The following is a 61,508-nucleotide window of genomic DNA, read 5'->3' on the forward strand; positions in this document are numbered from 1 at the left end:
AAATCTCTATCAAAAGCACTGTCCTAAGACTTACAGGGCTCTGATTCAAGGTGCGGACGGGGAAGTGTCCAGAAAGCCAGGTACAGGTAACACATAGAGGGCTACTGCTGCTGTGGGAAACTGGACACTTCCAGGCTGCCCCACTCTCCACTGTCTCTAGAGGCTAGGACTTATCCACATCTTCAGGATTAACTTTCTCTGGTAATAATACATGCTTCAAAAGAAAAGTGGCTGTAACGTAGAACATATTTATCCTTCATGGAACAGCAAGTCTGAAGACAGATAATTTAAGGACAGGTATATTAATAGTGGCCATTAGAAGCCCAGGCTTGAATCTTTTGGATTGTTGTCCTAGCATCTGTAGACCATGTTCCAAGTGGCTGCTGGACCTACAGCCCATCATCGGGTTATTCTAGACACTAGGATGACAGAAGGAGGAAAGAAAATGCATTTTATAAAGACTTTATGCAAGTACTTTATAAGTTCAAATACCGTGTATCCTTGCATCTCCCTGGCTAGATTGTAGCTGCAAGAGAGGCTGGTAGTTAGCTAATAGGTATATTTATGTTCTGTTCTATTTAATATTGTAAGATTAATTTTAACACCTGTCAGAATGAAAGGGACATGGCTGTTATTGTTGTTGTTTTGATTTTTGAGACAGGGTCTCACTATGCAGTTCTGGCTGTCCCAGAACTCTCTATGTAGACCAGGATAGCGTCCAACTCACAGAGATCTACCTGCCTCCCACTCCTGAGTGCAGGGGCTCAAGGCATGTGGCATCATACCCAGCCCTTGACTTTGACATTTGTATTAATCCATTTTTTGCCACTATAACAAAATACTGGAACTGGGAAATTTATTAAGAAAAGAGGTTTATTTATCTCAGACATTTGGAGCCTGAGATCTTGACTCAGATGACTCTTTCTATTTGGTCTCTAGTGAAGCCCTCATGGAGGATGGCATCACAGTGACAGGACACATATACAAGAGGTCACATGGTAAGTCAGGAAGCCAGAAAAGTGTAGGAGCCAAGTCCCTTGCAACTCACCCAATGGGAGGGGTCAGAGTGAAGGCCTTGTGTATCCCAGGCTGCCCTAAACTCTCAGTCCTTTTTCCTAAGCCTCAGAGGGCTGGGATTACAAGTGTGTGCCACCATGGCCAGCTCAGACTTCCTCTTTTTGTAAGAACTAACTGGAATCCCATCAAAAGTATATTAATTCCTTCTGATGATGGAACCCTCCCATGACCTCATTGCATTGCACTTCTTCTCAAATGTTCTGTTTCCTTTCAACGTTGTCACACTGGAGACTGAACTTAAAACACATGAGCCCATGTGTAAACTACAGCAGTGTTCACCAATCCATTAAGTCAGTAGATATTAATTGATCTTCCTGTGTACCAAGAACTAATTTAGGGGCCAAAGATGCAGGTGAACCAATCAGTCTTGGTCCCAGCACATGTGTCCTAATTAGTAGTCTCCTCCCATCCCCAGCCTGCCTTCCCCACACTGTCCCTTTTCAATGTACACATTTATCCTACCCCAGCCTTTGCATAAGAGCAAATGATAAACTCAAGCTTTTTTTTTTTTTTTGAGACAGGGTTTCTCTGTGCAGCTTTGCGCCTTTCCTGGAACTCACTTGGTAGCCCAGGCTGGCCTTGAACTCACTGAGATCCGCCTGGCTCTGCCTCCCGAGTGCTGGGATTAAAGGTGTGCGCCACCATCGGCCGGCCAAAACTCAAGCTTTTTAAAGCTGCTTTCTCCACAGATTCAGATGAAAACTGACTTCCTCAAAGCATCACATTGTACACCATAATAAGCACATGTAATTTTTTTTATTTTTCAATTAAAATACAAATAAATTAACTTCTGCTTCTCAGGAGGCATGAAAATTGATATCATTATTTTTTTCTGTAAGCAGTTATCAGCCAAGTATTTCTAGAAATTTCATCTTGGTTGTTTGCTTTATGGAAAAATTTACACTTTTTTTCCAAACACAAAATTATGATGTCTTATGGAACTCTACATCCATCTGTTGCCTTTCATTGTTAAATTTCCCTTTTCAAGAATCATGGCCCTGATAGTCTTATTTAAAAAAAAGGTGAGATGGCTCACTGGGCAAAAGTGTTTGCTGTCAAACCTGATGACCTGAATATGAGCCTTGGAACCCACATGATAGAAGGAGAGAACCAATTCCTGCCAGCTGACCTCTGACCTCCACATCTGTGCTGTGGTGTACATGTACACACACACACACACACACACACACACACACACACACACACACAATGTAAAGAAACCAAACAACCCAAAACATTCACAAGTCCTGTGTCCTGCCTCAGGTTTATTTATTCCATTACTTGCTGGGTTTTCTGATATCTGACTCCCCATACTCCATGATGATGCCCTCTCTTTGTGTCCCTGAGACAGTGAACTCAGATGTTCAATGTTTCACAGATAAGAATTCCCGATAGCCCTGCTGGGGAGGAGCAGGTTGGTTCTTATTGCTGTATCTGAAGAATGCTCTCCAGACATCCCTGAACACAAAAATTTGAGGGACTTGAGTAAAAACACTTTAAACTTCTCAAAAATATATAGTGTTTCCAGTGAGACCAAATAGGTCAACGACAGTGTCATACATATTTCTTTGTGCTGGATTGTACTTGTATGGATTTTTTTGAGTCAATAATGATAATTTGATGTTTAGAAAGTCCTTTGTTTTGCAGTAAAATGAGTTTTTGATTAGTAAGTGTGGAAAATGAATTAATAACTTACGTAGGGAGTACCATTTGTATGGTAAAAGAGAATGAATTTAAAACACGTGTAGTGGTTCTGAGGAAAATGGGGCAATGTAATTTTCTGGTTCATTTTGGAAAGGTCAATTGTTACCCTTCATTTTTTATGTTGAGGTATTTTTTATTTTTATTGGTTTGTAACCACTCTGTATGTTAAGAACCCTAATATATTTTATTATGTTGCAATTTTTTCAGTCTGTTCCTTTTTTGATTTCGCTATTTAAATTAAAAATTATTCTTTGGTAATTTCACATAGGAATATAATGCATTTATATGATATCTACCCTCTGGTGTCCCCCTCTAACTCCTCATGTCTTCCTCCTCCTCTTCTTCTTCCTTTTCTACCCACTGAGTCCACTTAGTGCTGCCGATATGTACATGACTGTAGGGCATCAGCCACTGACACATGGGCAACCTGCCACAGGCCATACTGCTGAAGGAAGCTGACTCTCCCCATCTCGGCATCCACCAACTGACAGTAGATCCTCAGATAAAGGCAGGACTGCATGGATCCCTTCCTTCTCCCACTGGAGTGTTGATCAGGTTGATCTTATGCAGTCTTGGATCAGGACCTCCAGCTCCTGTGGACTCCTGAGAGCTTTGGTCCCGTTATGTCCAGAAGACATTAGTTCACAGCAATCCTCACAGACCTCTGGCTCTTCAAATCTTTCCATTTCCTCTTCTGTGATATTTCCTGAGCCTTGGCAGTAGGGAGCCATGATATGTATGTCACATTTAGGAATGAATATCCAATGGTCACTTATTTTCTGTATTTTGACTAGCTTGGAGTCTTTGTATTAACTGCTATCTGCATAATAAATTTATCTGATGAAGAGTCTATGGATATAAGGATAAGTATTTAAGTTGGGTGAAGGTAGTGCATACCTTTAATCCTAACACTGAGGTGGCAGAGGTGGGTGGATCTCTGTGAGGTTGTAGGGCAGCCTGCCTGGTCTACATATTGAGTTTCAGGTCATATAGGGCTAAATAGTAAGACCCTATCTTCAAAAAATAAAAAAGGATTAAGTATTTTATTTAAAAGACAATTTGATACTGTGACCCTTTAGCAAAATAACAGTAGTAGGGTGTTACTTCTTAGCCAAATTTGCAGTGCCAGGCATGGGTTCCCTCCTCTGGGGTGTACCTCTTCTTTCCTCTTCCTCCTCCAAATTTCTCCTTCTATTTATTCACTCTGCCTGCCAGATCTACCTATCCTTCCTCCTGCCTTGCTATTGACCATTCAGCTCTTTATTAGACCATCAGGTATTTCAGACAGGCACAGTAACACAGCTTCACAGACTTAAACAAATGCAACATAAAAGAATTCGACACATCTTTGCATCATAAACAGATGTTCCACAGCATAAACAAATGTAACACATCTTAAAATAATATTCTACAACAATTTCTGAATTATTGGTGTGGTCTCCTTAATGATGCTGGCACAGGGGTTTTGATGTGGGGGTCTAAGACAGTACATCTTTATTTTTAGTAACTTTAAAAATATTTATTTATTTTATTGGCATTTTGTTTACATGTATGTCTGTGTGAGGGTGTCAGATTCTCTGGAACTGGAGTTACAGACAATTGTGAGATGCCATGTGGTTGCTTGGAATTGAAACCGGAATCTCTGGAAGAGCAGCCAGTGCTCTTAACCATTGAGCCATCTCTCTAGACCTTTTATTAATTATTTATTTTTTTTTTTCAAGACAGGGTTTCTTTGTGTAGCCCTGGCTGTCCCATAACTCACTCTGTAGACCAGGCTCGCCTCAAACTCATAGAGATCTACCTGCCTCTGCCTCTGAAGTCCTAGGATCAAAGTGTATGCCAACTTGTAACATTGTTATTCTTTACAATTATGAATATAGCCTATGAGGCATAGCAGTATTTACAGCATTGAGCCAGCCCAGGTTGTTTTTAAAATCATAGCTACTTTCATATTGTGTTAAAATCATACATATATTGAGAGATTGTTTACACTGTTAGAAATCTAGATCAGTGGTTCTCAACCTTCCTAATGTTGTGACCCTTTAGTACAGTTTCTCATGTTGTGGTGACCTCAACCATAAAATTATTTTTGTTGCTACTTCATAACTGTAATTTTGCTATTGTTATGAATTGTAATTTCAATATTGGATATGCAGAATATCTGATATGTGACCCCTGTGAGAGGGTTGTTAACCCCAAAAGGGTTGCAACTCACAGGTTGAGAACCACTATTCTAGACAAAATACATTTCATGAATTAAATGCTATGTATACAAAGCTGCTTTCCAACTGGGAAAAATGAATTTCCTTCTAAAAGACAGGAGTTCCAGGCAGGAAGTCACTGAGATAGGTCTGTCCTGATCCCATCATCTTCTCTGCCAGCTGAGTGGCAGATCAGTCAGCCAACTAGCTGATTCTGGCTAGGCTTCTTTCAATCTGTATTTCCATTGTTCTTTCAGAAGACACTTGTTTTCCTGAGAAAAGAGGTCTCCTCTGGAAGGGTAAGACTTCCTTCAAAGTGACATTTTCAGGGAGAGAGCTAGAGTGTAGGCTCCCTAAGGTCCAGCCAACTCCAGACATGTGAGTGTGTAGACCTATTGCTGCCAGAGTCTCAGATTTTTCAAGAGAAATGACCAAACTAGGTTTTGGGGTAAATTCTTCCTCTGACCATCTGCCTCCGTATCTCTGCATCAGCACTATGTAAACTCAACAAAGCACTTTTGCCCTAAAGAAACCCATGGACCATCTGTGGCCACCATGCTAGAGGGTAGGATGGATGCTGGCTTCTCTGCTCTAATGCCAGCAATTTTATGGGCTGCGCAGGCATTTCCTTCTGTTTCCTGAGGTTCTTGTGTGAGGTGTAGGACAGGGAACATCTATGACAAGGTCTAAGCTGGATCAAGTGCGGAAGTATGACTTTGGGTTGAGGAGGTAATGGACTGCAGGGCAAGGTGGAAACCACAGATATTGAAAACCATTCTTCTCCTTTTCAGTCAACAGTCATATCAAGTTTGCCTTAGCAAAGGAGGCACCAATTTATACATGGGGAAACTGAGGCTGGTGGAAATCACACACAGAAATGCACACATGGGTAGCTTTGGCTCCTTTATGTAAACTTTGAGGATTACAATGAAAAGACAGCTAAGAACCAATAGCCAAGAATGCTCAGTGTGAGCCTGGAAAGACATACCATGGATTGCCCTGGCCTGAGCTGAGCCTAGAGATATCTTAGCTAACTGGGTGCTCATTTACAACCCTGCTAATTAGAGTTTATTTTTTTTTTCTACTTTACAGCTAAGAAAAGCGAAGGTCAGAGAGGTTACTGTGACTTTCTTGAGGTTACACAGTTTGGGGATGAGGATATGGATTTGTCTTTGATTTCAAAGCCTGGACACTTGGCTCCCGGCTGTGGGGGGGTTCCCAGTCAGAAGGGAGGAAAAGCAAGATTTCCTATAAGAGGATGTAACTTATATTCTTATTTGTTCCTTGTCTTTGATCATCATTTCCCCTTACATTAAAAAAATTTGTGGCAAGATCTCTCTCTCTCTCTCTCTCTATATATATATATATATATATACACACACACACACACACACACACACACACACACACACACACACACACACACATATATATCTCATAAGGTTAGCTGTTTTAGCCTTTTTTAGTGTAAATTTCAGGACATTATACTTTCATATTGTCAGGTACCCATCACTGCTGGCATGCCTGGAAGTTGCTCACCATTCCCCAAGTGAAACTCTGCACTCATCAAGAGCAACTCTATGTCTCATCTCTACAGAACCCGGCAATCACTCTCCTACTTTCTGTCTCTCTGAATTTGACTCCTTTTGGTTATGTCCTGTATGGTGGTTCAAGTGAAAATGACCCCCATAGGCCCATAGGGAATGGCATTATTAGGAGGTGTGGGTAGCTGTTGAAGTAGGTATGGCCTCTCTGCAGGAAGTGTGCCACTGGGGGTGGGCTTTGAGGTGTCAGAAGCTCAAGCCAGGTCCAGTGTCACCTTCTATCCAACTGCCTGTCGATCTGGATGTAGAACTCCTAGGTGCCTCTCCAGCACTGTGTTTGCCTACCTGCTGTCATGATCCCTACCATGATGACAATGGACTAAACCTCTGAACTGTAAGCCAGCACCAATTCAATGTTTTCCTTTATAAGAGTTGCTGTGGTCATGGTGTGTCAAGATGATCTTCATAGCAACAGAAACCCTAAGACACTCTGTACGTGGAATCATACGACTCTTTACTTTTATGACTAGCTTGTTTACTTTGCATATCTGTTAGCTTTTGGTCAATATAAAACCAGTATATAAAAAAGCAGGTTTATTTTGGCTCACAGTTCTAGAGATTTCAATAGGGGGCAGGGTTGTTTGCCCCATTGCTTAGGCTTGTGGTAGGTAATATATCATAGCAGAGTGAAATCTCTTACTCCATGCCAGTAAAGCAGGAACTGGGGGCTCACTATCACGTTCAAGGTCTAATACCTTGAAGTCCATCTGCTAGGTTCTATCTCTTAAATGTCCCACCAGCTCTCAGTAGTACCATGCTAGGGACCAAGGCTTTACCACATGGACCTTTGGTGCAGGGTACTTAACCAAACAATAGCAGTGATGTTATTATGAATGGGGACTCTAGGAAGTGTAATATTAGGTCATGAATCCTAACCATGACCTCACAGCTGGATTCAGTGCCTTTACAGAAGAGTCTCCAGAGGACGACTAGATTCTTCCATGAGTCTATCAGGAAATAGGTGCTCAGCAAAGATGGAGTCTGCTCATGCCTTGATCTTAGACTTCCTAGCTTCCAGGAGCCAGAGGAATGAGTTCTTGTTCAGTCTGTAGTATTTTATTGTAGTAGTCTGAATGGAGTAAAATAAAGCTGATTCATGTTATAACATGTTATAACACATGCCAGTACTTCCTTCCACTTTAAGGGTAAATGATATTCCATTATATGTATAAACCATGTGTTGCTTATCCAATTAGCTGTCAATGGGCACTTGGATTTTTTCCACATTTTGACTGTTGTGAATAACGCTTTTATTTTATTTTACATTGTGTGTGTGTGTGTGTGTGTGTGTGTGTGTGTGTGCCTCTGTATGCCCAAATGTCAGAAAACAACTTTAAGGAGTTGTTTCTTCTCTTCCACTGTGTGGGTTACAGGAATTCAACTCAGAACATCAGGCTTGGGGACAAAGCCCTTTCCCTGCTGGGCCATCTTGCCAGCCGGATAGTGCTATTTTAAACACCAGTGTCCCATGGCCAAGGCAACTATTTACAAAGAATCGTATTTAATCGCGAGCCTAACAGTTTTCCGAGGCTTAGTCCATTATCATCACGGAGGGGATGGTGCCAGGCAGGCACAATGCTGGAGAAGTAGCTGAGAGATACATCCCGATCTGTACGCCGAGAGAAAGAGAGACTGGACCTGGCATGGGTTTTTTGAAACTTCAGAGCCCACCCCCGAGTGACACACTTCCTCCAACAAGGCCACACCTACTCCGGCAAGGCCACACCCCCAATCCTTCTAATCCTTTCAAACAGTGCCACGCCCTAGTGACCAAGCATTAAAATATATAAGCCTATGGGAGCCATTCTAATTCAAGACACCACAACATGTTAATTGCTGGATCATACAGCAACCCAAAGTAACTTCTCCTCGGAGTCACCATTTTGTTTTCCACAGCAGTAATACCATTTTGTATTCCCATCAACAACGCACAGAAATTTGAGTTTCTCCCCACCGTCGCCAACACTTATTTCCAGTACTTTCATCTTTGCTGTCCCAAAATGTAGAGCTTGGCATATTGAAGCCTTGGTGAGAGAAGGCCCTAAAACACAACAAAACCTCCCAGAACTTAAAAGTAATGAGAATCAACGAAAAGGCAGCAGGACCCATAATCAGGAGAGAGAAAATAATTCCCTCCAACTTCTGCCCCGGCTTTCTGGGATCTGCATAAGGGATCTGGAAAATGATTGCCATCTGATCAAACGGAGTACTCTCGAAGTGTCTCCTTATGTGGGCCTTGGCAATAAACGCTTTAGTTTGGCGGGCTTACAGAGATGCCTGCAGAGCAGCAGCCGCTGGCCTAGTTTACCGGACAGTGGCTGCATCCTGCCATGGGTGAGATGTGGAAGAGAAGGGAGGGAGACGAAGGTGTCTGTCCTGCCGCTCATCAAGGCCTGGGAACTTAGATGCTGGATTTTCTTAGCGAGAGTAAAAGAGGCATTCCCTCCTTCTTCCATCCCCTACAGCTCTAAAAATAGCTGTTCCGGGGCGCTGCGGAGAGGCTCCGCCTCTGCTGGGGGTGGGGGTGGGAGGCAGTGCAGACCCCGAGCCCTGAGCTACTAGCGTGGAGAGGCGTGCAGGATCCTTGCATTCGGCTAATAGTGTCCGCCTGGCTGGCAGCATCCTCGGGCTGCACTGCGGAGATGGGGTGAGTCTGGACCTGTGGGTGGGGTGAGTGAGGACGTGGCACCTTCCCCAGACCTCCAGTCTTCAGCCCCTGCTCCGAGTGACCCCCAGGGTGACCGAGGCCTCCCCGGAAAACTATGCCTGGAATCTAGCCGGGAGCCGCGGGAGGGAGCGCGGTTCCAGGCGGAGCTACTCCGCCGCTGCGCGCGCAGGTTAAACATTAGTGGCTGCGGTCACCCAGCCAAGGAACCGAGCTGCGTGGCCCAGGGTGCTTCACGACGTCTCCTTCCCTACGCCTCCATCCCAGCGGCCTCGGATTGTTCTGGACTGAGGTACCCTGCTGGCGAAGGGCTGGCATGCTTGGAGATGCGGAATGAGATGACTGACACCCAGGCCCCTTCCACATCCCCCCCCCCCCCCCTTCTTCGGGAGGGTGGTCTTGGGAATGGAGTTTGAAAACAGTCAAGTGATCTAAGGGGACAATGATCTGAGTTCTGTAGAGAAGGGGGCAGGGGCGGGGGTGGGGTGGGTTTCTAACAAGATGATTTTTAAACAAATATTGGCATCTCTAGTTCCTTCACTTCCGGTCCCAGGCTGAAGTTTAGCAGGAGCACAGCGTTAGGATCAGAGGTGGATGTGATTAGAAGTCCATGGGAGACTGGGTAGGTACAGGGCAATAGTTTAAGAGGCAGGAGCAGAGGACAGGGCTTGGGTAGGATTGCCTTTAGAGAGGATCCTGAAGGGCCCAGGGCCTGTGCTGTCCTGGCCAGCTCTCCAGGAATTGGTTTCTGTCAGGATTAGGTGAGGCCTAGTGAGTGTGAGATGTTCCAAACCTGCCTCCTCCATCCTCCTGTGAGGAAGTGTGTCTACTGAGCAAGATGGTTACTACCTCCTCCTTCCTTCCCCAAGGTGTGGTGTGGCATGTGAAAACAACAATTTTGCTCAGAGGTTGTCTGGCTGCCAACACCCAGCACCTGGAGACATCTCCCACTGTGGGCTCAGATGCATGTCTCAGGTTGGAGGCAGAACCTCTTTGTGCGGCTGGGCTTGTGGGTTCTGCCTGGGAGCTGAGCTTTTGTTAGAAAGTTAAGTGTGCTACTCAGAACACCAAGTGGAGAAGGGGAGCACTTGGTGGGCAGTTCTGAATGTCCTGTGGCCACTTTGCAGAAAGGGGCAGTTGTGGCCAACAAGGCTGACCAGTGAGTGACCACTTTCCTCTCACCAGGCCTGGCAATTCCAGTGAGGAGTCTGGCCCAGATGAAAGATGGAGAATTCTGTTAGGAAGCAACAACGCTTTAATAGACAAGGAACACTGGTACAGTCTGTCTGTCAGTTTTCTTTCTGGGGATGTGAAACAGGTTTTGTTTGTTTTTGACACTTCTGTACCTGGGATAGGTCAATGTCAGGCCTATTCCTCTTCTCTGAGATACTCTCAAGAGGCATCAGTTACGGCTCCACCTACATTTTTATTATTTATTTATTTATTTTGAGCTGAGGATTGAACCCAGGGACTTGCTCTACCACTGAGGTAAATGTGTGTGATAAACATTCACAATAGCTTTTATAAGTGTTTTTTTTCTTAATTCTTTGAGAATCTCTTACATGCATTCTGATCATACTCCCTCACCCTCTCCACCCTCATTTCCCTACCTGCCCAGCTTGTGAGTAGGGCCTGCCCTGGAGCATGGTTGACCTGCCAGGGGTCATGTGTACAAGGCCCTGCATTGGGTCCCCACCAGCACACCACACCAAACAAACTGTTAAGAGGAACTCATTTTAAAGTTGCTGGGCAGAGATGGGCAGCCACAAGGGAGATCTTTGTGCCTCCAGGAGTGAATCTCTCTTTTGCTGCTTGGAAGTTCTGAGCGTGGATGCAGCCCCGAGACCTGTTTTTAATGTTTAAGAAAACATTTATTTAAATAAACCGAGAAACTCGGAGATCTAGACTGAGGTCTGTACAAATGCTCTGCAGTCCTTCCCATCAGGGGCTCCAGCGCTCCCTTGCCTCTGGTGTGTGGAGAGCCTGTTTGCAAACTGTGGGAAGGTTTCCTTGGCAGCCATGACAATTAGCACTAATGACAAGCCTGGAGTTCCCCAGGGCAGGCACTGTGAAGTTAGCTTGGAAGCCAGGGCAAGTTGGTAAATGATTGCCCACAGCCCCTTAGAAGCCTGGCACTTCCTGAACTTTCTTCTTGGTTTCATTTTTGAGGAAGGAAAAGAGACAGTAAGATGTGTAGATGCAATGTCAATGAAAAAGAGAATTAGATGTTTGGGCAATTTTGTGAATACTCTCTTTGGTAGAAGAGTCGCCAGCTTCCAGGATTTGTTTTCTTACAGAGCCGCTGGCTTGGGAGGCAGTAAACACCGCTGCAGGTTTTTTTTTTTTTTTTTTTTTTTTTTAAACATTGAGTGTGGAATTGCTACGGGGGAAATGAACGCTCTCACAGTGGAGCAAGCTTGAAATACTAGCATAAACCTCCGTTTGGATCATGGGGGTAAAGTAGGATTGGGGAGTTTCCCCGAACCCCGTCAAAAAACGTGTAGATACAGGTAACACAGCCTCAGATTTCCTAATGACGGTGAATCATCTCTCCCTCGAGTTTCTGTTCCCAGATGTGGGAAAACAGTCTGCTGTAGCTCAGTCTGGAGAAGGCCCGAGTCCCTGTCCCTGGGGTGTGCTGTTTCTTGGTAACCAGCTACATGCTCAAGTGCTTTGTCTTCTGCTTATCCTTACCAGGAAGCAGGCTTTGGAGCTGAGGTACGGTGAGGATTTAAGGTCTCCAGCACTGACCCTGTGATGATTTGCTGTGAACCCTGGCAGCCCTTCCATTCTGCTCAAGAAATCTCAGGTACTGTGTTTCCACAGTGAAAAATAATCTGTTGTATCATTTGTATGACACCACTGCCATCATTATTGGGAGGTTGTTTGGTGTAATTCAGATTTGTGGGGTCAGACAGAAATAGCACCTGGCATGAAGGTGCTTGATAAATAATAGCTATAACCATGAGACCACCATCTGTATGAATTCTCATTATTTCTAGTCTACCTTTTGAAGCCAGAACCCTCAGACTGCTAAGAACCAGACTTCTAGAGTCATAGAACGTGATAAGAGTGATACTTTTGGGGGTGCAGTAAAACCTCATGAACCGAGAACTCTACTTCAGAATTGTATGTAAGCAGAGTGGGGTCTCCCCTCACAGTGTTTATGAAGTTTGCTTAGAATGTAAAAAGAAAGATTTGGAGACACTGGAGAGCATGCTGTGAAGCCGGATCTTGACGGCCATGCTGGGCACTAGGAGGGCTCACTGATGTGCCTGAGCCCACCCACGAGAGCCGAGCCTTTAGTAGCCAGTGGGATCCATCTGTGACTGCAGGTGGTCAGCTGTCTAGCACTACTACACTGTGACTGCATTTCCCCATAGTGAGTCCGAAGGAAAGACGGATAACTCATTTGTCCCGTTGATTCTAACTCTTGGTGGCCCTAGCCTCATTTCCCCAGAACCCCATGAACAGGGAATTTTGAGGCAAATAATATAAGGCTTTGGTAGTTTTGTTCAGTTTAATAGCCACCAGGAAGTGGGTCAGAGACTGAGGTGCAGTAGACAAAAATAAGGCAGTGTGCAGCCCCTGAAACTCTCAGACATGGGGGAGCAGGCAGGGAAGAACACAGCCGTGTCTTGGTGTGGACCCCTTCTTGGATCCTACCCTGATACTTAACCACTCTCTAGGGTAAGTTCTGCATATTTCTCTGTCTTTTCGGAGAATAAACTCTGGAGCCAGACACTGTAATTAGGTGATTGTGGGAAAATCATTCCTTTCCTTATTCACTTCCCCAGTTTCTCCATCTGTGTAATGGGTTGCTGTGAGAATAAGTGGGGAAACATATGTAAAACCTTAGAACTGTGCATGGAATTGAGAGATGTTCGCTTTCATTTCTTCCTCCCCCCTCCCCTCTTCCCCTTCCTTCATCATGGAGGGAACCATTGTCTGGGATCCCATGTATTCTGAATTGTAGTGCCTGGCTCTTTGCAAGGGCTTGGGAGTCATTTGCTGGCATGGACCAGACTGAATACTTAGTGCTCTGGATTCCCAGAAAAGAGCCAGGAAATTTGGACTCTGGCCTAGAAGGGATTTCTGGTGACAGTCAAGATGAGCAGAGTCTTGAAGCATGTGTCCATCTTGAGCAGGCACAGAAGGAAGTGACAGAGGGTAATCTATCCTGAGAGGCTGCAGAGACAGTGGCTGAGAGCCCAGGCTGGAGTTGAGCTGCTCGGATTTGAGTCCGGCTTCTGGACCTTGGACAAATATCTTTATTCTCCATGACTCAACATATGATGGCAGCTCTTGAGGAATTTTTTTAAATACATTTTTATTTTATGTGTATGAGTGTTTGCCTGCATGTATGTATGCATACCACATTCTTTTTTAAGACATAATAATATATTTTATTATTATTATTATTATTATTATTATTACTATTATTTTGATTTTTCAAGACAGGGTTTCTCTGTATAGTTTTGCGCCTTCCTGGATCTCGCTTTGTAGGCCAGGCTGGCCTCGAACTCACAGAGATCCACCTGCCTCTGCCTCCCGTGTGCTGTTATTAAAGGCGTGCGCCACCACCGCCCGTCTATTTTTTATTTACTTTTGAGACCATCTCAAAAATAGTGATCTCACATTCACTATGCAACTGAGGATGATCTTGAACTCCTATCTTACCTCTCTCAAGTGTAGATATTACCACATTTGACTTACTTAAGTTCTTTTTGGGTATACCACATTCTTGCCTGGTGCCTACAGAGGCCAGAAGAGGGCTTCAGGTTCCCTGGAACTGGAGTTATAGACAGTTGTGAGTTGTGTTGTGGGTGCTGAAAATAGAACCTGGGTCCTCTGTAAGAGCAGCCAGACCTCTTAACTGCTGAGCCATCACTCTAGTCTCTAGAAATCGTTTTGAGAAACATTCTCCCCATTGCCATAATCCTCAGTACTCCACTGTAGAGGTTCTCTACTGCTCTCTGCCTTATTTGTTGGTGTGTGTGTGTGTGTGTGTGTGTGTGTGTGTGTGTGTGTGTGTGTGTGATGTAGAGGAGGGGGCAGGACATGCACATGGAGATCAGAGGAAAACTTGGTGGAGTCAGTTCTCTCCTCCCACATCTATGTGGGCCCCAGGGATGTAACTTGGGTCATTAGAATTATGAGGCATGCCTTTACCTGATGAACCAACCATCTTGTGGGCTCTCCACCTGGGTTATTGAGGGTCTCTTGCTGAACCCAGAGCTCACTGATTGGCTAAATTGGCTGGCCACTGAATTCCAGGGATCTGCCTGTGTTTGTCTCCTACCTGGTGCTAGGGTTACTTGTACGTGCCATCATGCTTGGCTTTTATGTGGGTTCTGGGGAATGCAAATGTAGGTCTTTATGCTTCTGGGGGCAGATACCTTACAAGTAGGCTGGCTCCCAGCCCTGGTCCTGGGTTCTAACATGTTCTCAGGTGATGAACTAGGAGCTGACCCAGGGAGCGGAGGACTCTGAGAACCACAGCTTTATTGAGTTTCAGACACTGAGGCAGAGAATCAGTTTGTCATGAAGCATGTGCTGAGGTTTCTGTCTTACCTGGCATTTCCTGTATTTAATGCTACTTTTCTGACACTGTTGGAACTTGAGTTTGAAATCTAAGCAGTTTGGAAAAGTTGGATCCAAAATTCACAAGAGGCAGAAAGGACCTGAGCAAAGAAATTTGGGGGTAGCCCAAGGCTCAGTCAAGAGCAGAGTAGCTGAAACAGTGAGTATATGGACTCATCCGCAGGAACATGCAATGAGACATAGGCCGGAGGGTGAACAGTGGATAAATGTAGGGGGCACCCACACCTCTGCCTTAAAGGCAAAAGAATATCATTGCTGGATGGGTAGGCTGGCAGGAGAGAGAGAGAGAGAGAGAGAGAGAGAGAGAGAGAGAGAGAGAGAGAGAGAGAGAGAGAGCTGGTGATGGAGAGCTGTGGCCTTGTCACTAAAGAGATGACTGTTGGCTAAGACGGGAGGCCAAAGCTTAAATAGTTAAAGAGTGAGCTTCTCAGGCCTGGGAGGACAGGAAGCAGGTGTCCTGTTACCCTTGTGCACAGGACGCCTGGTAACCTGCTGTTGCTCAGAGGCAGGGCTTGTTGTGAGCAGTCGTCTCGGAGGCTCTGGTAGTGAGGCTGCAGCTTGGAGCTAAGCATGGTGAGTACCATGTCACACAACTCCTCTTTTGCTTGCAACCTGGCGTATCGAATAGTGTAGAAAATATACCGATCATGGCGGGATGCTTATGCTGGATGGTGTTGTTTTTGGAAGAGTATCTGAGAAATGAAGGAGAGGAGTTGAAACTGAAGAGCTAAGCTCAGGACATCCTATGACCAGTCTGAGGATCAACCAAAGAGGTCTGCAGCCAGCACAGTGGCAGCAAGGAGCCACACACTGAACCCCAAGGTGGGGAGCAGGGGTGTGGTTAATACAGCACACACTATTCACAATGCTGGCAGCTGGGCTAAGCCCAAAGAGGTATACAGTAAACAAGGGAACACTTTGTGAACAAATGAATTAGAGGCTTAAGGGAAAAGGGGTGAGCCTTGAGTTAAAGTAAAACTTCAAGAAGAGAGCCTTACCACAGTTGACAAGTTCAGGTCCACAAACGTTGGAGGGTCATGAATGTGTCGCTGCATTTCAGCCTGTTTCCCTTGTTGAGACAGACCAGACATTCTGTCCAGACTTCCAGTTTGTGGAACTGGCATAATGGTACTGTATCTGAAGGGAGCAGGCAAATGCGTCTTGGCCTGTGTGCTGCCATTTTGACTTCACACTTCATTTTACCTGTAGGGTGAAATTAATTTCAGGTTCCCAAGCCCTAGGGGAGCTGAGAACTTTCCAATGGCTGATCAACTTCCTCCCTAAACCATAGAAATAGTGGTTATGCATCTTTAGTTCTCTAGAAACATGGCTGGTCCTAACAACACAAAGAACCGATGAATCTGATTGGCTGGACTAAAAGGCTTGCACATTTGCTGGTTGACAATGATGGAACACTCAGGGAAGCCCCTAATCTTTGATTTCTGATTGGTGCAAATTGTAACTGTAACTTGGCAACAGGTGTTTGTGAATTTTATACTTACAAACCCCATTTCTGCCCCTGCTTGGGGCCGTTAAGAGAAACAAGACTCCCACGTCCTTGTCCTGCAGCCATGATTGATCAGTGACCCTCTTATGTAGTGAATTATTAAAATCTTTGGAACCCATAAGTGTTGTCTTTCTCCTTCCTCATGGTGCATAACAGGCTCGGTGTAACATATCTATTTGTAGATTCATACTTAGCTTAGAGATTGCATGAAGCATGTTGGTGTTACCTCTGAGCCTCTCCCCTGTCTCCCCTCCCCCTCACTGCTTCTCATAGTCCCTGGGAAGCAGGTGGAGCTGGCCTGGCCATTGCCACTGCCTTTTCTAGAGGAAGGCAGTTCAGAAGGGACAGGGACTTTCCTAGAGCCCCTTCTCTGCCCACCCAGCCCCACTGTTTCTTCAAGGCTTTTTTTCTTTCATGAGTTTTGTGACCTTTTGTGTTGTTACTTTTCTCGTTGTTTTAACAAATACCCAACAAAAGCAATTTAAGGAAACATGGGTCTTTTGGGGCTTACTATTTAAAGGAATACGGTTCATTACAGTGGGGTGGGGGTGGGCATGGCAGTAGGGGTGTGAGGTGGCGGACCACTGCTTCCACAGACAGGAAGCAGAGAATGCTGCCTTACTGAGTTTGGGACTCCAGGCCAGGGGACGGACCATATCCAGGGTGGGGCTTCCCTCCTGGCTTAATACTCTCTGGAAACGCCTGATAGACAAGCTGAGAGGTGTGTCTCCTAGGTGACTCCAAACCCAGTCAAGTTGACAAGGAAGATAAACTTTTCTTCTCTGCCTTTGGATTGCATTTCAATGACTGGATCACACAGGCTGGGAAGAACTTGATAAATGGGGAACTGTGTACCTTTTCTCATCTTAGACTGTCAATCCGCAAGGGTGGAAACTGTATTTTTTTTTTTTTAGTTCAAAAAAAAATAATAAAAGTAATAGGTAATGGTGGGAAGAACTTTGAATAACATAGAGAAGTGAAAACTAAAAAAAAAGAAAAACAAAAATCTAACAGCGCTTCCATTTCCTGTAAGTAGTCAGTGCTAATAGCTTTTAAAGGCTGTTTTAGAAAGTCTGTGATTATGAAATCAGGCATGTAAATGAATCTTGTGACTAACAAGCGTGCACATTTTACATAATCAGAACAGGTATAAATCACTCCGGTGGACATCGTGTAAGGCTCCTCTATCTATCTAACCACCTGCTGTTTGTCATCCATCTATCCATTTATTTATCCCATGGTCTCATTTTTGTCTTTCAGACAGCCATCCCAATGAGATCTATAGCTATGCAATTTTTTGAGTTATTATTAAATGTGATTGTATTAATAGTAAACCAGAAAGAAAGGCATATACATGTATGTGTGTAGATGTGCACATATGAAGCCATTATTCCCTATTAGGAATAATAATAATACTGTCTTGCCCTTGTAACAACAGAGTAGAAATACCATTTGTATCCCATATTGTACTTTTCATTCTTTTTTTTTTTTTTTTTTTTTTTTTTTTGGTTTTTCCAGACAGGGTTTCTCTGTGTAGCCTTGGCTGTCCTGGCACTTGTTCTGTAGACCAGGCAGGTCTTGAACTCAGAGATCTGCCTGCCTCTGACTTCTGAGCTGGGATTAAAGGCGTGCACCATCACTACCTGCTGTACTTTGCTTTCTTATGTATTTTCTTGTACATTACTTTTATAAATAATATTGCAATGGCAATTTTTCACAGGTACCTTTGTGCAAATGAGTTTGTCTGTAGAGTAAATTATAATTCACCTTTTTATTAAGAATTTCTCTCTCTCTCTCTCTTTCTCTCTCTCTCTCTCTGTGTGTGTGTGTGTGTGTGTGTTGTGTGTGTGTGTATGCTTTGTGCATGCAAGGTAGGTACTTTACCACTGAGCTACAGCCCCAGGCTTCTGCCCCTTTAGAGTATTTTTTGACAATTACTCAGGCTGGCCTTGAACTTACTCTGTAGTATAGGCAGGTCTTGAACTCATGATCATCCTGACTCAACCTCCCAAGTATCTGGGATTGTAGGTCCTCATGCATCAGGCCTGTCTTTAAGAAATGATTTTTTTTTCCAAAAATTTAATTTTTCTCTAAGTACTGGAGATCAAATCCAGGGTTTTATGAATGCTAGGCAGTCACTTTACTACTGAACTGCATTCCAGCCATAGTTATAATAATAATGATGGTGATGATGATGATGATGATATTTCTCCTCCTTCTTGTTTTTTTGAGACAGATTTCTCAAAATCTGTGTAACAACCCTGGCTATTCTGGAACTCAATCTGTAGACCAGGTTGGTCTTGAACTCACAGAGATCTGCCTACCTCTATCTCCCAAGTGCTGAGATTAAAGGCATGTACCACCACCTCTTGGCTTATAATTCTTAGTAGTAATGTATTAATTTTAAATTCCCATTGATATTGTCAAATTACTGTTCAAAGAGAAATTATATGCCTACCATCTTAGTTTGGGTTTCTATTGCTGTAATAAAACACTATAATAAAAAACAACTTGCGGGTAGCCGGGCGTGGTGGCGCACGCCTTTAATCCCAGCACTCGGGAGGCAGAGGCAGGCGGATCTCTGTGAGTTCGAGGCCAGCCTGGTCTACCAAGTGAGTTCCAGGAAAGGCGCAAAGCTACACAAAGAAACCCTGTCTCGAAAAAACCAAAAAAAAAAAAAAAAACAACTTTCGGAGAAAAGGGTTTATTTTGGCTTACAACTCTCAGGTCACATGCCATCATTAAAAGGAAGTCACTCAATGAAGTCAGTTCCTCAAGGCAGGAACCTCGAGGCAGGAACTGGAGCAGAAGCCATGGAGGAACGCTGCTTACTGGCTTGCTCCTATAGCTTGCTCAGTTTGTTTTCTTATTCACTCCTGGATCACATGCCCAGAAGTAGCACCGCCCACAGTGGGTTGGCCCCTCCCACAGCAATCATCAATTAAGAAAATGCCCCACACGCCTGCACGCCGCCTGATCTTATGGAGGCATGTCCTAACTGCAGGTGATTCTAGCTTGTGGCAATTTGATAAAAAGCTGGCAAATATACCTACCGAGAGTACAGGAAATAGAATCCTAGTCTTTTGGAAAAAACGAAAACAAAGCTCTTTTCTCTAATCTGTTAATGGGCGTGGAGTGAAGCTCCCCATTAGAGCATTTGCCTGGCACACCTAAGGCCCTGTGTGTAATCCTCAGTGCAGGAAAAAAAAAAAAAAGGCAACAAATAAACAATCAGGCCACCATAGACTGGGCACACTTTGTGCAGAGACATAGCGGCTTTCCCCCTGGCTGGGCTGGACCTTATTTCACTTACAGTCCACCAGAAAGAACTTGGTCACATGATCACACTTTACTGCAGGAGAAACTGGGAAATGTAGTCCAGACATGTGCTACTAGAATGTGGTGTAACACAAGGCACTATTGTGGCCATTAGGTGTCTCTGCCATTCCGGGAGAGTTGTTGGACTTTATCCAAAGTAACTGTAGTGTTGCCCTTGTACACTTGACCGAATTCTTTGCCAGGCACTACTGCAGTGGTCTGTAGGGGGTTCCTGAGGACCCCACCAGGTGCCAGGCAGTAGGCTGGGTGTGTCACTGGCCTCCTTCGTCACCACAGTCCTTCCAAGTGGGTTTCCTGCTCCCCACAGACACAGGAGGTTTACGAGGAAGAGACTTGCTCAAGGCAGAGGATTCACATACATATCTGTGCAATGGAAATCCCACCTTTCTTTCCCACACTGTAGCCATATGAACACAGTGCATCATACTGAGTAGCTTTTATATAGACGAATCACTGTGCTCCACTTTAAGGTTTGGCTGAACAGGTGTATGGAAGATACAGCCATTCGAACTTGTCTGACTTGGACCCTTCCATTTTCCAGGTCTTCTTTCAGCTCCTTGGCCAGTGGCCTTGGTGGCACTCTACCCCTGTGGTCAGTCCAGAGCCTCTCCTGCCCATGCAGTATTCAGCAGCCACTGTTGAGGGCCTTAGTGGCCCGCTGTCTGGGGCCTACACACTCCCCACCTTCAAGTTCCAGCCTCGCCGTGAGAGCATAGACTGGAGGCGCATCAGCGCTGTGGACGTGGACCGTGTGGCCCGGGAGCTGGACGTGGCCACCCTGCAGGAGAACATTGCTGGCGTCACCTTCTGCAACTTGGATCGAGAGGTGTGCAACCACTGTAGGCAGCCGGTGGACCCAGCGCTGCTCAAGGTGCTGCGCCTGGCACAGCTCATCATCGAGTACCTCCTGCACTGCCAGGACTGCCTGAGTGCCAGCGTGGCGCAGCTGGAAGCTCGGCTGCAGGCCAGCCTGGGCCAGCAGCAGCGTGGCCAGCAGGAGCTGGGGCGCCAGGCTGATGAGCTCAAGGGTGTTCGGGAGGAGAGCCGGCGTCGGCGAAAGATGATCAGCACCCTGCAGCAGCTGCTCCTGCAGACCGGTGCCCACAGCTACCACACGGTGAGGATTCTTTGCTGAGGGGAACCTGGGCTGTGCACCTTAGGCACCAGGCCAGATGAATGGTACTGCCTTGGGCCACGGGACTACTGGAGGCCACTCTCACCAGTGAGGGGCAGGTTTTAGAGGTGGCATTCTGAGAGTCTGAGGATTGCTGTTGGGTGCTATGCTATGTAAGTGTAGAATGGATGTGTGAGAGATGAGTGTACAGGGTTATGTATACGGAGTACTCCTGTGCATGGAGAGGATGCAGGTGTAGTGTGTGAAGGTGTGACTGTATGAGGTTTGTATCTGTGTGGGGGTGTGTTAAATGCATATATGCAAATGATTGAAGTACCTCTATGATATCTGTAGAATATGTATTGTGTAATGTGTGCTTGTACTGACTTACCACAATGATCTCAGCTGCGAGGTCTAATATAAAAATGTATTTATGATGTGTGTCTGTGTGTTTGAGGGGGTGAGGGATGTAAATGTCTGTCTGTACATATAGAGACTATAGGTAAGGGTGTCTATGTGAATGAATGAAGGAGATGTAGTATACATACCTGAGTATGTATGGAAGGTATGTGTGTTTGTGCATGTACAAGGATGAAGAGTTTGTATGTATGCAGAGTGTGCCCTGTAAAGGCATGTGTGCATAGAAGCATGTGGAGGTTGACTGGGTGTGTGGCAAGGCATAGTGGAGGCAGGTTTAGACAGATTATTTCATAGTTCAGACAGATTATTTCATAGTTCAGACAGATGGCCAGTGCAGCGCGTAAGCATTTGAATCCACTGCACCAGAAATGTAGGTTGAGATATTAACCCTGGCCATGGGCCAGACTCTAGAATGTAGTTACAGATCATGCTGGATTTTAGGTTTTTCAGGAGATTCATAGTTTGGGGCAATGTGGGGTGCTAGTATGGGGTGGGGCAATAAAATGCCCCATCCAACTTATATTCCTCTTACAACTAGAGGTTTATTTCTGTTAAGTATGCAGTGGGCAGAACCTGTCAGTGCAGTCTGTCCAATGTGATTGTACTGCAAGTGACAGAGATCTGCCTGGCTCTGCCTCCTGAGTACTCCAGGTAAAGGTCTGTTCCACCAGGACTTAAATAAAAAGTCACTTCCTAGAAATTGCTTTCTGCTTATATATAATGACTAGAATTTAGTGACATGGTCACATTCGGTTGTAAGGGGCTGGGGCATGTGGTGGTTCTTTCCACCGGCCTTGTATTCTACTGAAAACCAGGGTTCCTATTTTCCTTCCCTACCCACTCCCACTAATCTTTCCTTATCTATATGGTGATGGGAACCCAGGGTCTCACACACTCCCAACCCTTCAAATTATTTCTATTTCTGAAGCAGCCCACGGGCGCCGTGGAGGCAGATTTTCAATGCAGGGAAGTCCCGTGCTCTCTGGGGGATCTAACCCCGCTCTTTCAACTGCTTCCCCTCTGTGTAGTGCCATTTGTGTGACAAGACATTCATGAATGCCACCTTTCTCCGGGGCCACATCCAGCGCAGGCATGCAGGCACAACAGAAGTCGGTGAGTCGGGGCAGCATCTGGGAGCTGCTGGGCTGGGATTTGGTGAGTGGGGCACATACACATGAACCTGCTAGGGAACAAGAGGGATCAGACAGGTTTCATTGTATCTTTTTCCTTTCTATGAGTGACAGCGGTTAGCACTTTGCCTCTGAATTTTTGTACCTTTCGCTGTGCCTGAAGCAGACAGTGACTCTCAATGGCCTTCGGTCTCCTCGGCCTCATCTGAAGCCCTCTGAGGCTGGCTTTGGGCATAAATGGGGCAAATGAGCCGTCAGACCAGTTCTTTGGCCGTTCTGTGTACTGGAGCTTATCATGACTTAATCACTTTATTTAATTTTACCATTTCAGATTCCAAAGGCGCAGCAAGGCCTTGTGCTGTACTCATAAAGTTACATGTACTTTTTGAGTTCAACAGAAATATCAGTACAATAAAATAAATGCATAAATAATGTAAAAATTTCATTGAGGAAAACATCGTTATTTCCCATCATAGTAATTCCCTTTGAAGAAAAGAATTTTTAGAATTGAGAATGTAACTCAGTAATGTAGGACTTGCTTGTATGAGTGAAGTTCTAGGTTCAGTCCTTAGAGACACACACACACACACACACACACACACACAGAGAGAGAGAGAGCATGCTTAACGCAGTACCATTTAACTATGCACTTACATCTCTCTTCATAGTTCTATACTGGGGATTATTAAGGAAAAATAGTCTATGTCTTAAATACTAGTTTCTTGTAAAAATATGTCTTAGATATGGAAACTTAACTACATGGTGATACATAGGAAAAGAAAAATAAAAACAATGGGCATTATCACTGGCAGTTATTATTTTGATGTATTTTTCTCCATATATTTGCAAGCATATAAAAAATCACTTTTGCCAGGCGGTGGTGGCACATGCCTTTAATCCTAGCACTCGGGAGGCAGAGCCAGGCAGATCTCTGTGAGTTCGAGGTCAGCCTGGTCTACAGAGTGAGTTTCAGGAAAGGCGCTAAGCTACACAGGGAAACCCTGTCTTGAAACCCCCCCCCAAAAAAACAAAACAAAACAAAACAAAACAAAACAAAAAAAACCCAAAAAATCACTTTTGATGATTGCTTGAGAATATACTACAGTTTTTTTGTTTGTTTGTTTTGAGACAGGGTTTCTCTGTGTACCCTTGACTGTCCCGGAACTTGCTCTGTAGACCAGTCTGGCCTCAAACTTGCAGAGATCCACCTGCTTCTGCCTTCCAAGTACTGGGATTAAAGGGATGCGCCACCACTGCCTGGCTTTTTTTTTTTTTTTTTGTTGTTGTTGTTTAAAGAGTTGGTCTTGAACTAATGCTAGCCTTGAACTCCTGATTTTCCTGCCTAAGATTCCAGGGCACTGGGATTTCAGATGTATGTTACCATGCCTGGCTTATGCAAAGTAATGGGGATCAAAAAGAAGGCGCTGTGCACACTAGGCAGGACTCTGTGAGCCCTAAAACATCTTTGAAAACACAATTTTTAATAACTGAACAGAATGTCATGATGTGACCATCAGTTTCTTTTGCATTGTTCTGCAGAATATCTGAGTAACCAAAAAATCTCCTTACTGTGTAGCAGAGGATTAACATTCTCATATGTAAATCCTTGTATCTTCTAGAAGGAGAAGGGACTGTTCTTTTTCTATTTTAAGATTTATTTTTATTTATGTGTATGTTTCTCTGTGTGTATGCCACAAGTGTGTGTGTGTGTGTGTGTGTGTGTGTGTGTGTGTGTGTGTATTTACCTACAGGGGCCAGAAGAGGGCGTTGGGTCACTTAGGGATGGGAGTTACAGGCAGTTAGTTGTGAGCCACTCAACACAGATGTTGGGCACAGAACTCAGGTTCTCTGGAAGAGCAGCAAGTGCTCTTCATCACTGAGCCATCTCTCCAGCCCTGGGAAATGTGTTCTTAAGTCAATTTTGCTGCCGGCTCTTCTAGTCTACACTTACCTTTGATTACTTTACTAAAACTGAAATAGTGCTGCATTCCAGAATTGCTTGTTCTGCCTATCTGGCAGCATAGGCTTTTAATTCCAGCCACTTAGGAAGCTGAAGCAGGAGAATTGAAAGGTCCTGCCAGGGCAACTTAGTGAGAGCCTGTCTTTTATTTATTTATTTATTTATTTATTTATTTATTTATTTATTTATTTATTATGTATGCAGTGTTCTAATTGCATGTGTCCTTGCCAGAAGAGGGCACCAGGTCTTATTACAGGTGGTTGTGAACCACCATGTGGTTGCTGGGAATTGAACTCAGGACCTCTGGAAGAATAGCCAGTGCTCTTAACCTCTGAACCATCTCTCCAGCCCGAGAGCCTGTCTTAAAACAGAATGTTAAAATGGGGGTGGTGGTGAAGATGTAGCTCTCTAGGGGGCTTGCCTACAGTGTAGTACTTATTTCAAAGTAAATATTGATTTTTACTTTTATTTATTTATTTGAAAACATTTTTTAAAAAAAGATTGATTTTATGTGTATGAGTATTTTGTCTGCATATATGTGCATCACATGTGTGCCTGGTTCCCACAGAGACCAGAAGAGGGCATCAGATCCCTGGAACTGGAGCTACAGACAGTTATGAGCCACCATGTGGGTGCTGGGAGTCGAACCTGGGTCCTCTGGAAGAGAAGCCAATGCTCTTAACCCCTGAGCCATCTCTCCAGCCCCAAGGCTGATTTTTAATAAGAGTACTTGGTAATTTCCATTTAGAAGTCACTAAATGTAGTTTTATATTTCATTCTCTATCTGTTATTCAAATACAGTGGTTCTCAACCTGTAGATAGCAACCCCTTTGGAGTTTGAACAACCCTTTCACAGGGATTGCCTAAGACCATCAGAAAACACAGATATATACATTATGTTTCATAGGGTAGCAAGGTTACAGTTATATAGTAGTAAGGAAATAATTTTATGGCTGGGGTCAGCACAGCATGAGGAACTGTGTTAAAGGGTCTCAGCATTAGGAGGGTTGAGAACCACTGCTCTGATAGTTGCATGTCCGTCTGTCATTACTGTCAAAATACTCTGAAGTACAGTTGCTAAGGGCTCACATTTAGGGACCTGTCATGCCAGACACTGTGCTAAGTAAGTAAGCACTTTGTGTTGTCACATTTCATTCTCACTTCGTACCCCACTCCCCACTCGAGTGCTCTTCTGTTTCTGTTTTGCAGTTTGGGGGACCAGAGGGACAGGGAGGTGGGGGATATGCTCTTCGTCCCAGGTCAATGAACTGCTCCGGGACAAAGCTGCTCTCAGACCGAGATGTGATTGCAGAGGGAGGAATGTCCCATCGTTGCCTTTTCACCTCTCCTTGTGTTGACCCCAGGAAAGCAGAAGCAGGAGCAGCCACTGGGGGAGGTGCTGGAGGAGCTGCGGGCCAAGCTCCAGTGGACCCAAGGGGAGCTGGAAGCCCAGAGAGAAGCTGAGCGGCAGCGGCAGGCCCAGGTAGGCGTGCAGGGCAAAGGTTGGGGAGACTCAGGGCGTTGTGCTCAGCCATGCAGAAGACTCCTGCAGGGTCCAAATTCCCATTGGTGTCCCTGAGCCAGAAGTCAGATAGAGGGCCACCTTCTCTTATGTGGGGCATAGTTATCATTTGTCCAGAAAGGACCTGTGTGGCCGAAAGTGGAGCGGAGAGTCATGGTCTTCTGCATAGTGATGCTGAAGGCATCTGAACTTGAATATAATGTTTTGTGTTAGTTGGCTCAGCGTTTTTTGGCTAATTGGTTTTGAATCTAGCTCTGGAATCTAGGCTGGGGGTGGTGGGAGGGGGAGTGTGGTGTAAATATTTACGGAGTGAAAACACTAGCCTTCATTCCTCCACGTATTCCTCATTGTTTATTGTGTTAGCAGGCGTTGAGTACCAACCGGCCTTGTAAGGAGTGTAAAGAAAGAGAAAGTGAGTCTTATCATCAAGGGAGTTTACAGTTTAGAGAAGACATGTCTGCAGGGGACCACTCTGGGTCTAAACCACAGGGGCTGAGGGTGGAGAGTTCTCTGGATCCCCGTAGGTTATACATGTGTAAGAGGCCTTCTGGGGTCCTCAGCAAGTGTTTGCTACAACGTGGAAGAAGTGACTGACTGTATTGCTTTTTCTCTCTCTCTTTTGTAGGAAGTAGAGATGACTCGTCAGAGGGAAATAGAAGCTAGAAAAAAGTTTGATGAATGGAAAGAAAAAGAACGAAGCAAGCTTTATGGGGAAATAGACAAGTTGAAACAATTATTTTGGGATGAATTTAAAACTGTTGCCAACCAGAACTCTACGCTAGAAGAGGTAGGTTCCCAACACAAAAAGCTTTCCAAAATTATTTTGTTGAAAACCTATTTGTTCTTAAAAATTAATTGTGTGTGTGTGTGTGTGTGTGTGTGTGTGTGTGTGTGTGTGCAGATTGGCTTGTCCCATGCACATGCATGTAGAGATCAGAGATGGACATGAGTTGTCTTCTGCCATCTTTCTGTATCTTACTTCTTTTTCAGATTTATTTTTATTTGTGTGTGTGTGTGTGTGTGTGTGTGTGTGTATTCACACATATGTGTGGGTACCTGTGGAAATCAGAAGAGGACATCAGGTCACCCAGAACTGGAGTTACAGGCCGTTGTGAGCTGCTTCATGTGGGTGATGGGAACTGAACTCGGGTCCTGTGTAACATCAGCAAGTGCTCTTCCCAGCTGAGCCATCTTTTTAGACCTTCCACCTTAGGTTTTTTAATTCACTGATTTACTTTTTGGTTGTTTGAGACAGGATCTTTCTCCATAGCCCTGGCTGTCCTGGAACTTGGTATGTACACCAGGCTGGCCTCAGTCTCATAGAGATCCGTCTGCCTCTGCCTCTGAGTACTGGGATTAAAGGCATGCGCCCCCACACTCACATTCCGAACCTTAGTTTTTGAGACATGGTCTCTTACTAAACAGGGAGACCAAATTTTGACTTGAGTGACTGGCCAGTGAGCCCTTAGGATTGGCTTTTCTCCAGCTCTAATCCCTGGTTTTACAGATGTGTACTGCTGCACCTGGCTCTTACGTGGGTGCTGGGATTTGAGCTCAGGTTCCTTTTTTTTCCCCTTTTTTTCACAATATGTAGCTCTGGCTATCCTGGAACTCACTATGTAGATAGACCAGGCTCGCCTCTGCCTCCCAAGTGTTGTGTTTAAAAGCATGTGCCACTATGTCAGGGTGAACTCAGGGTCTTAGGTTTGTACAAGCACGTTGCCCACGGAGGCCTCTTCCCACCCACCCTCGGAAGTCATTACTTAGTCTGCGCTGGTCTTACCGTGCGGTTGTCGGAGCTGACACAGCGTAAGCTTGGACAACAGACGCCAGCACTCAGGGAATCCCACAGTGCTCAGGGAAACACGCACTGCTCTGTCACACGCTTGCTGTGTGATCTTGGGTGAGTTATTTTACCTCCCTGTGCGTTAGTTTCTTTTGCGTATGATAGATTTTTAACAACTTTAATTTAGCATATAGTACATACCACTATCTGGAATTTAATTAGAACTCTCTAGAAAATTAACCTTATTTTGCAAAGAGTTCTCATTACTGGGCAAAAAAAGTGATAGAAGATAAATGAATACATTTTTCTCCTGACTTATATCTGCTGAATTCTGGCTATATGGGGCGGCGGCGGCGGCGGCAGCGGCGGCGGCGGGGCGGGGTGGGGTGGGGGTGGGTGGGGGGGTGTCCTATGGTAGTTGCATACAATAGGTAGCATTTACTGAATGTTTCCTGCCTCTGTGCAGAACACTGTTTTTGTTTGTTTGTTTGTTTTGTTTATATTTTATTTTACTTTATTTTGTTTTGTTTTGAGACAAAGTCTCTGTCACCTGGCTGGCCTGGAACTTGTTATGTAAAACAGGCTGGTCTCACACTCACAGCAATCTTCTTGCCTTTGTTTTGTGAGTGCTTAGGTTACAGTCTGAGTCATTATGCTCAGCCACAAAAAAAGTGTGCACATCAAACTTTTTATGCAGCCCTGACAGGCCTTGAACTTTCTGTCCTCCTGGCTCAGCTTCACAGGGCACTGAGATTACAGGCATGTGCCATTTTGCCTGGCTAAGTTTCATTTGGGGAGGCGGGGAGGGTGCGTGCGTGCGTGCGTGCGTGCGTGCGTGCGTGCGTGGAAGGCAAGCTGCTATTCCCTGGCATGGCCCTCTGCTCTCATCACCGTCTACCCATTGTTCCCCATTTTCAATGTCCCCGATCCTATATACTTCCCAACATGTTGCCTGCTCAGTAGGCATTTATAAATAACTTGATTTGAATCAGAAACCATGGTTCAGAAATCACCTCATCAAGGGCCAAAGGCTTACGTTTGGTTAGGAAATCAGAGTTTCAGAAAATGAGGACACGATCTATTACCAGCCATGGCTCCCTTTCTCACTCAGAACACATTCCTCTAATACTGGAACATCCTATGATTGTATTTATTTTTTTGTGTGCCTGTAAGATTATTCATGTTGTGTTTTTATGTCTCCCACCTCCTTTCTACATTTTATTATATTAAAGAATAGGGACCAAATTGGACACAGCATTCTCAGTATCACTTGATAATTATTTTGCCAATTCATTCTTTTTTTTTTTTTTTTTTTTTAATTCTGGGGGAAACAAGGTAAGATTCTATTTAGAATGATTGAAAAAGTACTTTGAGATAGTCTTCAAAACTACAAGCAGCAGCATCCTGATGTAAGGAGGGCCACTGAGAGCTAAGTCCATTTTGGAAGTGTTGCTCCTTGGAGCTTGCCTGGGACAGAGGTGTGAGCACTTTGGCTGTGTTTCCTGACTGCCGAGAGAACATTAGGATACATGGGGTTGATGCAGCTGCTGGAGGATATGCTACCAGGAAAGACAGGCCATGGAGGTCTGTGGTGCAAAGAGCCAGCTGTGTGCTGTCCTGTGGCAGTGACATAGAAAGCAGAAAGCAGAGGTGGACCCCCCCTCCCCCGAGTTGTTCAGGCCTAAAGCATTTGCCAGTGAAAATACTCAAGCTGGGAAATGATTAACATTTGGTCCTGGTATTGCCTAAGCAGTGCCTGAGAAAAGTTATCAACAACACCGAGTAAACTCGGGCTCAAAGATTCTTAAAGCTGTATAAGGCTTATCATAAGGTTGTGCGTGGGGATAGACACGGGCTTTGTTAGTATAACATGGGTAGGTAGAAAGGGTCTGTCTTTGATCCAGTTGTGCCTGCCTGCTCCTCTGGTCACAGTGCTGGCTCAAGGATCACTGTGCCAGTAGAGCTGGCCCTGGTGGTGGGGGAGTGGGTGAGCCCGCCCAAGGGCACGAGAGCAGGAGAATTGGCCCTGCTCCTTGCTGTCTGCTGCAGTGGGTGAGCTAGCCGGGGCAGTGCTGGAGAGCTTGCCCTGGTGGTGTCGATGAGTGAAAGCTGGCAAGCTGACCAACCCGGGTACCACCTAGGTCCAGAACCACCGCTATGAGTTGCCCACCCCGACAACATCCACCTTATCTATGAACTGCTGGAGCATGTGAAAGGGTAGGAGCTGCAGACCCAAAGCTACAGGATCTCCATGACACAAGGCAGCAACAGGTGATCCAAGAGGAGTCCCAGTGAGGGCCCAGCACTGAGAGTGTAGCAGAAGCCTGGGGCCTTGACCCAGATCAATGACTCGTTATAATAAACACAAGTAAAGATGTATGGACTAAAGGGTACACTGTGTGACTCACTGTGTCACACTACAGCTTCTACACCAAGAATTTTTTTGTTTGTATGTCAGTTTTTGTTTTTATTTTAAATTTTATTTTATTTTGGGGCTGGGACGTTGCAAGAGAAGATAGAGGATGTGAAGGGATGGGGAGATGAATGTGATCGGGATGCATGATGTGAAATCCACAAAGAATCAATAAAAAAAAAAACAACTAGGTATAAGTGACATGGCTCTGAACACTGTAAAAATACCTGTTTCTGGTGACAGCTTGCGTGTGTGTGTGTGTGTGTGTGTGTGTGAGTGAGTGTGTGTGTGTGTGTGTGTGTGTGTGTGTGTGTCTAAGAAGTAGGGATCCTCAGGGCATGAAGACTCTCACACATGGGCTCTCAGTGTGGCTCTTTTCAGCTTAATCTAGACCTGAAGAAACTGACCAGCAGATGGGCAAGCTTGGAGTTGGGGACAGCAGAATTTCTCTGGAACTGAAATAACACTCAAGTTTGTTATTCCCATGGGTGCTTATTTCTACTGTGCAGGGGCTGAGCCTTGGGAGACCCCTAGTGAGGGGACTGCTGATTTGTGTGGATGTTTGTGGACAGGCTCTTGATTGGGAGAGTTCACCCTTCTGGTCCTGTATTGGGGTGTGGTAAATAGCCAGTGCCACATCTAGGGCTTCCTGTAATGAAACGATTCTTGGCTTTTTCAGAAGCTGAAGGCGCTGAAGTCCTACAGTATGACCGAGTCCCACCTTGGGTCTCTGCGGGATGAGGAGTCAGAGGAGCGACTCAAGCAGGCCCAGGAGCTCCAGGCCCTTCGAGAGAAGATGGAAGTTCAGGTGAGCTGATGGTTGCTTGATGCCTTTCTCTCCAGAGCAAGTCAAGAATCTAGCTGTCCTCACTGAGGCCTCGGTTTTGCCTTGTGGATTCAGTGAAGTTGAGAGACATCACAGCTTTATATTTTCAGGTTTTGTTCAGTATGAAAGCACTGAATATGCTTCCCAGGCAAGGCTGGTGACGTGGTAGTCATCGTATTTATCTGATATGTACAAATATATGCAAATACAGGTGGGTTTTTTTTTTTTTTGACATCTTTGTCCCAACCTTTATTCTGCACAGTTGAAAACAATTCAGAAAGTATGACAGTGTCCTGGGATGTGAAGATATTTGTAACAAGTCTGTGGTGTAGTAGTCAATGCTTAGGTATCAACTCAGAGCCAGAGATACCACTTGCCAGTTTCTGTGGCGTTCAGACTCCTAACCGGCCATCACCGTGAGGCCGGCTACTGAACGGAGCTGGGAAGATTTGTACCCAGTTTACTCTGGTCACCACTCGGAGAACCTTTCTCAAGTCCAGGCAGTATAGGTCAGTAACAGCTCTAAGGCCACAGCAGGGACAGTCAGCTACAGCCCAACATGAGCTCCTGGGTCTGCTCTCCAAGGTGGTTGAGAAAGCTGAAGTCTGTTTGCAGAATGACAGCCTTCAGAGTTTCTATTGCTGTGAAGAGACATCGTGACCAGCAACTCTTATAAAGGAAAACATCTAATGGGGCAGCATATAGTTTCAGAGGTTTAATCCATTATTGTCAAGGTGGGAAGCATGGTGGCATGCAGGCAGACGTGGTACTGCAGAAGGAGCTGAGAGTTCTACATCTGGATCTGCAGGCAGAAGGAAGAGACAATGAGACACTAGGCCTGGCTTGAGCTTCTGAGACCTCAAAGCCCACATGCAGTGACACACTTCCTCCAACAAGCCACACCTCCTAACAGTGCCACTCCCTATGTATGGGGGGGCATTTTTATTCAAACCACCACAGATGTTTTCCTAGTTAGTTTTCTATTGCTGTGTTAAACACCATGACCAAAAGCATCTTGGGGAGGAAAGAGGACTGTTTGGCTTACACTTCCATGTCACAGTACATCATCAAGGGAAACCAAGGCAGGGACCTAGAGGAAGAACACTGCTTACTGGCATGCTATTCTCAAGGCTTGCTCCAGGACCACCTCAGGGATGACACTTCCCACAGTGGGCTGGGCCCTTCCACATCAATCATCAATTAATAAAATACCTCACAGGCTTGCCTACAAGCCAATCTGGTGGGGACATTTTCTCCATTGAGGTTCCCTCTTCCCAGATGACTCTAGCTTGTGTTAAGTAGACAAAATCAAAACAAAACAAAACCCAAAAAACTCTAACCAACAAAGATGGTTCATAGATTTTTATATCATAAAATCATTTCCTGGAGAAATGGCTTGGTCAGTAAAATGCTCACAATGCCAGCATGAGGATATTAATTTAAATCCCCAGTGCCCACATAAACGACAGGAACAGCATGCATCTAGAACCTCAGAGCTAGGGGACAGAGACAGGCAGATTCTGGGACTCACGGCTCACTGCTCAGTCAGTCTAGCTAACTGGTTTAGCAAGAGACCCTGTCTCAAAAATAAGATGGAGGGTGAACCTGGCCTCCACACACATGCAAGCATACCTGTACACACACACACACACACACACACACACACACACACACACACACACACACAGCCTTTCTTTTCCTATGATCTTGAACTCTCTTCATGTTGTTCCCTTTCTTCTTTTGCCCCCTCTCTTTTCTTCCACCTTTTGAGACAGGGTCTTATGTAGCTTGGACTGACCTCTACTTGCTGTGTGGTGTGTCTGAGAAGGATCCTAACCTTGAACTCCTGACCTTCCTGCTTCCAGCTTTCAACTGCTGGAGTTATAGCCTTTAGCCACTGCCTTGGCCTTGCTTCTGCTTGTGGAAATCAATCCAGCCTTTGGTTATTTCGTTATTTCCCCCCCCCCAGTCTTCTACTGGTCTTTCAACTTTACTTTATTGTTGTCTGGCCATGCAAACGTAAAGTTTCTCTGGTAAAAGTTATCAAATGATCAGCTCTTTAAACAGAGTCATTTTTATTTTTATTAATGTGTATGTGTGTGTCTCTGTGTGTATGCATATATGTGTGAAGACATATTCAGGAGCTAGAAGAGGGTATTGGATCCCCTGGAGCTGGAGTTACAGGTAGTTGCAAGCCATCTGATCTAGGTGCTGGGACCTGAACTCAGGTCCTCTGCAAGAGCATTGAGCTTTCTTGACTGTTGGACATCTCTTCAACCTCTCTGTCTGTCCTTTATTATTGTGTCTATTCTGAGAGTTAAAAAGAAAATATTCCTTTGTTTTCTTGAGTCATTCTATGTCCTTAATTATTACTATTATTATTTTGCTGTCTTGATTTTTATGTGTAATTATCTGATCTGTCTACAGTTGATTTTGGCGTACAACAGGCATCCAAGCTTTTTTTTTTTTTTTTTTTTTTTTTTTTTTTTTTTTTTTTTCTGGTCAATTAGCCATTTGTTCAAACACCAGTAGTCAATAATCCATGCCCCCATTCTCTCTCCCACTAAGTGTCCATTTCCCCCCAAATTGGTTTGGTTTCTTTATTCTATCCCACTTGTCTTTCTGTCTAACCAGGAGCCAGTACTTTTTTTTTACTCTTCATAGTTTTATAGTTTGTATTTATTTATTACCTAGAGGGCTCCAATAAACAAAGCTTTTACTCTTTTTCAGAAAACAGAATGGAAGAGAAAGATGAAGGCACTCCACGAAGAGCGGGCAGCTGAGAGGAGAGAGGTAGCTGTTGTTTGGTAGCCAGAGGGTTTGGTTTCCCATGACCTCTCTCTATGCAGCATCCCCTCCCGCTCACATTCTCTAGAACTGGTTGTCAGGTGTATTGTTGCAGATCAGTGTGCATGGCTGCCAGTCCCCTTTAATGTACAGATGGAGTCATCTGCCTATCGGGCAGATTCTCTAGCCAGGAGCGGGCACCCCCAGCCATGTTCCGAACCCCATGCATCCTATACTGAGTTTCAGGCCCTCTTGTGTTCTGAGACTCTGATGAGTTATCAGTCACATCACTCATGTGTGGACTCTTCGAAAAACCTCCACCTCCAGGGACAACCAGGTAGAGCAGAGCCTGGTGATATTTCAGAGGGAGTCTAGTGAAGGGCTCACATACTGAGCCCCGAGCACAGATAGCAACGTACTTCTTTGTAGATTGAGGAGGAAGTGAGTTAACTTTCTCAGGTTCTGCTGGCCGCGGCCCTGGAGATGCCATGAGTCGTGGCAGAGCTTGGCCCATGGGGGACACTTGCTCCCACTGCCTTGCAGGGTGACCCAGTTCCCATGTGATGGTTTTATTTCATTCTCTAGAGTTCCTTTACACAAATACTAATAAATAACCTCCTTTACCTCGGCTCTCTCTGTCAGAGGTGGCATGGCAACACATTTTCCTCACTTCTTGTTTTTATCTGAAAAGAAATTTGATGATTTTTGAGTGGTCTTTTTTCTTACCTGCATGTCCTCAGTAGGTGACTACATCTGACAGAGAACCTTCTTCCATGATCCTTTTTTTTTGTTGTTGTTTGTTGTTTTTCGAGACAGGGTTTCTCTGTGTAGTTTTGGTGCCTGTTCTGGATCTCGCTCTGTTGACCAGGCTGGCCTCGAACTCACAGAGATCCACCTGCCTCTGCCTTCCAAGTGCTGGGATTAAAGGCATGGGCCACCACCGCCTGGCATTCCATGATCCTTGAGGTCTACATTCCATTTCTCTTCTCATTTCTTCTCTGGCACAGCTCAAAAATGTACCCAAACTGGAAGGCAGCTACAGTTGTTTGAAAGCCATCTGCACAGTCTAGAAATCCAGTTTGGCCTTAGGCGAGACCCGCCACCAACATTTGGCCATAGGGACTCGCCCTTCTCACTTGGGGTACTTGGGTTCATACAGACATCTGACTGCCCAACCTTCCTGTGCCCACCAGATGCGGGAAGAGAATGAGAGGCTCCATGCCACCCTGTCTCAGGATCAGAAGAAGGCAGCCGCTCAGTCTCAACGCCATATCAATGCCCTCCGTGCCCAGCTTCAAGAACAAGCCAGGCTTATCGCGTCCCAAGAGGAGACGGTAGGTTGGTCCTTTCCGTAGTCACTGCCCACAGCTGCCCGGCCTCTTCTCTGTGAGGATGACTTTGGATCCTTCTGAGTTCATACTGTTGGCGTCATTAAGCTCCTGAAGGGGAGTGAAGAGGGGCACAAGGTTATGAGGCTACAGCCACCTCCCTCCCAGTAGCAAATGTCTCACTCTGTCACCAGAGACCACATAAGATACCAGGTTGGCGCTTTGCATGTCACCTCATTGAAACCTCAAACAGCCCTTCATGATAGACCCCACTTTCTTCCCACCTTTATTTGATGGATGATGAAATCGGCACAGGGTTTTCTGTAAGTGGCGGGTGACATCTGACTCTAGCTGGGCTGCTGGGACACAGCTGTGCTCCTTATAGTATATTCACAGATGGAACTTACTAGCCAGACCGCTTTCCGTAAAGGAACAGCTTCGGATGAGGCTTTCTAATAAGCCAGCGAGATAAAAGTTGCTGGGTCTCTGAGCGCCTACTAAAGCTGGGTCCTGTGGCTCTTCACCCATTCTTGGTAATTCTCCCTCCACCCCCAGCCTGTACTCGGCTCTCCTTTGGAAGTCCAGGTCTGTGGGAAAGCTGCCCTTCTCTCTCTAAGCCCCACCTGGGGCCTCAGGTTCCTGTTTTCCACAGAGCCCTGGAGTTATCGCCACTGCCCAATCCCTTCCTCCTGTCCTCTGCCCCTTGTTAGCTGTTCTTTTCTGCTTTCTAGCCACATTATGTCAGTCACTGTGCCCACCTGCCGTGTGACAAAACTTTGCCTGGGTGACACAGCACGCACATCTACTCACCCCAGATCGGGAACCCATGACAGACCAAAGTACAGATACCGCCCAAGTCCAACTTGGTGATCTGTGCGTTCTATTAGGGTTACTTATAGGAATATGGGGGAGGGGTCACTTACAGGAGCAGCTACAAGATAGTGTGGAAGCCCCAACCATCACAGTCACATTTGATGGATGAAGTTGATAAAAAGGCCCCCTCCCAAGACATTTCAAAAGAATTATTTATTCTGTGTGTGTGTGTGTGTGAGAGAGAGAGAGAGAGAGAGAGAGAGAGAGAGAGAGACAGAGAGACAGAGAGGGAGAGGGAGAGGGAGAGGGAGAGAGAGAGAGCACATGTACACTCCAGCATACATGCAGAGCTCAGAGGGCGGCCCAGTGAAGTCCATTCTTTCTTATACCTTCACGTAGATTCACCAATCTGATGCAGGTCACCAGGCTTGGGCAGCAAGCGCCTTTATCTGCTGAGCCATCTCACCAGCCCCAGGCTTTGGAGACATATTATCACTTAAAGCTGTGTCAGTGAGCAAATATAACTTTAAAGAAACTGGGAAAGAGCATAGTTTTTAAGAAGGATTCTTCATTAAAAAAAAAAAAGATTTTTATTTTATGTGAACGATGCTTTGCCTGTGTGTGTGTATTGTACCGTGTGTGTCTGGTGTCCTTGAAGGTCAGAAGAGGTTGGGGGTAGGGGGTTCCCTGTTCCTGGAATTATAGAAGGTTGTGAGCCAGAGGCTGCTGGGAACTGAATCTGGGCCCTTTGCAAGAACGGCAAGTGCTCTTAACTGCTCCTTCATCTCTCCGGCTCCACATAATTGGTTTTCCGGTTGCTGGAGTAGGCAGGTAAGGAGAAGCAGTTGGGGATCAGTATTGGATGAGAACTACAGCAGTACATGATGCAGCAGGTGCCAGAAACCCAAGCTGAAGCGGAAGAGAGGGTGCACCACATCGGTAAACAGTGTCTCACAGCCCAAGGCGGAGAAGCAGCTGCATTTGTGAAGGAAATGGAACTGGGACTTGAGTGTGGACAATAGTTTTCCTCCTTAGCGTTTCTCTCTTCTGAAAGTGTTTCCTTTATTCAGAAGCCAACGTGCTTCTTGCTGGTCCCATGTGACAACACAGACAAACCAGGAAACCAAAAACAGTTGGCCACTAGCACTCTTGACCCTTTGCTGGTTCAGAACTCTCCATCCAAACGTGGACAGGCAGCTGTTACTGTGGTCTGAGGTCATGTGGACCATATTCGGCTGCTCAGTCTGCAACCTGTGAACGAGGAGGAAAAGGCCCTTGTTGGGAAAGGGGTGCTGAGCAGATTTGCCAGTGCCTGGGTCAGGCCTCCGGGCAGGGATGCTGTCCGGCCTCTGTGTTCCCATGAGCCCTCAGCTCAGCTGGCTGCACCCCTGGCTAGAATTCCTATCTTTTCCTGGCTGTCTTACATCAATTTTATCTCCATACCAACTGTACTCCTGTCCCATTCTGCTTCCGTGGGCTCCTGCCCTGAGGGGACAGCCCTCTGAAGATGGCATTCTGGTCTCCCATCCCCGAGAAAGCTGAGCAGGGTGTCATCCAGGACTCCTAGCAACTGCTCTTCCTGGTGTGGTGTCTTTCCACAGTGCACGGTGGGAGATGAGATGTGCTTGGGGCCAGGTAGTGAGCCATTCTAGTTCCATGCCAACCGTGGCTGCCCGCCCTTCCCTGTTCTGAGCAGGTCTGATGCTCAGAGCAGAGTCCCTTCAGTGTCCTCTGCTGGCTGTAACCTGCTCTCTCCCACCTTTTGCAGATCCAGACATTGTCCCTCAGGAAGACGGAGGGTAAGTCTGCAGTGGGCGGTTAGGATCAGTCTTTGGGGTTGTCCTGGGCTCTTTGTCTTTCATGCCCCAGGTGATTTATGGGTAGAAGACTGGTGATAGCAGTCCACGGGACATGCACTGTGATGTCAGGCTGTCCAACTGGATAAGGAAGAGGGCCTATGGGAGAGAGGGCATCTGTGCTGAAGGCGTTCCATCAGCTGCCAGAGACTCATGCCTGGCTTGGTTTTTCTCTAGCGGGAGGGAAGGAGTGAGGGTCTTGGGTATGGTGTTGATAGAATTGGGCCCTTGAGTAGTCTTTCTAACTCACCATGCCGCATACTTATGGTTCATCATCTCATGATGTTGTGATTTAATGTGGGATGGGTATCATCACTCTGTTTTCCACATAAGAAAACCGAGGCTTAGTGAGGTTCAGAGACTTGTCAGCTCATGCACAGCTATTGGAGGCAGAACTTGCCTGTGAGTCTGATGTTCTTGCTCCAGGGTCTGTGTTTGTGACCGTTTCTCCCACCCTGCCCCTCTGGGAAAGACGAGTCTATGGAGGGCTTTTCCTCACAGGCCAGTACACTCCCCTGGGGTACTGCACCTTTCTTTGAGTCAGGGGTGGGCTGCAGGGTTCTGGTGCCACTAATTGTTCTGTCTTCTCAGAAGTCCAAGAGTTGCCCAAGGCTGTTGTGGACACAGAGGAGGAGGACTCTTCTGAGGAAGGTGGGTCTCTCTCTCTCTCTCTCTCTCTCTCTCTCTCTCTCTCTCTCTCTCTCTCTCTCTCTCCATCACTGCAGAAAGCAGACTGGCTACTCTCCTCTCTTTTTATTTTCCCTTTAACCATAATCTGGCTACATGAAGCTATGTTTGGAAGGAGCTAAGGACACACGATAGATATTTCTTAAGCACTGCTTATGCACCAGGTATCTTGTTTAAAGGTGCTAACATGCAGTCTGCAGGGGCACTGAGTCACAAGGCTACAGGAGGCCAAGCCAGTGCCTGCCTGGCTTCTGACTCAGGTCCTGCCCTGTGCCTGCTCCACTGCCTCTCACTTGGTGCTGGTCCCTGGAGGGGAGCTCACCGCACTGGCCTTCAGATAGTCTCTGCTGCTCTTCTCCATGTGAAGGAGCTGTAGGTAGATAGGACCCAAAGTAACAGGACTGACAAGGGGCCTAGAGAGGAAACTTGGAGGGATGATCTTGTCTGCTCTTTAATCTGGGTCAGAACAGCACCAGATTCAGTGGTAGGAGAGTTCAATGGTGGGAGAGGGTATCAGGTGGAGGCTGGGCTAAGGCTGGAGCTGGTCTGGAATCCGAGACCAGCATGGAGTCCAGGGAACAAGTTGTTTCCAAAGTTTAATTCCAATTCCAAAAGCAATGGGTTGACTTCAGGATGGACTGAGCCCAGATCTGGGAGGTCTAGGCTGGCAGGGGATGGGGGAGTAGAAGCTGGGTGGCGTGTCTGAGACAGTGACAAACAGAAGGAAAAATGTGTCATCTTCTGGCCCAGGGGTGGACATGTGGGAGTGGCCTGCTTTGGACTGGGTTACTGGCAGGTACAGCAAGGCTCTCAGGGTCACTGGCAGGTACAGGGATGGCGGGCTCCGGGGGAGCACTGACCTTGCTTACTGTCTCCCCCTGTAGAGCTGCAGGAGTCCCGTGATGAGCAGCGGAAGGTGTTAGCAGCTCTGAGGCAAAACCCCACTTGGCTGAAGCAGTTCCGGCCCATCCTGGAGGACACCCTGGAAGAGAAGCTGGAAGGCATGGGGATAAAGAGGGTCGGTTCCTGGGCCACTGTTGAGTTATCATTTGATTATGTGTTTAAAGACAGGGTCTTGCTGTGCAGCTCGTGCTGGCCTTGAACTCACACCAATCCTACTGCCTCAGCCTCCAGGGTGCTGGACTTAACATAGTGTGCCACTACACCAGGCTAAGGGGTACTGTTTATAGGCTGAACCCTATAATGAAGACAAAAAAGTGTTCTCGCCCAGAGAGGTGATTGTTCGTTCTGTACCTTGCAGACTCATTTATTTCCTCCTGTGCTCGTTGCTCTCTGGGGACAGCTTCTGTCACCTCCCGGCAGAAGAGAGGTCTCTGCTTTCCTCCAAGTCCTCATATTGACCCTCTCAGTGTTCCCCGCTCATTGGTTACTCCCCCTCTCCCCCGTGTCTCTAACCAAATCTCCAACAGAGGGCATTTAGCTGGCTGAGTCTGGTCTATGGGCTAGTCCCGTTTGTATAAACCTCTCTCTCTAAGTCCACTATCTATGTATGGAACATGTGGCTGTGCCCAGATGTGCACAGATGGAGCCTGAATGCATCTATTAGTAAATAAAGGCACATCATGTTATCAAAGTAGCCAAGCATCATAGCATTGAACATACTATTTGCATTTCAGTGAGTAAGATTAGAAAAACAAGCAAAACAAACTCAGACAGCTAGTTGAGTTTTATAAAAATTCTCATCGAGCCGGGCGGTGATGGCGCACGCCTTTAATCCCAGCACTCGGGAGGCAGAGCCAGGCGGATCTCTGTGAGTTCGAGGCCAGCCTGGGCTACCAAGTGAGTTCAAGGAAAGGCGCAAAGCTACACAGAGAAACCCTGTCTCGAAAAACAAAACAAAACAAAACAAAAAAATTCTCATCGAGATTGGCCTGTCTTCCTATCCTGGTCCTGTGTTCAGTTTTGACTTAAAAATGTCTAATTTTGGTAAATCTTCGTCTAGCATTCAGATGCCTCCCAAACCCTTTCCTGGGCTCTGGATGGGTGGCAGAAGCCCAAGGAACTTCTAGTAGTATGCATTGGTTTTGAAGTTCAGTTTTCCAAACACTGTTAATCAGGGAGAACATGGTAGTGCCAGGAGGTGCAAGATGACGTAGGCTGTGCTCTCACCTGGTCATTCAGTAGGATGTTGGGAAAGTGCGTCCCCATCCAAGTCCCTTATGGTGTGATGTGGGTTGACTTGTGATGTAGCCCTTCGCCTAATGCTGTGTTGTGCCTTGTGATAGAGTTCCTAAACCCTGAATTCACACACTGGCTGCAATGTGAAGCCCACCCTCTCTGTTCCCCAGTCACCCCCTCCAACACAATAGGCTCCAGTCAGAGCACCCCCACGTCAGCAGCTTTAGGGAAGGGAGGAGGGAGCCTGTGTATGCAAAGGTGAACTTTTGTCTCCTCTAGGGCACAAAGGGAATTTCAGCTCAGACTCTCCGACATCTGGAGTCCCTGCTGAGAAGCCAAAGGGAGCAGACAGCCAGAAGCTTTCGTGAATTTTGGCGTCTGAGGGAAAAACTCAATAAGGAAGTGACCGGCAGAGCGAAGGAGAGATGGGAGAGCACGGCTGTAGCGTCCCAGCCAGACGGCCAGCCTCCAGGTAAGCGAGGGCAGGCGTGCTTTGAGACCATGAGAGGAGTATTCCATCCTGGCTGGGGTATTCGCACAGGAGGAGGGAGCTGCCCGTGCCTTCCATGGGATGCTTTTCTGACCAATAGAGCCTGTGGGATCCTCAAGGGTAAATGAGTAGAGAAAGCCTCTTGGGAGAAACAGAGTCAGAGTTGGGTTGAGACACTTGTGATTTGGGTAGAAGATTAAAGGATGCCTTCATGTCCTTTCCTAAGTCGTCATGGATGCACATGGCCAGAAGGATGCCAACGCTGTCTCATGTCCAGCAGATCAGGGTTGAGCTCTTTATGCACACGAAGTTTGCCAAATGCAGCCTGCATATCTCTGGGGGACACTAGAGATGATTTTAGTTGGTACATGGACCATTTATTTTACAACTTATTTTTTTCTTTTCCTTCACATGAATTGGGGGGGAAATCCTAGCATACAATCATATGAGGTAGTAGAATTATTTCTTGTATAAGTATAAAGCAGGTATTTTATGTGAAAAGTGCAATTGTTAATATAAAATATTAAAGAGATAACAGGACACAGGTAGTATAAGCATATGGTAAAAATTATGTGATTATCTGAGAGACCCCATCCTAGGTCAACTTTAAAGTTTCTAAAGACAGGACAGTTCTTGGTCTTGCTGATGTCTCTGACAGACAGGTGGCTTTCCTGCTTGGTTCTGAACTTGTATTCCTTTGCTCATTTGCCCAAATATCTCTAACTTAGTGTAGTATCTGCTTCGCCTGACTTTGTCCCAGGACCTGCCCTGTCACAGGAGAAAGCAGGGGTCCTGGGAGATGTGAGACAGACAGACAGACAGAGGAGTGCGGGACACTCAGGAGAGGGGAGAGCAGGGGGACGAGATGTGAGCAGCAGCAGACACAGGGGTGCTGGATGCTCAGGATGGGGAGGAAAGGGATTTGGAGAGAAAGAATGGAAAATGTCCTCAGACTTCTGGCTTTCAGGGGAAAGGAAGGGCGTCTTGCTTCTTGTGGGTACCACTTTTCCCCATTGCTGTCATCAGAAAGCCAGGAGAGAGCCTCCCCTTTTCCCATTGACCCTTTCCTAGCTTTGGGGTTCAAGTCCTTTACTGAGATGAGAGATCCATTTTCATGACACTTTGTAGACCTTTCCTTCCTGCTCTGAGTCTCCTTATCTTCACATTCCCCACAAGCCCTTTGCCAGTGCTCACCTGTCTGCTAAGAGTCCAAACAGTTCTCAACCTGTGGGTCATGACCCCTTTGGGGGGATTCGAACTACCTTTTCACAGGGGTTGCAGATCAGCTATCCTGTATATCAGGTATTTATATTATAATTCATAACAGTAGCAAAATTATATTTATGAAGTACCAATGAGGTAATTTTATGGTTGGAGCTCACCACATGAGGAACTGTATGAGGAAGGTTGAGAACCACCGACTTAGACCATGCCTCTTGTTCTGGAGCTTGCCGCGGGATGCAGTGGCAGATGGACGACCAGCCAGGTGTGTGCCTGTCACTTTGTTCCATGGAGCTGAGGGCAAGTTCCTCCATAGCTCCATGTCTCTGTAAAGCAGGAAAATGACACTGTTTGATGATAGGCTGGGGACTTGGGCGGCGGGCAACAGATGTATGCGAAGAGCCTTGATGAGCATCTAGTACACAGTAGCTGTAAGCTATTATTTCCTCTCTGCAGGCTTGTTTGGCTTTTCCCCTTCCTTCATCTTAGCCCTTCCCACTTATGAATAAACAAATTCTGAGAGCAGTGTATCACAAACGTTTTTGACCTTGAGCTACTACTGAGAGAAGCCCTTCTCAGTGAACCCAGTGCTAGGTGTTAAGTTCCATGGAAAGCACTTGCTCTAGCTTCCTGTGATGCACTTTCTCTCCAATTCACGGGCCATGAATAAACATCGAAGGGCCCCTTGTTTCCTAATGTGAACAGGGATGGTACCCAACTGCCTGTCTTGGGCACAGCAGCTTTGTCTGCGGACTGAAAGGTCCTGGCAGCTCTTGGTAGTTATGTATTCTTGCAGCGACCTCTGGTGGCAGCAGAGTTTTCCTGCAGGCTTTCTCCCATTCAAGGTTCTGAGTAGTTAAGGTTGTGACCAAAGTCGGCCTGGGTCTGCAGAATGACTTCTCTGGTCTTCTGTAATGATGGCGTGACCTGGAGACTGAATGCCCTACCAGTCTCTAAGGAAACTGGAGCTTTGTCTTAGCAGAGGGACTCAGGATATAGGGCAGCTGTCAACTGTGCTTGGCTTGATCATCTCTGGTGTTAGACTTTCCTCTGTTTCAGAACTACAGGCCCAGCATTGGCATGTTTTACAAGTCATTCCTTTCTGTGTTCATAGTCAAAAGCCAGCCGATCGCGCTGGCCACACGGGAGGCCCGGCCAAAGACCAGGACCCTGAATGTGGTGCTGCCGTCCAAGCCAGCCCTGCCTTCTACGCCAACTCTTCAGAGCCACAGCAGCCATGGCCCTGGCCTCACCCAGGTGTCCACCCCCATTCCACGCCCCCGAGTGCATGGACCCTCCAGTACCCCTGTTTCCCCTGGGCCCGGGCTGAGGTGAGCTCTGGACTTTGCCCTCTTATAGGGTCTGAGGTGATGGCCTCTGGCCTCAGGAAGCCTGTCCTAGACCCTCACAGAGCTCTGCATTACAAAGGAGGGATGGGGACAGACATATAGAAGGTGCCTCAGGTAGTGTTCATCCGGAGCCTCTGAGAAGAGAGGGGGATCCTTCACTCACAGTTCGGGCAGACCCCCCCTCCCCTTCCCACCTCTCCCTCCAACCCCTGGCTACAGAGGAAGGGTAGGGCCTCGGGAACTCTGGGCTTTGTCCTCTGCCTGAGAGAGGGAGCCAGGGCTGGCTTGGGACGAACCAAAAGGCCAAAGTCTGGCTTTTGAATTTTTCTTTCTGGCCCCTGTTCCCTTCATTTCATCTCGCAGCAGCACCCCCCCTTTTAGTTCTGAAGAGGAGCCAGAAGAAGACATTGTGCAGCAAGTGTCTCTTCAGCCCCCCAAAGCTCTTTCCAGGTCTGCGCCCCAGCCGGAGGACAAGTGGGGCTGGTCTGATTCTGAGACCTCGGAGGAGAGTGCCCAGCCCTCCGGCAAGGGCTCCGGTGGGCTGGCTTCCTCAGGTGAGTCCTTCTCCGGCCTCAGTTTCTCTGTGCCCTGGAAAACCCTTCAGCTTCTTCCAGAGAGTTTGATTCGGCATATCTTCTTCGTCTCAGAAATGCCAGGCGGAAGCTAGACCTGGGCGAGGGTAATTTTGCCCCTTGTTTTTGTCACTGAGTTGTCTAAATGTTGGAAGTTTGGGGAGCTCCCCTGGTCCTTTTGTTTAGTAGAGAAGACCATCTAAGGAATAGATCCCTTCGGGGCTATATGGGAGAAACAGAAGGTACCTGGAAGCCCTGAGTATATCTCCACCAACAGTCTTTGGACAGCAGCAGCATTTTATCTGTGTAGGGAAGTTCTTTGGCATTTTCTTCAGTGACAGGCAGGGAGGCAACTTGTTGATAAAAAGGGATCTATAGAGACTTAAGCTAAGCCTTCTGGTAATTGGAGTGAATTATTCTTAAAACTTACCATGCTCTATCTGGTAGGCGATTATAATGATGAGTTGAACATTCCTCTTCTCAAAGTAGTGGCGTCTGCTCCTAGCCATTCAAGTCCCCTTATAAAACTGCTGACAGAAGCCAGGCCCCTGCCTCAGGTTGTGTTTCTTAGCTCAGGCTAAGCTGGGGAACATGGGGCCTACAGTTTCGACTTTCCAAAACCAGAAGGAGAAGCTGTGGGGTTTGCAGTCTGTTAGCACGTGTCTTAATGGACTCTGCAATGCTTCTTCATGTCTGCAGCATAATCCAAGCCTGTCAACCCATCAGAAGGCACCAGGACTAGCTTTCTGGAGGCTTGATACCTTAGCTGGGAGGACAAGATGGAGAGATGTTAGAACTGGGAGTCACTAGTCTTTCATACAACTCTGGCTCTGTTGATCCTTGCCTGTCCTTGTGCAAGGTTCTGGTTTCTTTGTTGTAAAATGACATATTTTAACAAGACGATTAATAAGAGGTCAAAAAACAAAGTGCTTGGCACATACTAGGAATTTAATAAACATGTCTGTCTTTTAAAGATTCATTTTATTTTTAATTATGTGTAAGTCTGTGTGTGGGTATGCATAAGTGAGTGCAGATCCTGTGGAGGCCAGAAGAGGGCGTTAGATCCCTTGAAGCCTGGAGTTACAGGTGGCTGTGAGCTGACTGATAGTAATCAAACTCAGGTCCTCTGCAAATGAGGCAGACACTCTTAACCACTGAGCCATCTTTCCAGCCCCAATAAACACAATGATCAATCATCCAAGGGCTGTTGCAGCTCTAAAAGTCTGCCTTAAGAGCCTTAGCATTTGAGTCCAGAGAGCTGTGTGATGTTCATGCTGTGAGTCAGGGCCTATTGATGATCTGAGTTACTGATTAACTCCTGCTTCCTGCATGGAATTCATAGGAAATTGTGCCTGTGATACTAATATTTGATCTATGTTTGTCTGTGGGTGGAGGTGTTGAAGGAAGACAGAGGAGTCACTTTACTGTGACTGAAATACCCAAGAACTAACCCAAGCTTAAAGGGAGGAATTATTTATTTTGGTGCATGGTTTTCCAGATACCAGTATATCCTTGTAGGATCTGTGGAGCAGATCAAACCCTGGCAGACAGGAATCTAGAGAAAGGGATACAGGAAAAAGGGCAGTAACCTACTTCTTCCAAGTGGTTCCCACCTCCTACCTTTCCCCACACCTCCAGTCACCCCAGTATGAATCTATCAAGGGATCAATCCACCGATTAGATTAGAGCCCTCGTGACCTAATTGCCTTTGATAATGTCTCACAGACACACCTGAGGTGTGCTCTACTAATTCCCTCAACCATTTCCAGTGCAATCAAGTTGACAAGATTAACCATCACACATCGCCTGACGGTACATTAATTTTTGTAGTTCATGAATTAAACAGAAGGTCCCCTCAGATTCATTCGGGACAGTTCCACCAGCAGCCTGTCATAAGTCCAGTCAGCAGTTACATTAAGAAGACATTCACATATATGAATGTGTGTGTGTGTGTGTGTGTGTGTGTGTGTGTGTGTGTGTGTGAAATATATAATCAAGGCATTCTAAGCTGCTTATAACCAGGCTACTATTAGCCTGGACCTTCTCTGGGTCCTTTTCCCTCTTTGGGGGAGGGGAGTTGCTAATCCTGTCTTCTTCCTCTTGATTCTCCCCCACTCCATCTGTCTACCCTGGGGTCTAGATGCAGTCCAAAGGGACGAAGCATTCATTTTCCGGGCCTGCCCCACTCACATGGCTACTTGCCCCCTTCCAGGAACACTGGTGCAGTCGATGGTCAAAAACCTTGAGAAACAGCTTGAAACTCCAGCAAAGAAGCCGTCTGGAGGGGTCAGTGTGTTCTTAAGGCCCAACACTGCCCTACAGAGGTCTTCCACACCAGCAAGGAAGTCTCAGGTAGGATGCTTGAAGATGGCCCTTCATTCCACAGATAGCCAGCTCCGAATTTGAGGGCTCTGGGGTGAAGGTTGGGACAAGACTGAGCAAGTATGAGCTTTGACATGACTCGAGAAGGACATTGCATGTGACATTGTCTCGTTTGTCCCTATCTATGTGGAAAGATGACCACTTCAGATTTTTTTCTCTGCCCATGTTAATGTTAAGAAGTCCTTTGGTTTGTTAGATAAGTACTTTTCGAGGAGATGTAGTTATGGTCTCCTGCTGCTGTGAGCCTCCTGCCGTGGCTATCTTCCCGTGCGGTCTCTTCCGTGCTGGGCCCCTCCCCAGCTCTGACTTCACAGAAGACCCCAACAGAAGGCTGGATGGAAAACACTGTCCGCCATCAGAGTGGTGCCACACAGCACATCAGATAGGGAAACGCAGACACCTTTGCTCCATCTGTTCGAGGAGGTGGATGCCTCCCCACTGCACATCTCGGTGGCCTGGCCTCCCTCAGGCTGTAGCTGCCGTGGAATTTGCAGACGGAGCCCTCACATGGGTGCCAGACTCTTCGTCACCTTCTCCCTCCATCAGGGAACAGGTGCTACGTTCTGTTATTTTCTAGGGCAGGAGAATAAATTATACTTTTCATTTTGCTCCTGTCAACCGAAGAGGTCCGTTTGGCGATGATGAGGATGTTGCCCTAAGCAACGGTAGTGGCAGTGAGCAATGGTCTTTTCAGTGCTGCTGATGGAACCTGGGGCCTCCACTTGCTAAGCAGGCACTGTCCCTGAGCAGTCCCGCTAGTTCCTCACTTGTGTTTTATAGTAGCACCCTGCATCCCTTTTCTTATCACACGGTGTGCTTGGCTTATCTTGGCATTTATGCAAAGTGCTCCAAGCTCTCCTGTTCTCCATTGAGAAAGAGCACCATAGTCTAAAATAGACAGAGAGGCCGTCTAGGCCCTGGACGGTATCTTTTTACATGCCAGGATGAAATACATGGAATGGCCTATGTCAAAGCCCAGGCAGCCCCCAGAGGCGCTGAAAACCCTGGGTGGGAACTCCTGGCCTGGGCTATTACTGTGGTCTGGTTGTAGCCTGACCTTCCAGCAGACTTTAGTTTTACCATTGGCTGCAGCTCAGGCCCATTCCAGGGTGTCCTGTTGCTTCCCATCTCCTCTCAAGTTTAATGTTTACCAGGCAGCTCTGAGCACCAGTCTGTGAGGAAGAGTCCTTTCAACTAAGGTGCATTCATCTCAAGAGCTTCAAAAGTTAAAGGCCCTGGGCTTCCAGTTTTGTCAATGTTAGGAGTTAAAAATCTGCGTCTAATATTACCCCTCATCTACCTTTTTATTACATACTGTGTTGGTTTTATCATGGAGCACGTGTAACCATCTCCAAGCTCTCCCTCTCCTCTGTTGAGTGGGCCCTAGTAGTCTAATGCCGATAGACGATGCTGTGAACATGCAGACTGCCCAGGTTTCAGTGCAAATGTGAGCAACCAGATCTACACGTAAATCTCTCCAAGGTGCTTGCCTTGGCCTCAGGAGGATGCCAGACCTGTTTCAACCACTGTGGCCCCGAGTCTCTGGAGCAGGTTTTCAGAGGCAGGGAGCTTGGAGGGCAGGACCAGGAGTCACCTCTCCCCATGGCTTGACTCGGAAGATTCACTTTCCCCCATTTCTATCTGGGATGCTGCTGAACTCTCTGTCAGCTTCCTGCATTTATCAAAATCAAATTTCTTCTCCTCTTTTACCTCTGCAGCTTTCTGAGGATGAGAGTGACTTGGAGATCTCATCCTTGGAAGATCTCTCCCAGGACTTGGACCAGAGAGGAACGCCAAAGCCTTTGTCTCGATCAAAGCTCCCAGAAAAGTTCAATGCCAGCCCTTGGAGTTCTGGCCGACCTAGGGTTCCTGGCTGGTGATTCTGCTGTGGTTGCCAGAGGGCTTAGCCTCTTTGCCTGGCTGGGCTCACCCCAACAGAAGAGGCTGTTAGGCCTGTTGCTCCCACCAGCAGCCAAGAAATCTTTCCCTTGAGGAGAAGCAGAGCAGGAGACAGACCTCTATGCATTCTCCCTGTATGGACTGCTACCTCAGAGGGCCGGGGTCCTGCTGCTACCCCAAGAGGCTGGGTCCTGGAGCGCTGTCTTGTGTAAATGTGAGAAGGATTATAACAGGACCTCCAAGTGTTTATTCCATGATTCCCATGTCCAGCCCAGACTTAAAGGAGTTACTATTTCTAGGCCTTTTGTAATTTGCAGGTCACCATGGAGATGGGTCCGGAGTCGTCAGTTACCTACTCTGGGCTGGACTCTCTCGCCTTTCACCACTGAGTTGGGGTGCAGACAGAGGTAGATGGTGTGAAGTGTCCGCTGCCAGGGCCGAGCGTAGTAATCTAGTGTTAGATATTAGAGAGTTAGGAGAGTATGGAGAGGCTGCCTGTCCTCATTTCATTTCTGTTGCTGTGATGAAACTCTGACCAAAAGCAGCTTAGAGGAGGAAAGGCTTTCTTGCGTTTACAATTCCAGGTCACAGCCTGTCGCTGAGGGGGGCAAAGGCTGGAACTTGAGGGTCAGCCTGCTTCCTCTTCCACATAGCATTACCTCTGACCAAGGAATTCACTTCACAGCCAAAGAAGCAGAGCAGGAACCATGGAGGGACTGCTTGCTAACTGGCTCACAGCTGTATATACCCAGCTAGCTTTTGTATACAGTTCAGGACCACCTGCCTGGGGATGGTGCCACTCACAGTGGGCTGGGTCCTCCTATGACCGTGAACAATCAGGACAGTTTCTCACAGACATTGTCCTGAAAGCATTTCTTCTACTGACGGTCTCCTCTTGGACAGTTCTCAGTTGTGACAAATTGATATTTAGAACTAACCAGGACACCATTCAACCCAGACCAGGATGACCTTGGAGAAGTTCCCAGAGTTGTTACACCTGGTGGAGCTTGTTGGTGGCCAAGAAGAAAGAGCAATTTAGATGAAGCCTCTTGTCCCCATAGGACCACCAATTTAATTTTTGAAATCATTTCTGACATTGAGTTTTTATATGTAGTTTTTTTATATGACTGAATTTTTTTTGGAGGGGGGAGTTGAGTTTTTTTGAGACAGGGTTTCTCTGTGTAGCACTGGCTGTCCTGGAACTCTCTATAGAGCAGGCTGGCCTGGACCTCAGCGATCTGCTTACTTTTGCCTCCTGAGTGCTGAGATCAAAGGTGTGTATGGTGGCATATGGCTTAGGCTTTCTTTCTTTCTTTCTTTCTTTCTTTCTTTCTTTCTTTCTTTCTTTCTTTCTTTCTTTCTTTCTTTCTTTCTCTCTCTCTCTCTCTCTCTCTCTCTCTCTCTCTTTCTTTCTTCCTGTCTTCCTGTCTTTCTTTCTGTCTCTCTCTCCCTCCCTCCCTCTCTCTCTCTCTCTTTCTTTTTTTGTAGTTTTTTGAGACAGGGTTCCTCCATGTAGTTTTGGTGCCTGTCCTGGATCTCGCTCTGTAGACCAGGCTGGCCTCGAACTCACAGAGATCCGCCTGGCTCTGCCTCCTGAGTGCTGGGATTAAAGGTGTGCACCACCACCGCCTGGATGATTCTATTTTTTTTAGTGTGAAAGTATTTATTTATTATAGTGAACATTTAAATATAGGATGGTGTTTGTACCTCTCTGTCGTTCTTTATTATGTTTTCAAGCTTTGTGGATTGAGGGTGGTGAAGAGGGAGTGAAGCAGCTTCCACCTCAACAGTGCCAGGTTAGTGTTGGGGACATTATTTTAAGGTGTGTTACTTTTGTTTATGTTGCGTCTGTTTAACTCCGTGAAGCTGTGTTACTGTGCCTGTCTAACACACCTGATGGTCTAATAAAGAACTGAACGGCCAATAGCAAGGCAAGAGAGAGAGAGAGAGAGATGGCGGGGCTGGCAGGCAGAGAGAATAAATAGAAGGAGAAATCTGGGAAGAGAGAATTAAGAAGGAGGAGCCAGAGAAGGAGGAGGGCTCCAGGGGCCAGCCACCCAGCTACACAGCCAGCAAACCACGGAGTAGGAGGAAGATTTACAGAAGCAAGAGAAAGGGAAAAGCCCAGAGGGAAAAGGTAGACGGGATAATTTAACGTTAAGGAAAGCTGGCTAGAAACTAAGCCAAGCTAAGGCCAGGCATTCATAATTAAGAATAAGCCTCCTTATGTGATTTGGGTGGCGACCCCCCCAAAAAAAATAAAAAAAAAAACATACGACAACAGTTTAGGGCCTTTGGGATGCAGTGATCAAGCTGTAATAAGCCAGTTTTACTGAGGTACTTTCCCTGGGCAAAGTAAAGGTGGCAGAAATGGGATCTGGCAGGGATGCAAAGTGGAAGAAAGAAGAGGCCTATCTTAGCGATCTATTGCTGTGAGGAGACACCATGACCACAGCAACTCTGAAAAGGAAAGCATTGAATTGGGGCTGGCTTACACTTTCAGAGGTTTAGTTCACTGTCATCATGGCGGGGAGCATGGGCGTGCAGGCAGACGTGGTACAGGTAGCAGAAAGAGAGAGACACTGCATGGCTCAGGCTTCTGAAACTTCAGAGCCCACCCACAGTGAAACACAGTCTCCAACAAGGCCACATCTGCCCCAACAAGGCCACACTTCCTACTCCTTTCAAATAGTGTCACTCCCTGGTGACCAAGCATTCAAATCTATGGGCCTGTGGGGACCTTTTTTTTTTGGTTTTTTGAGACAGGGTTTCTCTGTGTAGCTTTGCACCTTTCCTGGAACTCACTTGGTAGCCCAGGCTGGCCTCGAACTCACAGAGATCCGCCTGGCTCTGTGCTGGGATTAAAGGCGGGCGCCACCACCACCCGGCTAAGGGGACCATTCTTATTCAGACTACCACAGGGCAGAAGCTAGGAGAGCCACACAGCTCTCCTGTGTGAGGAGGCCTTTCACAGGGGAGCTTCCGAGCTAGGACTGCCAACTGTGGAGTCCCCACGAGCTCGCCAGGCCTTTGTAACTGCACCATGCTTTGTCTTTGGCTGGAGGAGCCTGGGGGGGGGGGGAGGAGCCTGGGGTCATGTGACACCTCAGAGGAGTGCAGCTGAATTCTGTCGGTTTCATCCCTTGTAGTTGAATAGCAATTTTATCATCCTAAAAGAAAAGCAGTCATCAACACCTTCGCGTTTGCCACAAAAAGGTGTTTCTAACTCTTAATGGATGAAAATTTCAAACTTACAAAAGGAAGGAACAGTATGGTGTAGCCAAAAGGTGTGCTGATGTTCTTATGGGAGGAACAGGAAGAATGATGGGAGAAAAGTGCTGCAGAGAGCAAAGAGATGTGGTAGTTGGGGAGGGGGAGGGCTAGGACCACATCAGTGTAAAGGAACCAGTTTGGTGTGGTTAGAGCAAGGGACTTTTCATGGATGCTGGACACAGTTGGGCAGGTAGGTAATTGTCAGGGACCCCTCAAGCCTCCTGGCTTGCAGGGAGATGATCCATGTGATGTGAAGAATGAAACTCGGCCAGCACCAATTTTACAGGTGCTGGGTCAAAGCACCCAGAGGCTGACCTCTCAGTTTATTTTTTGTACACATTTAATTACAGCAAAACTTTGCAAAAAAGGTTCCACATGACAGTGATCACAGCCAAGCTTTAGGCATAGCTACAGAGAAACTCCCCAGCAAGGCGGCAAAGCACCCGTGACTGTTGCAATAAGAATGAGTTCTGTTGGCTGATAAACAGGGCCGAGGGCTATGGCCTAGAGAGGAAGGATTTGTAATAAGCACTAAGGATGGGTTCTGTTGATGGAGAATGCAAGGTACATGGGGCTGTCTTAGGGTTTCTATTGCTGTGAAGAGACACCACGACCACAGCAGCCCTTATAAAGGAAAACCTTTAATTGAGGTGGCTAACTTACAGTTTCAGAGGTCCAGTCCATTATCTTGGTGGGGAGTGTGGCAGCATGCAGGCAGGGCAGACATGGTGCTGGAGGAACAGCTGAGAGTCCTACATCTTGTAGGCAACAGGAAGCAGACTGAGACACTTGCTGGTATTGTGAGCATAGGAAACCTCAAAGCCCACCCCAATAGTGACACACTTCTTCCAACAAGGCCACACCCACTCCAACAAAGCCACACCTCCTATTCTCCCTATGAGAATATGGAGGCCAATTACATTCAAACTACCACAGGGGCTTCTTATAAGGATGAATTCTAGTCACCGAGAGACAAAGCCCAGGATTAGGGCCTAAACAATTCTCAGAATTTGGGGGAAATTCGGGTGAAGGCTGCCTCCATAGAATAGCAAAGGATCACCAGGTTGTTTGATCGCTTTCACTCCAGCATTCCAAGTGACCAGGCCCCATTTATTTCCTTCCATTGAAGAAAGTAGGACCATATGTTTGACAAGCAGGTTCCTCCAAAGTCTTGTCTAAGCTGAGCCTCCTACAGGTAATTCCCTTTGAGTATCTCATACCATTGACAGTTGACATGTCCGATGGCTACCCCAGTAGCTATGTGATAAGGAAGAAGGATCAGCATGTCTGGAAGGGTGGGAGTTCTCTTAGATCCTGCCAGCATTTTACTCATTTTGAGTAAAGTAAAAATGTGATACATCTGGAATATTGTCATCTCTGCAAAGTGCATGCTCTTGGTCAGTGTTTTCAAGTGATAGAGAAAGAAACCCAAGACAAAGGAGAAAAGAGGGAGGGGAGGAAGGAAAAGGAGATGGGAAGAGAAGGCAGGAAGGAGGGGGGGATGGGAAGGAAGTGAAAAGGGTTGATCTGCTCAGCTCTGGGAAATCCACCCATCTTCCTCACTCCCTGCATCCTCACCCCATGTAGCCCCATATTGGCCTCAAACTTCCTATGCAGCAAGACAATGGCTTTGAACTTCTGACCCTCTGGCCTCCACCTCTAAGTGCTGGGATCACAGGCTTGGTTTATAGAGCGCTAGGGATTGAACCCAGGGCCTCCTGCATGCTTGGCAAGCCCTCTACCAACTGATACTCTGACCTCACAGAACTCTTCACGGCACACTTCTAGTGCCAGCCTCTAGCACATGTGCTCTGGGATCTGCCCTTTTGTCTCTGGTTTGGGTCTGCTCCTGGGGACTGTTGGACAGTCTGCTTGGGGGGCAACTAGAAGATCAAGAGAACCAATGCTGGCAGGCAAAGCCTGTTAGATGTAGGAAGGGATCTAGAGAGGGGATCTACTAGGGGAGTTGCCTCCCACCTGGTGGAGGCTGAGAGATCCCGTGATAGGACACCTGAAAGCTGCAGACTCCTGGAAGACAATGGTATGGTTCCCTGCGAAAGCTCAGGCGTGAGAATCAGGAGAACAGAGTCTAGTTGCCAGTCAAAGGCCAAGGGCCTTAGGACCTTGGAGGTACATTTCTCAGAGAGAATGGTGAGTGAATCTGGAGGTTTGACTTTCCTTCCTTCCTTCCTTCCTTCCTTCCTTCCTTCCTTCCTTCCTTCCTTCCTTCCTTCCTTCCTTCCTTCCTTTTTTCTCTCCCTCCCTCCCTCCCTCCTTCCTCCCTCCCTTCTTTCCTTTTTGTTTTTTGTTTTTTGTTTTTTTTTTTTTTGAGACAGGGTTTCTCTATGTAGCCCTGGCCGTCCCAGAGCTCACTCTGTAGACCAGGCTATTCTCGAACTCACAGAAATCCACCTGCCTCTGCCTCCCAAGTGCTGGGATTAAAGGTGTGCACCACCCCTGCCTGGCTGAATCTTGATTTTCAAGAATAGGAAAAGAAGACAAAGCCACAGAAAGGGGAGATTGCTGGGCTAACATAACATTGGATGCCAGCACCTGACCCAAATTCCCTGTGAGTATCAACTGGCTTCGCCTCACAGCAACTGTCCGGCTGCTGTATGCATTTGAGGGCCGAGGGCAGCACTTGAGTTTTGCTACCAGCAGGTGGCGCAACTGGACTGCGGCGACCTGAGTAGCCTCGTCCTCCATGTCTCACGCCCATTTTTGTCTTCCAGTTGGCCACATGTTCCCTAGAAACTTGAACCAATTTAGAGATTGAGTGTTCCTGAGCGTTGCCTTGGCGTCCCCTTGCCACTATGGCTACCATTCATCTGGCAGTGTTTTAGCATTGTGATCCATGGAAAATGCAATTGTTTTCTGCAGTTAGATTCTTTTTTTATTTTTTATATTCTCCATTTTGAAAGCTTTCATCAGTTGCCCAATGATATTCAGAAGCCTCCCGTGAAAAGCTGGTGTGGTTCACTTTTTGTTGCCGTTTCCATCTTTCTTATGGAAAATGTCAACATCTATAAAAAATAATAGAGCAACGAGGTAATGAGCTTGATGTCCCTATTTCTCAGCTTTAACAATTATCAGCACATGGAGACTTGGTCTTCCTGTGTTCCTCTCCTCACCTTCCTAAGTAATCATCTGAGCACAGCTACAAATATTTCTCTATTTTTGAAAGGCACTCCCTTTCCAAAAATAACCAATATACCACCACCACAGTCCAGCAAAAGTTAATACGATTTTTCTAAATACCATAGAACATTTAGTATCCCTAATTTCTCATTTTTTATGCAAGTCTGTTAATCTACAGATGCCTTTTTTATTTCTTTTTCCTGGGACTAGCATGACACTAGTTTTTCCCCCCCTTCCTCTAGTTTTTATTGTCATGGAAACATGCAATACAACATAAAAATGACCACTCTAACAATTTTAAATGAACAGTTCTATCCATTATTTTTCAATACTGAGGTGATCAAAATATCTGACAGAAACCATTTATTGAGGAAAGAATTTTGGCTCCCACTTTCAGAGGATTGCAGTCCATCACATGAGGTGGCAGAGTCTGTGGCTGGTGTATGTGGTAGATTCTTCACAGGGTGACTGGACAGGAAATAGCTCAAGAACAGGGGTAGGTAAAACCTTGGAAAGCTGGCTCTTAATGACCAACTTCTGCTAGTCAGGCTCCACCTTCTAAAAGCTTTACAGCCTTGAAAACTGGGGACCAAGCATTCAAAACATGAGCCAGTGGGGACTGGTTCTTGGACACTAAATACATGCACACTGTTCTCCCATCGTTATCATTATCATCATTTACACTAAAGAAGGTTTGCATCGTCCTAAACTGAAAATGTGTGCTCATGAATGATAACCACACCACTCCTTTCCCTACGTTCTTCAACACTTGGCAACCACTTCGTTTCCTTTTCCATGGATTTGACTGATCTAGGGAGCATCATATAAATGGCATCATATGGTAATTGGCCTTCTGTGGCTAGCATTTTTCACTTAGCATAGTGTCTTCAAGGTCTATCCACATTGGAGCCCATAAAATAATTTCCCTGTTTTTAGGCTGATTAATACTCCATTTTATGGGAGCTGAAGAGATGGCTCAGTGTTAGGAGCACTGGCTGGTCTTCCAGAGGATCCTGGTTCAATTACTAGGGGATCCAGCACCCTCTTCTGGCCTCTGCAGGTACCAGGCACACAACTGGCACACAAACATACATGCAGGCAAAACACTCATACACATAAAATTTAAAAAAGATTTAAAAAAAAAAGTTCCATTTTGTGCATATACCCCACTTCATTTATTCACTGGTGACACAACACAAAGAACTGATAAATGTTTGTCATGACAGAAATGATGATAATCACACATTTTATCATTACTTATTGTATACATGTATTGGTGTATGCTATAATTCATAAGTATGCAAAATGATTATTATATTTAGTGAAAGATAGAAAAACACACTACAAAACTAAGCATTAAATTACCATTCTATTTGTTAATTCCTCTAGTGCTACATGTCAAAAGCAGGCAGATACTTGTGGGCTCATGCTCAACATCCACAGTGAAGGGCAAGAGCAACTCAAGTAACCTCTGTCTTAAAAACATTTGTTTTTTAAGTCAGGCAGTGGTGGCACGCACCTTTACCCAGCACTTGAGAGGCAGAAGTAGGCAGATCTTTGTGAGTTCAAGGCTAGCCTGGGCTACAAAGTGAGTTCTAGGACTAGCCAGTCTGTTGTACAGAGAAATCACGTCTTGAAAAACCAACCAACCGAACAAACAAACAACAAAAACAAAACACCCCAAGACAAACCATTTGTTTTTCATTGCGATAAAGCACACACGAAACTTTCAGTACTAACCATTTCTAACTGGGGGTCTGTTTAATAGTATTAAGCGTATTTACATGGTTGGGCAGCTGATTGTCAGAACTTTTATTTGGGGAAGATGAAACTTTATTCCAGGCTTTAGAGTCATTCTCCCTTGGCTGTATCACTCTCTGTCAGATTGCAAAGGCAAGGATGTGAGGCGGGCAAGCGTAGGAACAGCTTAGCAACCATGGACCCTACTTGACTTAACTATGCACACATACCTCTTTCCCACAATGCACTTAGTGGCCTGTGATCCCACCTGTAGCATACATTTTAGGGCCTAGGGCTTCATTTGAGTTTTGCCTCTGTAGGTGGTGGCAGGGCAAAGGCTTGTGGTCACTCACACCCATAGCTCCCTAGTAACCTCTAGTAAGTCCCCTTTTGTGGTCAAACATGTCCTGAAACATAGAACTGAGGAACAGTAGGACAGTCCAGCCTGGACTAGTTTTGGGCATATGCACACTCAACAAGGCAAACTATGTCCACAAAGCAAACTTTTAGGGAAAAACTCCATCTTAGGACTATGTCTGGTTGAGCAGGCATGTGATTAAAACCCGAAGCATCGTTAGAAAGGACGTGTGAAGGGAATAAAGGCTTATATAACTCAAGCCTTTCAAAAAACTGGGAAACCACCCATGCTTTACCCCTTAACGCCTGCTCCTCTTGGACCTACAAAAGCGTCTCACACAGTAACTGGGTTCTCTTGAGAACTCTACCTCAGGTAGCTCACTGTTCTCTTGAAGCATATCTAGGCTGTACATCTGCTTTGCTTTGGAATAAAATTCTTTCCGGTGTTGCTATTTGTGTTCATTTACTCCTTTAGTTCTTTGACCGAGATTCCAAGAACCTGGAACCTCCTGGCCCAGACAGAGACAAGAGGTATGCAGTAGTAAGCGGTCACATTGACAGACAAGAAGTCAGAGAAAGCCTTGGTCCGGCCATCCTTCTCGAGAGCAGGGCTTCAGTCGGCCTAAGAACCTCTGACCAGATCCCACCTCTTTAAGGTCAACCACCTCAACACTGCCACACTGAGGCCAAGCTTCTAACACATGGATCTTTGGGGAACAAACAAGTTCCAATCATAGATGCCACCATCAACATCACCTCTACAAATCACACCACTGCAGAGTCACCCAAGTTCTCTGGGGACCACTGTCCACTCATGAAAGTAACTCCCACTATAGAATGAGTGGAGAGGGCCCGAGGACAGGAGACTGGGTCCAGATTGGAATCCTGGCAGCCTCAGACTTATGACCTTTGGGAAGTTATGCAACCTTTGATTTGCATGTCTCTGAGGTGCAGAGGCTGGCCCAGACAGTCCCCTAGACTGACAGTATTCTGCTATTTCAGGAATGCGTCTGGTTTCAGAAGTTCTTTTGTGCCTTTAAAAAGGCTAGTCAATTTACTAATTGTAACCTGAAAGTCCTTTTGATATTAAAAAATTCTCTTGCTTTTTCTTTGTTCTTTGAAAAATTAGAGCTGCAGCGGTTCACAAAGCCTCAAGCCTATATTTATAATCAGCATTTATTTCATGGTTCTGAGCCATTTGTCACAATTCCTTTTTCTTCTTTAGAATTAGTTCTCTAGTGGTTAATGGCATGCAGCAGAAACAAAATCACTTTTGAAAAGGTCCTTTAGGAATTATCGGATTAGGGTCCACATGGCTCTTGGACAGAACTGGGTCTCAGAAGGGAAGGCAGCCCTGTTGTGGAATATTAGTTTAAAGATGTTTTACATTTATGCTGTGGAATATCTGTTTAATGATGCAAACATGTGTTATATTCTTTTATGTTGCATAACTCTTGTAAGTTGTTTAACTCTGTAAAACTCTGTAAGTGTTACTTTGTTTATCTAAAACACCTGATTGGTGTTTTAGAACTGAACGGCCAATAGCGGAGGCAGGAGAGAGAAATAGGCGGGGCTGGTAGGCAGAGAGAATAAATAAGAGAAATGTAGTCTTGAGAGAGAAGGGAGGAGCAAGAAAAGGAGAAGGAGAGAGGATGCCAGGGACCAGTCACCCAGCCATACAACCAGCCACAGATTAAGAAAGAAAGGTATATAGACTAGAGAATGGTAAAGCCCAGAGGCGAAAGGTAGACAGGATCATTCAAGTTAAGAAAATCTGGCTAGAAACAAGCCAAGCTAAGGCTGAGCATTCATAAGTAAGAATAAGTCTCCATGTATTTATTTGGGAGCTGGGTGGCGGGCACCAATAAAGAAAACCCAACCAATTGCAGAGTCCTGTCCTGACGGGACAGAGAAGAGTACTGAGGGTAAAAGTGGGCGATGCAAAGCAGATTTGCTTCAGTGCTGGTTTGATGGCTGCAAGGAAGAAGGCAGAAAATGTCAGTCAGGACTCCAAAGGAGATGGCTGAAATGTGTTCAGGGTGGCCATGGGGGTGGCAAGCCATATAGCACAGGGTCATATGCAGGCAGTGGGCCTTATAACCTGTAGGTTAGAGGACCAATAGGGTGGATCTGGTTTAGTGTGCCTTTCACGGGTACTGCTGGTTACATCCTTAGGGGATTGAATCCTTCGTCATGCCCCCTGTAAACACTGGTTCCAATGACTTGAAAATACTGATGAGCACAAATACCAATTTTATCCAGTGTGTAGAGGAAAATGTGGAGGGTAATTTTCTGGCCTTGTGAATGAACATTCCTCAAAATAAACTGTGTCTGAGTGTGAATGAAAAACTCCTTGGAAAGAGTCTGTGTCTGCAGAGATTGATGGACTGATCGGAATTTCAGTACTGTGGAGAGATTGGAATTTTGTAGGTTCAGAGGCCAATTACTTTATCTTGGGCTAGTTTTGCCTTCCAGAACAGCCATTCCGTGCTCCACTCTGTATCAGAACTAACATCTCTGATAAAAAAATAAAATAAAAGCCCCTTAGAAGTTGTTAACTTAGCAGGCCACTAGCATCTGCCAAGCCCAGGGCTAGGAGTGCCATCAGAAGCATCTTAGACCTATACAATAGCTCCTACATCTTGTTGTACCTGCCTCTCCGGTACCCACCAATGTATTTTATTTAAACTTGCTTTGATTTATGACTTTCTCTGTTCTATAAAACTATAAAAACCTTATGAAACTGCTTCCACATTGGAACATGGAATTTGGGGTAACCTAAATCTGTATTCCCAGGCTATGGTCTCTTAAATGGCTCCAGGATAAACTATATCTTTTCCTCATCTCTTAAAGAGATGAGAGCTGCGGTTTTTACATCGACACTATTTTTACTCCTTAGAACTAAAGTATACCAATCCAGACTGACACATTTACTGACCCTCTGAAACTTTTAGGCTGTGACTGTTGCGTTTCCCAAACTAATCTCTCCCACTTTTCACAACCCTTTTTCCTTCCACACACAGTCACCTGCAGGAAGTGGAAATGAGGAATGCAGGGTGTGCCCATTGATCAGGGAATGCCCGAACACTCTCCACCAGGCTTTCTAACAAGTGTGAGAGAGCAATATCATCATGACTGGAGGCAAGAGATGGCATTGGTTGGAAGGGGCTGTTTGTGTAGTGTACTGAGTCTCAAAGGCCTTCAGAGAAAGTAGAGGTAAGACCATAGGCAGAAGGCTGCAGAGTACATGGATGGAGCCTGTGAGGGGTCAGGAGTCTGTTCTGGGATACCTAGGGAGAACGATGCCCATTGCCACTGGATGTTGTAGACCTGGTGAATGTTGTGAACAGAATGTGAGAATGGATGTGTAGCTAGAGTTTTCCTGCCTTGCCCACAGTCAGGACAAATCTCCATCACCCGCCAGTCCCACAGCCGCTCAGACCCAACCAAGTAAACACAGAGACTTATATTGCTTACAAACTGTATGGCCATGGCAGGCTTCTTGCTAACTGTTCTTATAGCTTAAATTAATCCATTTCCACAAATCTATACCTTGCTATGTGGCTCGTGGCTTACCAGCGTCTTCACATGCTGCTTGTCATGGTAGCGGCTGGCAGTGACCCCCCCCCCCCACGCCTTTCTCTTCTCTCAATTCTCCTCTCTGTTAGTCCCACCTATACTTCCTGCCTGGCCACTGGCCAATCAGTGTTTTATTTATTGACCCATCAGAGCAATTTGACATACAGACCATTCCACAGCATGGATGCTTGGGCTCACAAATGGTGATGGGCAGATCCCTGAGTTTACTATGTAAAAAAGCCGGGCTGAGCCTGGTAAATCTACCCTCTTTGTATTTCTAAGCCCATGAGAAGGGGGTATGTGTGTGGGGGACTGTGCTGTCATGGGCTTTTCCTGTCCATAAAGACATGAAAGTCCATCTTCACAGGCTTCTCCATCCTTCAGGACACTAAGATGTATCTTCCTGGGGTATTAATTTTGATTATCTGGATACAATTTAAGCATTTTAATTTGCAAATGCCTGTAACCTTAAGAAATCCCATCTAGCTACATTACAGGGTAGAATGCAACCTGCAGGAGTTCACACTTAGAGCGTCTCACTTAGTCTGGGCCTGCAAGGCCTGAGAACAGAGCTGAGGTTCCCTGTGATTTAAAACACATTTATTATTGTTGTGAAGCTGTCCAACCTAACCTCATCACTTTAAAGTGTAGAATTCAGTTATCTGCACAATATTATATAATTCTTTTCACTGTTCTTCAGTTTAAAGTTTTTTGTTTTTAATTAGAAAGTCCAGGAGGTCCCTGGCTCTGCCGCTCTGCCTCCAGAGCAAGATTTGCTGCATAAGAAGAAGTCAGGGAAGAACTTTTATTTGAAGGGTCACTCCTGTAGCTCAGAATGACAATAGCCGTGACGTAGGGCTTTGTGTCTTCAGTTCTCATCAAATCTTTTTCCTTAGTCACCGCCCCCACTTTGGAAGCTGCTCTTGAGAATTTGAGAGTTCATTATGCTGTGTGGATTATTACTAGAAGTAACACGGAGAGAGCCATCCTGCCGTGGAAACCACTGAACCACTAAGGACCACACAG

The 61,508-nt window shown here is 46.2% G+C and overlaps 2 protein-coding genes across 5 annotated transcripts in view; both read left to right on the forward strand.

Moving 5' to 3' along the window:
• A4gnt (alpha-1,4-N-acetylglucosaminyltransferase) overlaps nt 1-638 on the forward strand; it is a 7,098-nt gene extending 6,460 nt beyond the window's left edge. The window contains exon 2 of the mRNA XM_028869992.2: nt 1-638. This exon is cut by the window's left edge and continues 518 nt beyond it. Coding sequence (XP_028725825.2) covers nt 1-97 — 97 coding nt within the window. The 3' untranslated portion in view covers nt 98-638.
• An 8,110-nt stretch (nt 639-8,748) lies between these two features.
• Dzip1l (DAZ interacting zinc finger protein 1 like) lies at nt 8,749-49,590 on the forward strand. 4 transcript variants are annotated; one of them, XM_028869963.2, is made up of 17 exons: nt 8,749-9,233; nt 11,949-12,060; nt 20,243-20,818; nt 22,264-22,348; nt 25,690-25,808; nt 26,473-26,634; nt 30,726-30,854; nt 33,603-33,665; nt 34,853-34,993; nt 37,569-37,599; nt 38,248-38,307; nt 39,228-39,361; nt 40,762-40,954; nt 43,308-43,524; nt 43,906-44,096; nt 46,327-46,466; nt 48,215-49,590. In XM_028869963.2, exons 3-17 carry the CDS (start codon nt 20,318-20,320, stop codon nt 48,374-48,376), a joined length of 2,328 nt encoding a protein of 775 aa, XP_028725796.1. In that variant the 5' UTR covers nt 8,749-9,233; nt 11,949-12,060; nt 20,243-20,317; the 3' UTR covers nt 48,377-49,590. The 4 variants fall into 4 exon arrangements, with proteins under 4 accessions (XP_028725796.1, XP_028725798.1, XP_028725797.1 ...); XM_028869965.2 differs by having other exon boundaries at nt 43,909-44,096; XM_028869964.2 differs by lacking the exon at nt 8,749-9,233 and adding an exon at nt 9,242-9,543.
• The last annotated feature ends 11,918 nt before the right edge of the window (nt 49,591-61,508 follow it).

The sequence above is a fragment of the Peromyscus leucopus genome, chromosome 7 (assembly GCF_004664715.2).
Source record: "Peromyscus leucopus breed LL Stock chromosome 7, UCI_PerLeu_2.1, whole genome shotgun sequence".
In the NCBI taxonomy this organism is placed as follows: domain Eukaryota; kingdom Metazoa; phylum Chordata; class Mammalia; order Rodentia; family Cricetidae; genus Peromyscus; species Peromyscus leucopus.

Coding starts and splice junctions, on each gene's coding strand:
- Dzip1l (XM_028869963.2), top strand. CDS start 20,318: ATGCAGTATTCAGCAGCCACTGTTGAGGGCCTTAGTGGCCCGCTGTCT. Junction 25,809..26,472: donor AGCGGCAGCGGCAGGCCCAG/GTAGGCGTGCAG, acceptor TCTCTTTTGTAG/GAAGTAGAGATGACTCGTCA. Junction 37,600..38,247: donor GTCCCTCAGGAAGACGGAGG/GTAAGTCTGCAG, acceptor CTGTCTTCTCAG/AAGTCCAAGAGTTGCCCAAG.